At 42.3% G+C, this 72,089-nt stretch overlaps 1 protein-coding gene across 6 annotated transcripts; it reads left to right on the forward strand.

Moving 5' to 3' along the window:
• The first annotated feature begins 4,769 nt into the window (after positions 1-4,769).
• usp25 (ubiquitin specific peptidase 25) lies at positions 4,770-34,312 on the forward strand. 6 transcript variants are annotated; one of them, XM_076102696.1, is made up of 26 exons: positions 4,770-4,994; positions 8,632-8,709; positions 9,240-9,384; positions 9,775-9,898; positions 11,273-11,435; positions 12,784-12,870; positions 14,963-15,100; positions 17,005-17,081; positions 17,256-17,329; positions 18,257-18,408; positions 19,900-20,027; positions 20,128-20,223; positions 20,380-20,544; positions 21,813-22,051; positions 22,179-22,249; positions 22,346-22,574; positions 23,401-23,658; positions 24,227-24,366; positions 25,963-26,139; positions 27,512-27,607; positions 28,562-28,740; positions 29,850-29,928; positions 30,099-30,178; positions 30,488-30,611; positions 32,057-32,249; positions 33,455-34,312. In XM_076102696.1, exons 1-26 carry the CDS (start codon positions 4,953-4,955, stop codon positions 33,625-33,627), a joined length of 3,507 nt encoding a protein of 1,168 aa, XP_075958811.1. In that variant the 5' UTR covers positions 4,770-4,952; the 3' UTR covers positions 33,628-34,312. The 6 variants fall into 6 exon arrangements, with proteins under 6 accessions (XP_075958811.1, XP_075958812.1, XP_075958813.1 ...); XM_076102697.1 differs by having other exon boundaries at positions 17,008-17,081; XM_076102698.1 differs by lacking the exon at positions 27,512-27,607.
• Positions 34,313-72,089: the final 37,777 nt, after the last annotated feature.

The raw sequence follows: 72,089 nt of genomic DNA on the forward strand, positions 1-72,089 counted from the left end.
AAAACCAGCTCACTTCTGCATTCACACTTGTTTTAAGAAAATAAGTAATAATTAAGACTTCCAGGACTCACTAATAAACACACATTACTTTGTTTGTCTTTTACAGTGTTTGCACGATGCAAAATGTTAATCTACAAAGAAACTCGGGTAATGTGTAGAGTGGAAAGAAGTACAATATTTTTGTCTGAAACAGAAAGTAATGTACAAGTACCACTTGATATTGTACTTGAGTACTCATTCAGCATTGCAGCCAAAAATGATCAGCTGGGGTGTTGTGGATTCTGTGGTGATCTGCATCTGAATCTGCATATTACTCCACATTTCCATATTAAACCATATGTCAACCTGAGGTTCCACAAGTTTGTGCTGTAGTTATAGCACCTCCTGCAGGCTAAATGCTACTTCTTGACTTGAAGGAGGTAAAGATGAAGAGCAGGAGGTAGCAGGTGGGCAACATTTCATTGGATGTATACTGAAGGGCACGAGGGTTTGTCCAGGTCTTTATCTGGCTCAAACTAAATATATGGAACAAACAACACAAAATAAAAGATTCCAGGGAAGATGAAGCATTTCGAAGGTCAATGACTTCAGTGAAGTGTTTCACATGTGAAATTGAAGGAAATCAACCTGATTCCAACCCTTAAGCACTTATTCATAGTTTGGGGAGGGAAATCATGGAACAGCTCACTGAGACCAGTTAGTACAGCACCATGTCCTCTCTTCTCTAGGTGCTGTCATGTTGCTGACATATCATGATGAATAGAGTACTGACAAGGTCTCAGTATCACCTGACAGCAGTGGCGGGCTGTGCATTTTATACCTGGGCCTTCACTGCTGTCCTGCAGCTGAAATACCACCTTATAACCTCATGATGACGCCACAGCTATACGGTTATTATTCGTTTTGTAGAAATATGCTAACGAGTTTTACAGGCATTAAACGTATAAGGAATATGTGTGTGTGTGCTCATTTGCAATAGTGTTGCATGTGTCATAGAGCAAAGGTTTGAATCTCCGGATGACGCACTCACGCGCTCCCCGTACAAAGATGAAGCTCTGGCACACAGGTGGTTAGTTTAAATTCGTAACTAGATGTGTTGTGAAACTGATAACTCCGTGGGATATTGTGTAGCAACCTGCAGGAACAGCATCTTCTCTGTCCTGAGAACTGGGGGTCTCCCACATACACAGGGGCCCCAACCCTGGCGTGTGTGTGTGTGTGAAGATAATGAGTCCCTGTGCAGGACAAGGTCAACTCCTCATGAGAATGAATAAAGAAACAGGGAAATGATAGGACGGGGCTCACAAAACACCGAGAGGAGAGATGGATATGCCGAGCCCTGACTTTGTGTCTGTTGCTAGGGATATTTAATCAATTATTGTGTTGTGTGAAACCATAGATCTATGTTTTTTATGCTTTGATGCTTGACTTATTAAATTGTTAATACTTATAGATCGTCTACCGTCTTCTGTTCATCGAATGTAATTCCAATCAAACGATCTGCGCGGGGTCCTTCTGTAGTCTTTTGGAGTCAGATTATACGGCGGGCTTTTAGCCCGAGGGTAAATCCCCAACAGTTTCTAGGGCTGTAACTATATACGTATTCGTACGAGGCTTACAAACCGAACAATACGTTTGAATAATACTAGTGCATTTGGAAAATGCAGAAGCTTAAAATTGTAGGAAATATAATGTTTTCTGCGCTCATGTAGGAGACAACGGTCTGTGTGACCTCTGAACCGGAACAAAAAAGTGTTCTGGGAGGCTATGCTAACTAGCTTAACGGGAAAACAACAGCAGCAACACGCATTCTGCTACACACTCAAGGGCACGGGCAACATGTCAAACTAAAGATCTGATTGGTTGAACACTATGACAATCAACAATATCGTCCCCGTTCACTTAAACTGCAAAGGGATTCACTTGTGAGTCTGCAGGCCTCTGGTCTCTCTTCTTACCTAGAGACACAGAGGTGAAATCTGATTGGATAAAAGCTCTACTTAAAAAAAGCTGCACTGGAAGCAGAGCAACTGAGGAAGACAGTAGCTGTGCAATGAGAAAATAAGATAATATTTTTATAAATTACAATACATGTAGTGTATTTAAGAAAAAATATTAAATGATAAAATGTAATGAAAGATGGGAAAGCGAATACAGGTTTGTGCTTCAAGGAGAAAAACGGGTCTGTCTTCTGTGTTATGATGCGTGTCGGTGATGAAGGATACAATTCACGTCGGCATTTTGACACCAAACACGGAGCTAAATTTAGCCTCCAAGAAAAACATCAAATTGTCCAAGAATTAAAAGGCAGACTGCAATCACAGCAGAATATATTTACAAAAGCTACAGCCCAGTGCTGCTAAAGGTATGTGAGCAGGTGAGCTCACATATCCGACCACATACAGACTTTTACAAATGTCAGTTTATGAAGAAACACCATCGCAGACCGAGTTCAGGAACTAGCAGCAATCTAACAACACAGCTAGCTAAGAGACGAGCAGGTACTTGTATTTTTCATTAGCTGTTGATGAAAGCACAGACAACACGGATGCAGCGCATCTATCAGTGTTTATAAGAGGCTGAAGGCAGACTTGACCATCAGTGAGGAGCTCTTGGATGTAGCTGCCATGCACGAGACGACGGCAGGGAGGGACATTAGTGATGCAGAGAGGTGACAAAAATAGCTTTGAACAAAGTTAATGTAATAACTTGTGTTTGATATTTGTCTTTGTTATTTTCTTTAAAAGTTTGATGTACAATATTTTTACACTTGAATAAACAATAATCAAATGCAGAGAGAGTTATTTACCAATATGTTAGGAGTAGTTACAGTTATACAGTCTTACAGTTACAACCGGCCCTTTGAGGGAAACATGATGCTGATGTGGCCCAGAGTGAAAATGAGTTTGACACCCCTGCTGTAGACATTGGCTGTTTTCTTTCAATATTGATCAAAGGACGAGGGTATCAACAAACCTCATGTTGCACTTAAACTTAACAGAATTGAGTATTCTTGAATGTTCTATTTTTATTTATTTATTTCATTTCAAATTGGAATTCTTCAATATTTTTGTTTTCATGTAAGACTATAGCCCAAAGTTCTTTGCTTTAAGTGTTCTTGAAGTTCTTTAATTAATAAATGGTTAGCAAAGTTATATTTGTCTCCTCCCCTTGCTGATCCGAACCGTGACTCAAGAACCGTGATCCGAACCGAACCGTGAGGTTTGTGATCCGTTGCACCCCTAGTTACCGGCAGCTTGCTGCTGCAATATAACGTTAAGTTACCGGTAAGGCAAGGCAAGGCAAGTTTATTTGTATAGCACATTTCAACAACAAGGTAATTCAAAGTGCTTCACATAAAACCATTAAAAGCATCAAAACATAAGGCAAAAGTAAAGGAGATTTAAAAACAATTAAGAACATTCATTGAAACAATAAAAACAGTCATTAAAACACTAAATAAAAACAGTGTAAGAAATGAAATACAGTAGTAAAATGCAGAAATGCAGGTTATCCCTATACACAGAATTATTCACACAATATCTATGTGTTCCAAACTTTGACTTGCGATAATTGATACTCAGTTAGGAAATCGCCGGAATTCGACTTTCAGGGCGCAAACAATGTATGGAATACACCCGAGTCACTGATCTGAGCACCCCTGTTAGTCTACACAGTGAGATACACTAGTCAAGTATTTTCCACCTCAATTCTTAGTTTCTGTTAGATCCAGTCATTCACAAGTACAGTTTATTTCATACAGTTTTATCACATCGCGGGACTCTAACCCGGCCTCCCTGAGGTCATATTTAGCATGGGACTCCAACCCGGTCTCGGGACTCTAACCCGGACAATTGGACGCGGGACTCTAACCCCGTCTTGACGCGGGACTCCAACCCCGTCTCGGGACTCTAACCCGGCCTCTCTGAGGTCTTTCAATGATGCTTACACTTTTTATCGGTTTACCAGGACTTTTCAGACATCGTAACGTAACATCACTAAATTTCGTGTTTTCAATCAGCAGTATTTGGAAATTGATTAATATATTAATTGAATGTGGTTCAATTAAAGGCAGCAGCAAACAGAAAAGTCTTCAATGTTGATTTAAAGGAGCTGAGGGTCTCAGCAGACCTGCAGCTTTCTGGGACTTTGTTCCAGATATGTGGAGCAGAAAAACTGAACGCTGCTTCTCCATGTTTAGTTCTGACTCTGGGAACAACTAGTGGGAACGGTAGTGGTGTAACGGATCACGGATCGATCCGGGATCGGTTCGGATCACACCTCACGGTTCGGCACACTTGTGAACCGCGGATTAATTGATTTTTTTTTTTTTACAGAATGAGAAATGATTAACAGGAATAACAAACAAAATATCAAAAACGCCTTAAGGATTTGGTGGATAAGAACAAACGATACTACCTGCAGTGCCTACACAACTAAGCACATGCTACCTGGTAAGGTAAATATTGTGCAACACAGCTTTCTTTTCTGTAGAATTCATATAGCAAGTTCAGTGTCCTTACAGAATATTAGGATTGTATCGACATGAGGTCTTTGGGACTTAGACATACAATTGATTGCATATGTTTGACTCCCATTTGTTCACAACATAATGCAAACCAAGGAAGGATGTGGTCAGTAATAAAATCACAAATAAGAGGCCCACTTTTATTTAGTCTTATTTTTTCTCTACGATTTCCAAAAAAACGTATCTGTGACGTAACGGCAGTTCAGGCAGACGTGAGTAGTCGATCCCAGAACTCGGGCAAAGCAGAGCAATGTTTTCATGCCTGCTGAAGACCTGCGCTAGTCACTCTGCCATGGCGCCCGTGATGTCGCTGATGAAGGAGTGGACATCCTAGCATCGTGTTTTAATTCGCTTTAGTGAGAGGTATTCTGTGCGTTTTGCTACTCCAGGTTTGAATTTAATTGAATTTATCTCTGAACCCGCCATGACCGTGGAGCAGAATGTCCTCCAGCAGCATTCTCAGAAGGTAAGCTTACTGAAGCTAACTTGGTGGCTAGCTAACGTTAGCCTAATTGTATAGCCGCATAGTTGTAGGGCTTAAAGTACCCGTAGAGTCGGCTAGTCTGCTTCTTAGTTAGTTAGGTATACATTGAATTGTTTTGTTTTTTGGTTACGGGCTGTTGCCGAGGAGCTGTTTCTAAATCTTAAGTAAATATATTTGAACTAGGCCTGACGTTAGCCTAGCGTAAAGCGTTGTCCAATATTATGTTGCTAGCCAACGGTAGCTAACGGCACTACGTAACGCTAGCTAGTGTGAAAGTAAAGTTAAACCATAGCCTTGTTTCTGTACGTTGGGTAACGTTGACGATTGGCAGCAGTTCATACGTATTAATGCGGAAAAATGCTTCCCTTTGTAACGTTAGCATCCTGGGCTAACTGTGTCGTCTGTAGAAATACACAAGGCCGAGTGTCAGTGACAGATTTAACGTAACGTTAGTGTCAGTGTCGTCAACTTAGTAGTAAGTAACGTTACGTGGTTTATTTTCACGGGGCACTTTGCTGAGAACAACGTTAACGTTGAGTTTTGGAGAATTGGATACGCCGTGTTTGTGTATGCAAATGTTTCCGAGGTTACTCATCCCATATCTGATATCTTTGTTTACAAAGCATGGCCAGCGGCGGAGGGAGGGACACAGCCTCGATGCTGGGCGGGGATTGAGTAACGTTAGCCAGATAGCAAGCCAAATGTGTGATGGTTCACAACTGAGGAGGCAGATTATTAGGTTACATTTGGTCATGGTCTTAGTTTACGAAAGTCCATTTGGGGTCGATTCCTTTGGCTTCTAGAATTCACACCATACCATGACTGATTTTGCTTCAATGTAAATTAGATTAGATGTTTCCTCTGCTAGTCCACATGTGAAGAAATAATACTTTTGCATAAGAGTAAGGTTATGTAATCGCAGTCATGTTTTACCACACTGTATGCAATTAAGTACATCTGTTCACTAATGGTGTTTAAGTGTGTAAAACCAAATCTGACATAGCTCACTTATGTTAAAAAAACCAAACACTTGAATATCTGATGGGTTGATGACAGTCAGAAGTTTGGAGCATGGGCAAAAATAAACACTGAACCATCTGTTGATGATTCAAAGTGTTACACAAACCCTATTATGCAGTCTGACCTTTTGGGGCTGAAATTAATCCATGGGTAACAACAATGACATGACAGGATTTATACAGTTTTGAGTAATTTTAGTACAAGTATGAATACAATGCCGTAACTTATTAGCTTTTAAGATTTGTTTTGACAATGCACGTGCACATGCAAGTGTTTTGCAGTTGTGCTCTATTATTAGATTGCTTCATGAGAGCATGGTGTGGTGCAGGTTTTTATGTGGTGGCCTGTAGATAGTGAAATATTTAAAGACCTCTTCTGCTTCTGTCTGTGCAACTTGTTTTTTGTTTGGAACTCCTGCACATGCAAATCGGCCGTGAGAACCCGATACTAACCTGCTGTAAAGCTCCACAAGTTGTTCCCTGTACCAGGGTATGCAGAGAATTATGTTATTCAACTTCCCCTCACACTTCACTGACCCTGCCATCCTTCTAGTCTCTGACAGTGACCAAATCACACGGTCATCTTCATGTTTACTTGTCTCCAGTGGTTGAACCATGCTCAGAGATTTTATAAGCACACCAGTTACAATGATGTGAATGTTTTGTAAGGAATCTATTTAGGATCTCAGACACTGTAAACACAGGCAGCCATCATAGTTACACTGACCTGCTGTGATTGGAGCCTTTGTTAAAAGCTGTGTTTTCTTCAGTTTTTTTGATAGTTTCTCTCCATTTTATTTTAGACAATGTATCTCCTAATAAATAGTGCTGATTGTCAAGCATTGTCTCCGGGATACTTGTTATTGTCTACTGTGACATGTCAGATAAGTCAGAGTCGTGCTTGCTCTATGAGGTTGCTAGAGAACACTGTCATAGTGTCATGTACCAATCTATCACTTTGACCTGACATGCTACATGAGTATTAAGCTAAGTTGGGTATACTTGTCTAATATGCCATGAGCATGGTCACAGACAAATTGTCCTCCCAAATTCAATTTTTGCCTACCTAACATGTAATTCAGTTTACACTCGTATGATTACTAGTATGATGTAATTATGCACAGGGGTTGTTGACTTATGTTGGAAACTAAAAATAAAAAAAGTGATATGAACGATATAACTTGCCTGCACCAGCTGGCATTTAATGTGTCATTTCCAAATAGCCGTGCTGTTATTTTGTGTCTCTGGTGGCAAGAAGATACATCTGACATCACTGTAAACAAAATGTTGTGTATGTGGCAATTTGATATCAGGCCATGTTCACCCGTAGGCTGCATAGAGAGCACCTTTTTCCCCAAGCTCTCGGGAAGAGTGCCGGGCTTTGAAGCACATTTTACACAGTGGACAAACGGAATTACAGTTTCCGGTCCGTCACGTGATGCCATTGGGCCCAAAAATACTTTTTCGCATACACATTCACAGACTGAAAGAGATGCCTGTAACTCCCCGGATATTAAAAAAACAAAACAACTAAACCAACTCCCCAGGACTTTAATTAAATCATTAAGTCCTAAAAGTTGAAGAATGCACCAGTAGCTGAATGAGCCCGAGAAAGAGGCTGGACCGAGGCCTAGGAGGCGGGGTTAAAGTAAAAGCTAGTGAGCTGGCTCTATGGGCCCCATAATGCAGAAGATCGATGGAAGATCTGAGTCATTTTTTACTCGGAAATCAAACTTTTCTTGCTTCCTGCGCCACTGAGCAACTTTGCTACGACGCTGTATCCAGTTCTCTTTCTACATCCATGCCTTCTCTCAGATCCGAGGCCTGTTGCCTTGAGAATTCAGTAGTGTTGGTGAATTGCGTTAGCTGATGTTTAATTAAGGAGCTGTCCAGATTTGTTCACCTTTATTATTTCACATGCAAGAGCACAGCACAAAACACATGTTGGATGAAAGCTTGTTTTATGTTGCTTTACAACACGTCATTTTCCCATGTGGGAATGGGTTCCGTTGCCTTTTGTGTAGTAGCAACTCCATAAAAAGTGTGTAAGAACGTCTGTGACGTAGACGGTCTGCGGCGTTGCCATGGGTGCGTGTAGTGCAGTGTGAAAACCACCTCCAGTATCAGGTCCCAAACCAAAGAAGACCCCTTTAAAGTGACACTCTTATCTGCTGCTTGCTGCACCTGTGAGAGCTTCAGTCAGTGCTCCTCTCACTCAAGACTCAGCCTAAGACTTGTACCTTGAACACAGACACTAAGTGCTCTCCTGCATTATTTATAGTGCATTCATTCAGGCCTCACATTGCAGGTTAAGTGTGTGTGTGGTGAGGCCATGCGGTCCAGCTGGGTTTGACATCAGTTGGTCATCAGACTTCAGTGGGCTCATTAATAGGGATGAGAATCGACAGGTCCGATTAGAGGCTCAGATTAGATCATTTATCTGTGCTTCAAGTTCATATAAGTCATGTTAAATTAGAATTTATAATATTGTGATTTGACATTAGGATTATTCTGTGATTTGTAGATACTGATGCCCTCTCTCCCATCATGCTCTGCTCTGAACTGCCTCGTATCTTCCTCTCTTCTTCTCCCTTCAATAGCACCAGCAGACTCTACTTAACCAGTTGAGGGAGGTCACGGGCACCACAGACGTTCAGCTGCTTCAGCAGGCGCTGCAGGTACACCATGAAGCATTACACATGTATACATATACACACTGTTCTCTTGCTGTTTGTCCTTCTGTATGCAGAGACAGTTTCTCTGTTTGCAAGCTGTTTTCAACATAACTCATCCAAACACACACACACAGACGCTCCGCTCTCACAGAAGCATCATCACATGTTCCTTGTAGGGCCGTTTCATGTAAGAGACAGGTGGGAAGCTTTTCTACCTCAAACACACATTTAACCCGTTCATATGAAACTGCTGGTCCATGTTAATCTCTGGTCGACACCGAGAGTTTACAAATTGTTCCACACACGTTGCTACTAATCCACAATTACACAGTTTTACATTAGATAAACACACTTTGTCAATCTTACTGCCTTCTTTTTAGATGAGCAGTTGTAATCCTCAACTCTTGGAAGCATAAGCTGTCGTAAACAGCAGCTGAAGTCGGGTTCAATTTCAAGTGGAGTGTTCCTGCTATTTCTTGTCCTGTGTTTATTCCCAGCTGACATGAGCCTCATCAAACACATTGTTACTGCAGGTGAGCAATGGAGACCTGGCCGAGGCTGTTGCGTTTCTGACGGAGAAGAACGCCAAGGTTCCTGAGCAAGATGAAACGACCTACTACCAGACGTCTCAGGTGGCCAGCGACAGATACATCAGCGTCGGCAGCCAGGCAGACACAAGTGAGCGGCTTACCTAAGCTTTAAGGCCCGGAAGTTCAAGAGACCTCACAGGGATGATTAAAAGAAGACAGAAACATGTCATTTTCAACTAGCTCTGAGTCATCGGCGTGTGGGCAGTATGTGGAAACAAACGGCGCCTCGGCCTCCCCCGTGCCGCCACTGCCCAGAGCCCCCGGCTCGTTTGCCGGCAGACTTTTGCTGGCAGATTGGGTGGAGGCAACATGGAGGGAAGCCAACACAGCGATGACAAAGCTGGCTGAAAATGAGTATCCCTTTAAAGAAAATGTGAAAAAACCTTTTTAGAACAACAAGGTTTGAACACTTCCAGAAACCATGTAAAATCCTGTTCATGCAAACAAATTCCAGCTTTGTGTGTTTTATTTCATGCAGATGTGATTGACCTGACTGGGGACGATAAGGATGACCTGCAGAGGGCCATCGCCCTCAGCCTAGAGGAGTCCAACCGGGCGTTCAGGGAGACGGGCATCACTGAGGAGGAGCAGGCCATCAGCAGGTGGGCTCAGCAGCATGACTGACTAATGACAAAACATCTGACCAAACTGTTTCAAAACAGTTTTACCAATCCTTAAATGAAAATGAGTAACACAGGACCCCTATAGTAATCAGGGATGTCCTGAGCCCATTGTGGAGGAGCATCCAAGCATGTTTTAATGGATCGTTCCGGGTAAAATAAAGCTGATCAAGATCCGATCCTTTCTTTACTGTACTCTTCTGTGTTTTGTCCACCTCAGCCTGCCAATGTTAATGGCAGCCGCACTCCACATTCGAGTGAAAATGACAGTTTGAATGTGAAAAATGATTTGTTAGCACCTTTGATCGATTGTGTGTCATCTGTACTCTGCCAGATCTGTTCTGAAGATTGTTTATGAGGTAAAACCACCTGATTTATCACATAATAGTTACATGTAACAACAGATCATTTCTGTCAAAGAGAGCTCTGTTCAAACAACCGTTCTTACTGTCTTGAAAGAAATGCAGTTTTGAGATTGAGTCTTGACTATTTTGTACATTCCCAGACAAGGTTTGAGGTTTCATGTCAAATAATGGAATGAATACTTGGAATCACCACTTAAACCTCATTTTTTCCCTTTCATTCACCGTCCAAGGCATTGCAAATGGTCACCTAACCTGTAATTCATGTGATTAGCTTATTATGTCCCGATAAGGGAGAATAAAAGCCTCCTGAATATAACATTTTAAATCGCAACCCTTAATATAAAAGTACAATGTGACCCGACCGAAGCACAATGCCAAGGAGCCACACTGGCAGTGTAATTAAACCCCGTTGACACAGACCCCTCTAATGTCTAACTGTCGCTTTGGAGAAACGCTTTTGTATTTAAATAGAAGGACTCAATCAGGAGGGGAGCATTGTGAACAGCCGTGGTGGAGGTCAGAGGTCAAGGTCACTGTGACCTCACAGAGGAAGACCTGGAGGGAATTTGTTTCAAATTTGGCATAAACGTCCACCTGGACTCAAGGATGAACTGATTGCAATTTGGAGGTCAAAGGTCACTGTGACCTTATAAACATGTTTTTGGCCATAACTCAAGAATTCATATGCTAATTGTGGCGATTTCACACAAATGTTTCATAGGATAAAATGATACAGGAATTACATTTTGGACAGACATGGATGTAAACTGCAGCATGAATGGTTGGTGTATTTTCTATTTGAAGATGAAAATAGCACGTTTTTGGAGATGCAGTGCAGGATAAACTGCAACAGGTGAACCACCGCTGAGTTCAGCTGGGCCTATTAAAGGTAGTGGTAGAAAGGTCTGGCAATGCTGAAATCATTTGGTAGAAACATAAGGTCCATTGCCTTGGACTGAATTTGTTTATGTTTTGACTTTTCTTTTTTTAGAGTTTTGGAGGCCAGCATAGCAGAGAACAAGGCAAGTCTGAAGCGGACCCACACCGAAGTGTGGAGCGACTCACCCAACCCGCATGACAGGAAGAGGATAGACACCTGCCCCGTGGGGCTGAAAAATGTTGGCAATACCTGCTGGTTCAGTGCTGTCATACAGGTGCGCACGCACACACACACACACACACACACACACACAGATCTGGTTACATATAAATGCATTCTGAACACACATTTGCAGATTCCTGTACACATTCATAAATCAGTCCAAGAGATTCTTGAACACATTGTGCACATGCAGATTGAGATGCAGATTGAGATTCAGCTACACAACTCTCCTCGCACATTTACAAATAGTTCTGCTACAATTATGGCCCCATAGGTCTTGACTTTTGCATTTCTTAGTGTGGTGCCATGTAACCGTAATGATCAACGCTGTAATATGGATAAGACGGTGTTCTGAATGTTTAGATGCTGGGAAGTGCTGGGACAGTTTTAGCCCAGCTGTCACAAAGACTCAGTGTCTTGTTTGCTGGTGGAGTCAGTGGTAAAATGTGACCTGAGCTGAAATATGCTAGATGAACACTGGATACACCATCACATGGTGTCATGTAAACCCCACCCTTGAACCTGATCCCACTGCACTTGGTGCCAGAACAGAAGTAAACAACTTTTTCTTTTTCAAATAAGATATCCAAATCTTGAAGACTTTTGTGTCTACTTTCATGTACCAAACGACAAACTAAACCATCATGACTCTAGTTTAAAGCAGGGAGAGTAAGTGGCTCTTCTTATACCGCTGCCCCAATGTGTGTAGTTTGTTACATGATACAAAATCACACCAAACTTGATATTCTGGCTTTTTATGCTGAGTTTGATTATGTAGAACTTTCAATAATACGTTTCCTTACTTTCCTACATCACCTTCGGCTGTTTTTCAGTACTTGCTGCAACAAGCACTGTGTGCATAGTATTCCAAGTAATACAGAAAGGTTACAGGTTGACGTCATATTTGTGTATGGTCCAACTTTAATTTCTGTTTTATGAACCACAGCTGGCAGAAGCATGAGACAAATTGACTTTCATGGGTTGGAATTGCTGGATGGGAAGTCTTGATGTAATTGAAGAGAGCGTAAGCTTTTCATTAAGAACTGTGTTTTCATTAGGGAAATGTAGAGGATAGACACAAAGTGATTGATAAACAGTATATTGCACATATAGCATGCATGTAAAGTGTACCAAGTAGTGTGAATGATTATACAAAGTTGAAACCTTATGGCAGGTATTGCAGCTTCTCGGCTTTACAGAGTGGAATACCACACTGTGTAAAAGGTCTTAAGTTATTATATGCCTGTTGGTGAGCGAGACCTCTCTATATTAAGACAACGCTGGAGTTTTCACCACAGTTAATCATGGTTTCTCTCTGACATGAAGCACTGTGTGTGGGCCAAGGCTGTCTTTATTATTGGATGTTATTAACATGTCTCTATTCCTCTTCAACCTTAAAGTCTCTGTTCAACCTGCTGGAGTTCCAGAGACTTGTGCTTAACTACTCACCGCCAGCCCGAGTGCACGACCTGCCTCGCAACCTAAAGGTAAGACCAGGAGGAGAAACCAAGAGTTAGATCACAATACCATATTAAATACATTCTTTGGACAACGACAAGATGTTTGCTCATATCACAAAGTCTGGCGCAGTACGATTTTTATTTTATTCAATTGATGCATGAGATTGACACGAGACGATTCATATGCCCATTTAACACAATCCGTTACATTTTTATCAACTCACAAAAAGCAACTCAAATATGATTTGACAATTTTATTACTGGGCTCATCCAGACATTTGAATGAAAAACAATCAATGCTTTTTAATAAAAATTGTACTAGGTGCAGTTGCTGGTCAATGCGGGTGAGCGGCTTGTCACTAAAAGGAGAATAGCTGGTCCACCTTAAAGGTCAGTCCACCTTAAGTGAGCCTGAGCTGAACTTCAGGGTCAAACCCTATTCACTTTAATCAGCAGCTAGCAAGCGAGGCACAAGAACTTGGGTCTTGAGGAGTTGTAGCATTTATTCACTGATAAATAAACTGTACACACACTGCACTGCTACGTTCACACGCACTCTTTCTCTAAACCAGCCAGCACACACTCGCAATCGTTACACTGTTGGCACCGCTCGCTAACTCCACTAGCTAACACCGCTAACACTGTTTGACTGTTTAGAAAGGAAGTGTGCTTTGACGGGAATGATGAAACCGACGTCCCATGGGAATTTCCAAATAAACGCTGATCTTAAAGGTGATGATTTCACTTTGCATCAATGGTATAGAATCGTTGATCATTGAATCGATGGAGAGCGATGGATCCTTACAGCCCGAGCCAGACCTCTACCGTTCTACCAGCAATTACAAAGTGAGAGGGTGGTGCTTTTAAATGCTTTTTGGTTCAATCGCCAGTGTGTGCCACATCGCTTCTGTTTCTATCCTTTCTAGTCTCTCACAGCTACCAGTGCTTCAGCTCTGGGGGCTTGACCCTCTTGGAGCGGTGAGCCAGCATTCAGCAGCTGTGGGAACATGCCCCAAGGTCATTGCAGCTTAGCGCTTCGCCCCCGATGGTTCACGTAACTCACTGCTAGCAAGCTTCAAGAATTCCCTCCCTTTGAGAAATGTTTGATGAAACCTCCATGTTCCTCCTCCAGAACAGAAATGAGCATGCAGAGTGAGTGTGTGACCTGAAGTTGTGCAAATCAGAGATGCTCAAATGTGTCCAGCCACAGTCCGACTAGTTCTCAGTAGGGAGAATATGGACAAACCAAAAAGATGCTGAGCGCTCAGCATAGGCTGTCGCTAATCTGGTCTAAGCCTCTGCTGTTGAAGTGTGTTTGTGGCAGTCCTCTCTTCATATAGTCCCTTTGGTCCTAACCACTGACCTTTTACTTCAGCAGTGTGACACTGCTAGTGCTTCCAATCTAATCTTCACATCAGCATCCCTGACTCACTAGCACGGAAAAACAAGTGTGATGTTATAATGCACCAAGTCACGTTACCTCCGTATCTCACCATCATGATGCCACTATGGTGACATTGCTACAGAGAAACTGTCATTTAAAACAACTTTTGTTGTTAAAAGTGACACATTTTCAAACAGGATATATGAAGAAACAAAACAATGGCTTACAGTTAATACAGCAGCCAATGGTGTACACATCATCATGTGAATGAGATTTGTATTATGCTCATGTAGTGTTGGGTTTGGTTCTGATCGGTCGTATTCATGAAGCTCTCACCCAAATCACTTATCGAACCTTTTATCAAAGCAAAGACCAGTGTCGGTAACGTTAGCAGGTTTCTCAGTTATATCCGGCACTATTGCTGCTCATCTCATATACTGTAGCTGCTACAGAAGCTCACCCCTCAGTCATGTGTACATGATGAAAATACATTATTAAAATGCTATAAAACATTGAAAATAAAATTGCTGTATATTTTATCCATAAAGGATCACTGAAAACACTACGAACTATTTGGTAAGTCAGGACAATGTTTTAAATCAACATTAACACCTCTATATAATAAGGCTGGTGATATTCCTTTGCAGGGGGATATTTTCAGTTTCACTCTGAGATGAGGAACGCTGACTTGACTATTTGATTCACTAAATCGCTGATTGTTTTCACTTTGACCAGGAACACAGGAACCTGCCCTTCATGCAGGAGCTGAGGAACCTCTTCTCCCTCATGGTGGGGTCCAAGAGGAAATATGTGGATCCGTCACGAGCTGTGGAAATCCTCAAAGACGCCTTCAAGTCCAGCGAGTCGCAGCAGGTAAGCTTCTTTCTGCCAAAACCTGCTCCATACGATAGAACTCACCCAGCACAGGCAGTGTTTATTGACGAGAACGCCATTACAGCAAGCAGGCTAGAGGTTAGAGGTTATCTTCTTGTTACTACATAATATATCCTACGGAGGTTGGAACAGTTAGTAATCACTATCTGCAGCTGACATTTAAGACTATTAGTGCATAGTAATTACACACCAATCTCTAATCTCCTTATTTGAAGTCAATTTTTGGAGAAATTTGTCTTTCTGCAACAGGATAGCTCCTGAAGTCAAACAATGATTAGAAATGTTTTAGTCAGATGCTGAACTTGGACCTCATTGCTGCTGTTGATACAGTTGATCACCAAGTTGTTTTAAATGGACCGAGGAAACTCATTGGCTACTTCAATTATTCATTCTCATTGGTATCCATTATGTTTTTCGGGTTGTTTGGGCAATTACGTTTTTGGCAGAAAATGAATGCTTAAGATTAATAGACTAGTCGATAAGATAATCAATAGATTGATTGATATAAAATGAGTTGTTAGTGGCAGCTCTACTGTCCTTTTCATTCTCATGGACATAATATCTCAGGGACGCCTGGAGGGAGTTTCTTCAGATTTGGCACAAACGTCCACCTGCACTGAAGGATGAACTGATTAGAGTTCTGTGGTCAAAGGTCACTGTGACCTCACAAAACATGGATTTGGCCCAAACCCAAGAATCCATATGCTACTATGACAATGTTGCACAAATGTCCAATGATGCGAGGCAGTAATTCTAGTTTGGTCTTATAATCAGCATGGCAGTCATCTGAGAAGCACTGGTTCTCACTAACCAGTGTGAAGAGGTGCTATGTACATACGGTGTGATTGGTTTTTATGATCAGCACTACATGCTAATAGGTGAAGTTATGTTGTCTCTCCCATTGACATATGAATCTCTCCTTATGCTACCACCTTTAGCCAGATAAGGATTCCATTCAGTACGTGCAAGTTGCTAATGTTAGCTGCTTTCTAGAGCACAGAGCATGGCTTTGAATGTACTTTGTTAAACATGCTGCAGCTTTACAGACCGACCTTTATGAAAGCCTTCTTATTCTTAAATTACTTTTAAGTTCTGTTTTTATTTGTTGTTCCATATTGTATGTTATTGGGTTTTAATTACCAGTTTAACCGTTTTAGTGATTTTGTTTTTGTCAAGAAGTGAATAATACTTCCTGATGACCAATTTGACAGACGCATCACAATGTGAATAATAAGTGTAGAAACATCTGCGTTGTGCACACACATAAATCCCCTTCACACACTTCTTGTGCCTTTTCATTTCAACCACAGACTTCACTGCTCAGTTTCTTCTTCGTTCTACAGACTCAGCTCTACTGGACCTGAGACACTTAACCTCACTCATCTATAACTAATAATCCTAAAACTCACCCCTCTGAGCTCTGCAAAAAATAATATTGACTAGGAATTAGCTGTTGGTGCATAAATCCTATAATGTGACTTACACATGTCAAATTCACAATCCCACTCTGTTCTTCTTACATAAGCATTAAGTCTCTGCGGAGATCAACTGGGGTCAGCCCTCTGCTCTCTGTACTCATCAGTCATGTCACTACTCTGTATTAGTCAGAGAGGCATTGACCTGAATTACCGGCTGGCATTGATGTCTATGAGATGATGGCCTCGTGGCATGCAGGTCCCCTTTGAAGTCCAGCAATCTGCCAACTCATCCACTGAGACGAGTCACCTCATAAGTGTACATCAGCAGATGACAGACATACCAATGATTTCACTGATTGGTCTGTCTTGCTCCTAGGTCCTGTAGTTTGACTCTGTGACATGCACGTCCCAAAGGCAGTCCTGTAATTGCTCACTTTGTATGTGTGTCTGTGCTCTCCTCAACAGCAGGATGTGAGCGAGTTCACCCACAAGCTGCTGGACTGGCTGGAGGACGCCTTCCAGATGAAGGCTGAGGAAGACAGGTAGCCACAAGTCTTTCCATCCAGAGGTCCCCGTTAAAAGAGTGGACATGCAGTAGACTTGTGCTCCTTTGTGTTATTGGGCAGCAAGTTTTAAAGCAGAGAATCCCATGTACATGGTTTACGTTTAACTGAATCACAACTGCCTCCTGTAAACATCTTTTTTTGTGCTTTCAGAGAGGGTGAGAAGCCAAAGAACCCCATGGTGGAGCTCTTCTATGGTCGCTTCCTTGCCGTGGGCGTCCTGGAAGGTGAGATGAGCTGTTCAATTCTGACAGTAAAGAGAGAAAGCGAGGAGGGGGGACCACAGAGACACGAAGCGTTAGCGTGGTCCGTCCTTGCCCCTAGTAATGAAAGGTCACCTTGTCTTAATGAGATGTGGTCCATGTAAAAGAGGAGAGCGGCTGCATTGATCGTGGAAGACCTTGATGGCTGATTGACATTGTGCTTATTATGCGTGACAATACTGGCCCAGAGCCACAAAACTGGGCCCGTGGACTCTGCTGCTCATGAAATGACCTTAACGCCTCATCTGCGTGTCCGCTAGCAACTCCTCTCTCCCTTTGTTTTGCTTCTCATCAGTAGTTGATGCAAAGAGGTCTGTGCAGCTGTTTAATGATGAGTGAGTGACTGCTGAACAAGTGAAAATCAGCCTAGATGCAAACAAGTGTGAAAGTTATTGCATTTACTTTCACGCTCATTGCCTTTCCAACTCTTCTATCACACCTGGTCTCTCTCTCTCTCTCTGTATTTCTCTCTCTGTATTTATCTTTCTCTCTCTCTCTCTCTCTCTCTCTCTTTCTCTCTCTGTATTTCTCTCTCTCTCTCTCTCTCTCTGTATTTCTCTCTTTCTTTCTCTTTCTCTCTCTCTCTCTCTCTCTCTCTGTATTTCTTTCTTTCTTTCTCTTTCTCTCTCTCTCTGTATTTCTCTCTGTATTTCTCTCTCTCTCTGTATTTCTCTCTTTCTTTCTCTTTCTCTCTCTCTCTCTCTCTCTCTCTGTATTTCTTTCTTTCTCTCTCTCTATGTATTTCTCTCTCTCTCTCTCTCTCTCTCTCTCTCTCTCTCTCTCTCTGTATTTCTCTCTTTCTTTCTCTCTCTCTCTGTATTTCTCTCTCTCTCTCTCTCTCTCTCTGTATTTCTCTCTCTCTCTCCCCCCCTTCCTTCTGTAATTCCACAGGTAAAAAGTTTGAGAACACAGAGATGTTCGGGCAGTACCCTCTGCAGGTGAATGGCTTCAAGGATCTCCATGAATGTCTGGAGGCTGCGATGATTGAGGGTGAGATTGAATCCCTGCACTCGGCAGAGAACTCTGCCAGGTCTGGACAAGAGGTCAGTGCCAAAGCAGTACGATTACAGTTATTTCCACTGAGATGAAATGAAAGTTATTTTGAGCTGAGGTGCACTAGCAGTATTTTAACAGCTGACAATCGGGTTAAATCATTTCGGATTGATGAAGTGGATCCTCTCCAAAGAGTTATTTTCCAGGTCCTTATCTCGCACCTGTGCTATTCTGGGTGTGACCTCCGGTTAGCTGTGGCCTTGCCTACACTGTCCCACAGCAGCTGGGAGCAGCTAATTACCAGGCCAGTGCACCCAGCCCTCTGGAAAAGCACCAGCCAGAGGGAGGGAGCAGGAGAGACACTCATCCACATCATTTTGGGATACAGGGTTTCCCACAGAAAAATGCTCAAAAAACACAACTTATGCTTGTCTTCTTGTTCTTTTTCTGCATAAAAAAACAAATAAATGGACATTGCAGCCATGCACTTAGAATAGAAGGAAATGTTACCAAATATATTTGATCAGATATTGCTTGAGATTCTGTTGTGAAGAAATTGAGGATTCACTTTAAATTCGACAAAATAGTCATGTTATTTTCAACACTTTGGTGTTCTGGATTCCTCATCTAAAGTGTTATTGTCCTATTTCAGTCACTGTGGGTGTATGTGTTCATGCCAGCTATATTTTGTAGTAAGGTACATGTACCACAAGATGGCAGTAGCTACATTTGAAGCACCATGTGAGAACCTACAAGTCACTTCATTTTCCTCTACACCTTCCTGCTCCTGTTTTACAAAAAGCCTTTTTAGAAAGTGAAATGTTTCTATCCACTGTAACAGGGCTTTTATTTTTGAAAAAGATACAGGAAGTGCTGAGCTTGTATGAACAGCATAATGCTGTAACAGAATGTACTTAATTAGATATAGAGGCCTGTCTGTAATATAACCCGCTCCACATTAAGCTAATGCAGTTAAAGATTGGTCCTGGTCACTGTTTGAGAATTCACAGTGATATAGTGATGTCTTTCAGTGATGCTTATAACCAACGAATAGCCTAATGGCACTTATGCAATCATGTTCGTTTAGGCTGCATATTTGATCAGAATCCCCTTTGTTGGCCAAGTATGTATGCACGTATAAGGAATTTGACTGTGTTGTTTTTTTGCATCTCTCTAAATGTACTTGCACAGAGATAGAATAAACAGCTTGGGACAATGACAACAAAGCCAAACTGTGAAAGTGGAAAAATAGGTGTATATATTCATATTATTATATGAATATATCAAAAGTGGCAATGACCAACAAAGAAATAAAATGTCTATGTACAAGTCAAGTGTTCTGCAAGTAGTAAACAATACAAATAGTGCAAAGAAATAAACACTCAATGGGTACACATTGAGTGGATGATTATGTACATACTTCAAGATACTATATACTGTATGTACAGTGTACAGGATTTATATTGACAGTGATAGATATGTTCATATTTAAAAGATATATATTTTAGTGAGTGACTGATCAACATCCTTTATTCCTCCAGCACTGGTTCACAGAACTCCCTCCTGTGTTGACCTTCGAACTGTCAAGATTTGAGTTTAACCAAACCCTGGGCCGACCGGAGAAGATCCACAACAAGCTGGAGTTCTCCTCTATGCTCTACATGGACAGGTAATAATAACAGTAGCGCTGGCGTTGATTGTAGAATCTGAAGCATTTGTCTCTTCTGTGACTGAGACTGAAGCCTCTGCTGTGGTCTTTGTGTCGTTAGGTACATGGACAGGAACAGGGAAATAACCAGGATCAAGAGGGAGGAGATCAGGAGGCTGAAAGAGCATCTGATGCTGCTTCAACAACGACTGGAGAGGTACTACTAGTTTACCAATAACCCAGTATTTAGCCACGGTCAACAAAGCTCTCCAGACAGCTGTGGAGACGTCTGCCTCTATGTCCTCTATTCTTATTTCTCTCTCTCTCTCCCTCTGCGTTCCTAACGCTCCCTCTTTCTCTCCTTTTCTTTCAGGTATCTGAGTTACGGCTCCGGCCCCAAGAGGTTCCCTCTGGCAGATGTCCTCCAGTACGCCATGGAGTTTGCCTCCAGTAAGCCGGTGTGCACCTCCCCAGTGGAAGACATTGACTCGACAGCGCCCCCTGGTGGTACAACAGGACAACAGCTGTCCCCACCGAGGCAAGTTTCATAACAAGATAGCATGCCCTTCCTGTTTTTTTAAGATTCAGCAAACACTCTCAACTGCACAAACTTGTCATGAATTGTTTGTTGAATTGATGAATCCTGCCAGTTCATCAGTAGGCGCAGGTTTGTGTCGACAAGATCATTTTTTACAAAGGGTTTATCCTTTCAACTTCCTTTCAACTTCATCTATAATTTCAACCTGAAATTATAGATTTATTTGGGTCTTTTGTGAATTGTAAACTCATTTGAAGTTGATATGGTGAAACAGATGTGTATTTATGCATACAGTAGTTACAGAGCAACATTCATTTGGGTTCATGTTTCTGACCACCGGATGAACGTATATCTGTTTTTATTTCTACCCTCTCTGGCTCTTAAGCTGCTAAATGCTGCACTCTGTTCACCGACTGGCCTCTAACTGTGTCTGTCTGCTGCTGAGCAGGAAGTCGACATCGCTTTTTAAAAACTCTTTTGCGGAACAGAGCTGCCTTCTGTGGCTAAAAACAACACAGAGCTGTGAGAGTGAACCAAAACAATAAACTTACCGGCAACGTAGCCAAACAGTGAGCTGAAACTCGCTATGAAGCTCTGTAAAGCACATGAGCTGCAGATTCACATAATAATCCTCTGTAGATTTATCACTGCACGTGGATTGTATTCTTGTAAATTACTCGTACATGCCACTTAAGAACCACTCTTTTCATCAGAGTGTTGTTTTTTCCAGTGTTGTTAGCATGTTAGCGGTGTTGCTCTAGTGATGGTGGTATTGGTAGGTTGGTCAGTCAACCAATCTCTTTGGTTCAGACTGACTCATTGATTATAAGATGGTGGCCATGAAAGTTTGTACAGACATTAATGACCTCCTCTTGCTGATCCCCTGACTTTTCAGTCAAATTTAAATTTCTCCAATACTTTGGTTTATGACCACATACCAGTACAACTGATGACATTCCCATCAGCCTCAGCTGTGACTTGCTAATTAGCAAATCTTGACATGCTAACGCTGTACACAAAGAGCTCCACCTGTTCATAGGAGTTCACTGGGGTCAAGTGTTTGTGCCAGTTGGGCCAAGCGTTGACGTTTGATTTTTAGCTAACCTCACTGGCACTACTTAAGATTGTTTCTGCTTTCACCCACTAGCCTGAATAGGACTGTTGTAGCATTATGTTAAGCTGCAAAAAAAACCTGGTATTGTAAAATTGGACCAGATCCTTTTTATGTATGTTTTACTTGATATCCTGTGTGTCTCTCGCCCCTGCAGCACAGCTGAGCTGGACCCCTTGCCTCCCGTAGAGAGCTCAGGCTCTGCCTCAGGTCCCACCACAGCTAACACTGCAGCCCAGCAGCAGAGAGTACCCATCCATAAGCCCTTTACCCAGTCCCGGCTACCCCCCGACCTCCCCATGCACCCTGCCCCGCGCCACATCACTGATGAAGAGCTGAAGGTGCTCGAGGGCTGCCTGCAACGCTGGAGGAGTGAAGTGGAACACGACACCCGTGGTAGGTCTACGGTACCTGCCTCCTATTCACAACCCTTTGTGCTAGGGTCCTGAAGCATGAATGACCTGTACCTCTGTAATGATGCAATCTATTACTAATAGATTGTATATGATTTTCTTCCCACCAGATCTGCAGGGCAGTATAAACAGAATCCACAGAACCATTGAGCTCATGTACTCTGACAAATCCATGATGCAGGTGAGCAGCTCTTGTTTGAAATACATATTTGAAATACAAAAAGCCAAATCAAGTTCTCCGCTTGTTAATCAACATTCCAAATCTCCTTTGCTCCAGGTTCCATACCGGCTTCATGCAGTGCTCGTCCATGAAGGCCAGGCAAATGCAGGCCACTACTGGGCTTACATCTACGACCCACATCAGCTCTGCTGGATGAAGTACAACGACATCTCTGTCACCAAGTCGTCCTGGGAGGAGCTGGTCCGTGACTCGTTCGGAGGCTACCGCAACGCCAGTGCCTACTGTCTCATGTACATCAATGACAAGAAGCCCTTCCTCATAGAAGGTAAACCTGGACAAGGGATGCTTTTACTGACCGATAGCCGAACCTCGTTAACCGACAAAATTCCTGCTTACATACAGGGGGGCTGCGGTTGAAGTGCCTAACAGGGAGCTGCAATGATAATCGATGCACAAAGAGGTTGAATCCACCATTTATAGCCAGTCGCAGTGTATGCACCAAACGGGCACGATGCTGCGTGCATTGTCATGGGCACACAGCGGCAGTTAGTAAAGCTGCGAGGTTGTCAGCTGTGTTTCTGCCCGGTATATACTCAGTCAGGGTTTCTCTCAGTGAAAAAGTATACATTTTCTTTACTGTTTAGCTGTTAGCATTTATCGTTCCAAATTCATATTGTTGGTTAATGATAAAACGATGATTTATTAACATCCCTAGCATGGACCAAGGCTTAGCAAGTGGTAGGGTTTATATGTGTCTCTGATCAGTTATCTTTCTCAAAAACACGGCCAAAAGATAACATCTGCTCCTAGTTTGTCTCGTGAAGGACTGATTCAGCCATGGGAGACATGTTTACTGTGGAGCTGGCTCCACTGCGACTTTGTATTGCCATCTCTCCTGCAGACGGTTTGTAGTGGTTTGTCCAGCTCAGACCTGCTGCTGTTGAGAGTGAAAATGAGAAATCACGTTCTTGTCAAAAGCTTCAGTTTGAGTCTGAGCACCAATGTTTTTTTGTTTCCTGGTGTTCTAATTGAAATATATAGTTATTTCTGTTGGAAAATATATATATAAATAACATTGCAGCAAGTAACGGTCATGTTTTTGAGCAGACCACATCACGATCATCGTCTCTCTCTCGGTGTTGTCTCTGCAGAGGAGTTTGATAAAGAAACGGGACAGATACTCAGCGGCATGGACAAACTACCTCCAGACCTGAAGCAGTATGCGAGGAAGGACAACGAGCTGTTCGACAAGGAGGTCGAGGAGTGGGACGTCCTGCAAGTCCGCAAGGCCCAGCAGGAGAAGCTGGCCCTGGCCGCAGCAGCAGCCGCCTCAGCAGCATCCAGCATCTCCACCTCTTCCTCTTCCCCTCAGCCAATGAGTATTGAGTCCAGCCCTCCAGACAACACAGGTCAGGGTCATGACACATAGACTACAGAGTACAATGATTAAGTGAGGAGGATGAATACAGAAAAACTCTTGTTCCCTAAAGAGTTTTAAAATGTTATGGAAATGACCTTGAAATATCGGCTTGCAGCCTTACAACTCCCTGTGTGTGTTTATTCTTGTATACAATATACACAGTATATCACAGGGAAGGTCTTGGCTTAAATAGCCGGCTGTAAGAAAGTGCTCTTTGACGTTTATGATGCAGCCCACGGCACTTAAATGTATTTCTATTGAATGATGGTGGACACATGGTATGATGATTGGGTGCATTAGGCAGTGAAAGGTTTTTGTTCTTGGATTGTAATTCAAGCAAGCGTGTTGGAACCCAATTGATACTTTTAACGTGGACCTAAACTACATTTGACTCTAGGCACCTGTCCAAAATACGAGCTTCCCACATGTAATCCTGTAAACGCGATGGATCATTTCCAGATGAATGTAGACCTCGTGCACTTCCTGAGAAAAGAAAACTTCAGTGAAGAACTGTGCATTTTTTTGTTTCTCTCATGGTGCCATCTGCCCTCCCACAGTACCCCAGCAGGAGCCCGAGTACATGGAGCAGCCATCACCCACGAATGACTCCAAACACCTGCAGGAGGACACGGAGAGGGCCATCTCCAGGGCTGCTGCTGAGCATGAGGAGAGGAGCCCCGAGGCGCTGTTAAACGCTGTATGTAAAACACACAGAACACACTACGTCTGTCTTTCTGACATGTCAGTTTGTTAATACCGATCAACAAACTGAAGTGTATCCACCTGTGTTTTTATGTCATTTGGAGAAATTTGAAAAAGGTTTCTATTTCATTAATTAAATGTGATGTCACATTTGGCTCCTAAAATGTAACATCCAAGTGTCAATACAAGAGCGTTTTAAAGCTGCTGTAATCAATAGTTTTATTAGAGATGCAGCCGATTGAAACCGGCCACGACCTCATCTCGTATTTCATTTTTTTCCGGTCACATGTGCAGCATGATAGTCAACACTGACAGTAAAGTTACAGCCACACACACACACACATGTTGTCGGTGTGACAGACATGAAGACGTAATATTTTTCAATTTGTCACAACTGCAAGTCCAAAATAAGCCGTGGAGGAGCAACGTTAAACACACTTTGAACAACTAACCTAATCAGACACTTGTTGTATTGTGATTCATTCCCGTCATGCAGCTCAGAGTAATCGGCTGAAGTTGTTGGAGGTTGCACTGACTTGCATTGTGATGCGTTCGAGCTTGACTCTACTCGGTAAAACTGAAAATTAGGCAAATAAATGATAACATTATCATGATGTGTTCAAATGTATTCTTGTAAAAAGGAGTTTTTGGTGAGAAACTTGAATGAATCCAGTTGTTTGCAGCAGATGTTTTCACAGCAATATATAAAAGATAGAAGAAAGGGAATTATGAGCTGTTTAACTTCCTAACACCAGCTCTAAGACATCATTAATACGCATATATTTAAATAAGAATACAATCATTTATTTCCGAGTCATTTGAACTATGTGTTATGAAAATGACCTCTATAGACTCTCGGCTCCGTACGGCTTCATAGAGACTTTTAGCTTCTTGTTTTGGTTTTCTGACCTGCGTCACTGTTTTTGTTCACTGCTCTCATAGTGTTACCGAGGGCAGCTGTTTAATTTTCTGCAAAAAAGCTCTCAAAGCCCACCGTTTACTACCTGCTCAGCAGCCGGACAAAGTTAGCGACTAGCTGGTGAACATAGTGGAGCCTTTAGTGGAGCCATATTCTCCTCCTGGAGCTGGTGGAGGCCGGACCACAGCTAAAAACAGAGAGAATAGTGTGCGTACGTTCACCAGCTCGTCAGAAACACAACTCCAAATGAATGATGTGTAAACTGCTTGCTAACAAGTTGAGAGGTTACAGTATGTCAGTATTGTGTTGTGTTCAGCTCGTTTCGTTAATGCAGGTTAAAATCATTTTTCAAAAACAGAACAGTTTCTTTGCTGAGCCGCTGTGAGGGAAAGTAGCATAAAGATGAAACTTCTTACTAAAAATACAAAAAAACATTTTTATCTTCAGCCGAACTCTAGAAGGCATTTTGGCACAGAAGGAGAGCTGTGTAGTTTCAACAGTTGTGTCCAGTGAGTCTGATCGTGGATTTAAAGGGAATTGATCTGTCAAGCCCACTTCATTTGATGAGCTCCACTTCTCTAATAATCTGTTTTTCCTCCTTTACGTGCAATGTTCCCTGCCTCTCCATCAGTCCTCTGTCCTTCTTGTTTCATCTGTCCATTCTCTCTACAGTCTCCCCCCCCTCCCTCCTCCTCTCAGCCTGAAGTCCAGGTGTGCACCCCCTCCGCCCCCCCTCCTCCTGACCTGGTCACGGAGGGCGAGGCCCCTGGCCAGCGCACGGTCGAGGTGGCCATTCCCAACGTGGGGACCTTTCTCATTGAGTCAGAAGAGGGGGGGTACGATGATGAGGTAGCCCTCGCCCAGACACACCCTCCTCTCCCGTTTTTGTGCTGACTGTGCTTGTTTGACATATGGTGTGAGGGCATCGTTGCCCGCTCACACGGCTCTGCAGAAGGTTTTTCACACCTGAGACAATCTGACCCAGGATCGGCATGAGGAGGGAAATGCTGCGCAATGAGACAGACCTCTTTTGTTGGCCTTCCTGCGTTACTCTGGTGTGAAAAGTCTCTTCTCGAGCGAGTCTGCATCTTGGCACAGAGGCGGGTTGACCTTTTAGCAGAACACTACGGTCTGCTTCGTCACACAGGTCACTCTGAAGTGAGATCAGAGCACAGGCCCATGTTGGGATTTGAAAAAGCTGTTGTATGTTGAAACCTACCTTTCTCCAGTGTATAAAACCAAATGCTCACATGGAGGATGTTTGTTATAGTTTGCACATACTTCATGAAGTTATCATGATATGCTTTCTTTTTTTGGGGGGTCAGCATGATATCAGCAGTAGATTTAGGTCAGTGCGTTCTGAGTGAGTTGCTGCTGCTCAGTATTCCTGACTCCTGCACTGTTCACTATCTACCTCACCATGGCTGTCAACCAATATTCTAAATTTAAATATATACACACACACACACGCACACAACAACCGTAATGATGTCAGAGAACTCAACCACAGAGAGAGATGTACCGTGTCCTAACGGCAAGCACTATGTTACGTCGTGTAAAAAAAACACCTTTCATATGTCAATCCAGATCAGATGGGAGACATAATCACCGAAAAGATTAGGTGAGTTGTACTTGTTAGTACTTTGTTCTTTTTAACCAGAAATCACTTGATTGATATTGCGATATTTACTGGAAATGACACACAATGTAGCCAACAGCAAGTAGGAAGCTCTCGGGCGATCTCCCTCCAGCCAACTACCTCCTTATTAAGGTTTTTGGAGTGAAATGAGGAGGTATCGTTTAGATAACTCCTCATTTCAACTTCTCCAATCAGCCGTTCCTCGTCTACTGCAGCACTTTGGAGGCGCGCGACAGGAATGAATAGAAACAGGGCGTCTGATAAAAGGTCAGAGATACGTGGTGCTGCGTCGCTCGGGGCCAGTTAGGACACGGTGTCATGGACGTGGCAAGAATGCCCTGTGCCACACACAGCTGCCACACGGCGTCCTAATGAGGGTCCCGCATCGTGCCATTGAACCGAATGCTGTGTGTCTCACAACTGCGTGGCTCTAACCAATGCATGGACTTGCTGAGTGATGACCGGCATGCAGCACGCTCTATTGTAGTTGCCTCCGGGCACATAACACAGTGGGTGACCTTGCTCGGTTTCGTCACGAGGACCTGTTGTTTTGTTTGACATGGTTCCTGCTTCCCTGGGCAGGCGATGATGACCCCCAACATGCAGGGTGTAATTATGGCCATTGGCAAATCCAGCAGCGTGTATGAAAAGAACGGGCCTGAGACTGCCTTTTTTAAGGTACGCACTCCTACCTCTCCTCATCCCACCTCCATCCACCTACTCTGTAATGTGTCCTCTCATGTGTACTTTCTGCAGTGCAGTGTATAGGATTTAAAAAGTTACAGTAACGGAGAAACTCTGAGTAACTGAGGGAAAGTTATCTGTATTCAGACAGGTGCTCAGCTCGAAGCCGCTCAACTGTTTGGGCAGCACATTAGATTATTGAAAGTTGCCACATCCAGTCTGCACCCCCGATGTTGCCAAAATCATTTTGTTTTGAACTTTCTAGTAAAGTGTTCAGACCCTTTTTAAATGGGCTACCATTTAACTTGCCTCTCAAATAGAACGTGACGGTTCCACATGCCACTTCTCAGTAGGGACGTTGTAGAGTGAAACAAAACAGAGATCAATTCCTAATGGGGGAAAAGTCGGATGCAAATCAGCATCCCTAAATTGGCTCCATCTCAATAATATACTTGTTAAATTGCATATGCAACAGTTTTTTGCAACAGAGAGAGAAGTGCTGAAAGGAGAGCGAGTGACTGTGTTTGATATTCAAGCACAAGTCCCACAGAGACACATCAGCCTGCTGAACACCCACTGCACCTGTGACTTCTCCACAACGCAGAGGGAAGATGGCGTGCTTATGATTGCACACGGCGTTTGTTGTCAACACGTCATTATTGGCAGCGGCTTAGTCCAACATTTACAGAATCCATTAGACTGTTGCAGTCCCACCACTTTAATTTCATCTCTTGAATTATTTTGCAGAAATGTGAGCACACATTTGAAAGTGCATCATGACTCCAGAAATCAACTCAAAGTTATGAAAACAATCACGTTAGAAATTCCTTATAATTGCATGTTCTCGACCCAAGAGGACCAGAATCAGTAGTACTATCCATGTCCATACCATCTCAACCGCAGTGGGCTTTTAACCATGACTTGTCACCTCTTTGTCCCTCTGCTCAGGCCATAAAGCTGGAGTATGCTCGTCTGCTGAGGTTTGCTCAAGAGGACACACCTCCTGAGAACGACTACCGACTACAGCACGTCATCGTCTACTTCATCCAAAACCAGGCGCCCAAGAAGATTCTGGAGAGGACTCTGCTCACTCAGTTTGCTGACCGGAACCTGGCCTTCGATGAGAGGTAGGTTAGGCCACTGGTTCCCAACCCGGGGGTCACAGGGGTGGAAGACAACTTTTCAAACAAAATATAGCTGACCTTTATCTCAGCATTTCAGACATTTCTGTGAAGACAATTAAATGGAATTGTCATTTTTATAGTTTGGATTATTCTTATTATGTACACTTTAAAAGACTTCACAGGATGAAAGAGAAGGAAGACCTGAACACAAGTTTTATTCACAGCCTTCTCTCTCTGCTGAACCGCTTAGTTTAAAACAACCAAAGAGCTAATAAAACAATGGCCAAGCGTGAGGGAGAGGAAAACAATGAAGAAGGCCATTATGTATGTATGATTGTTAAAAAAAACAGAGGATTGTATTAAAAGTTCATAAAGGACTTGAACTGGAAATAATCTGCTCAAAATGCATCCAAATTGCTCTTATGACACAAACCTCCTGCAGTTATCACGTTATATCCAATCACAAACTATCCATAAAATATGTCAGGGGACGCGTCAGTTTAGAGAGTGTCGGTTAGACTGTACACTCTGCCACAACGTTGTGTGTTAATATAAATGTGCTATAAAATGAAGTGCACTTAATGGAATGACTTAAACTTAATGCACTTACTCATAGTGACCAGCAGAGGGAAGCAGAGACCTTTCCTCTGACAAACTGGTTCACTGTCTCCCTGGTCAGCGCTTCACTGCTGCAAGTCCGTTCAAGCACTGGTCTTAGGAGACGCATGACTTTTTAATGACTTTTTTTATATACTGCTGGAAAATATCAAGATTCCCTCCCTATGAACATTGTGCTGTTCATGTCATTAGGGTACGCAGTGCCCCTTACTATCTCTTAAAACTTTCCAGCGACGCTTGATGGCCTCGATCCATATTCATGAGTGAAGAATTGATTTCTCCCTTCTCTGCTATTTTGAGCGAGATAATTAGATATACGTGTGCATGTGGCCTCAATAGGAGCCTCCGGAGGAGTGTTTCACTTCTCCTCTCAGCACTAAAGAGTGATTTGTGAGGCCATGTTGAGGCCTAGGGCCAGGGTGGACTGTTTCATCTCTGGAGTAGCTCACAATGACTCATCGCTAACGCCGGCTCCTCTTCCTGTCTCCCCACAGATGTAAGAGCATTATGAATGTGGCACGTGCCAAACTGGACCTAATCAAACCCGAGGAGGTCAACATGGATGAATACGAGGTCAGCAGCGGTGTCTTTACTTGTCTAAAATAGTAGATTTGAGTCTTTTTATACAGCGTTTAATGCAGTGTTATACATTCTCTTTGCTGTGACATTAAAATGCCAGTATTTGCAGGTCGATGTGCATTTGAGTGAGGCTTTCGACGCTGACCTCTGTTTATCTTCATCAGATGTGGCATCAGGCTTACCGGAATTTCCGCGAGACAACAATCTTCATGATGACTGGCCTGGAGCTCTTTCAGAAGACAAAGTATGGCGACACCTTAGCTCTGCTCCTCCTAATATCCAGCAGTGGAAACATTGAACTATTTTATTAGAGCTTTAACTCGTGAGTTTAATGTTGCGCGTGACATTTGTCTTCAGTTAATTCCCCGTGTGTAGTGGCCAGTGAATGTTGAAATGTCACCTGCAGAGGGCGGCAACTCCCTCACTTTGCAGTTGTGCAGTGAGTTCATCGGGTTTATTTCCTCTGTGAGACAGTTCCCTTTCATAAGTCCTCGGTGCAGCTTTCATACTGTTTAATCTGAGTGTAACATCTGTTTATCTTCTCTTCCCCCAGTTACATGGAGGCTCTGATGTATCTGATTTACTCATACCAGTACAACAAGGAGCTTTTGTCTAAAGGGCAGTACAGAGGGCACGACGAGGAGCTGCTTGGTCATTACCGTCGAGAGTGTTTGCTGGTGAGGCACTGCGTGCATGTGTGGATTCTCTATTGAAATGAGTGGATAACAGAGGGTGTTACCTTTGTGTCCAGCAGCTCTGTCCCTGGGATCCCCGTCTCCTCCGTATCAGACGTCCCACTTTGTCCCCGCTAAAGTGACTCAGCAAAACTAACACGGACAGACATTGCTCCTTCAGTACCGAGCTGTGGCACGATAATCAAATTTGCTCTCGCTGAGACATTGCTTTGGCTTGCTCGCAGCCCACAAAAGATTCGACTGAGGTTTTTTTTTCATCCGATGCTGCCAGATGAAAATCCTTTCAGCGTTTTGCGATTTTGTGAGGCCCCTTTTCATTTCAGCCCCTCCAAAGCTCCAGGCTGTGCGCTGCGTGTTATTGGTTAGGGCTGAGGGTATTTTGGTCGGATCGGCCTCGCACTGGTCCTCGGCGGTGCACTCAGTAACCTTACACCAGCATTGTGCTCATAATGTAATCATTGGAGTGGGAATAGGAAGCAGGAGGGCCAGCGAGTGTAAACACATTAGCATGAGACACAAGCGTGTCCTTGGCTCACCTCAAACCTCAGCCCCGCACGGCCCGATCGGTCATCTCAGATCTCTGGCCAGAACCTCTGGCTCCGTCCGCTCAGCTGTTTACCTCCAGCTCTTGTTTTAATTGAAAACACTGCTAACATTGACACAGTTAATGTACTTGGGTGTTTTCTTCCAGCCCCGCAGTCCCCGGTTCCAAACTGGCTCGCATTAAAAAAATACAAAAAAGCTTGTTTCCTCAGAGAGGAGGTCAGGGAGTTTGTCTGTGACAGCAAGGGGGTTTGGACAAGAACCGCAAGAAAAGCTTGAATCCACATGAACCTCAGGACCCTCTTCAGTTCCAGTGGCAGGAGATTATTCTGTGATATTAACGGTGCTGTGAGGTTACTGTGGGTGGAAAACGTCTAGAAAGAATAAAGCAAGAATAGGGAAATAAATGACGCAGTAAAAATGTCAGTCAGCAAAGTTCTTTCATATCTTAATAATCTTCGTGTTCTTCAGAGTCCAGAGCAGAGGTTTTCACCCTGTAAAGGTGGAGCTGTAGTTGTGAAACATGGAAGTATATCAAAGGCTCCCTCTTTGGCCGTTGACTCCAGGGAAGGGAAGACGAGTTCGGCAGTAACGTTACGTTACCACAGTAAAACGGGAACTGCCCCTGAAGCCCCGCCCCCTTTGTTGCACTGAGCGCGTTGGGCATGTTTAGTCAACGTTTTTAGAACTGAATGTGTCTCGTCCTTTGGTCCCCAGCAACACACACACACACACACACACACACACACACACACACACACACAGTCATACATAAAGACAGACACTCCCTGCTTTCTAGTAATATGAATGAATGTATTAGACAACTGTCTTAGTAACTCCTATAATCTCCCGCATTAAAGATTCTTCATGGTCTCCCCCCGCAGAAATTAAACGAGCAAGCGGCTGCCATGTTTGAGTCAGGAGAAGAGCCGGAGGTGACCACGGGCCTGGGCATCATGAATGAGCTGGTGGTGCTCTGCATCCCACTGCTGCTGATCCACGAGACCGAGCGAGACCTGCTGGCAGTGGAGGACATGAGGAACCGCTGGTGCTCCTACCTGGGCCAGGAGATGGAACGTGAGTCCCTGAGAGAGAGACAGACGCGGCCTATTCGATATTTCTGGAGAGTTGAGGTCCTAGGTTACTAGAACATTCCCAAAGATCATCAGAACCAGGCCACAGCTCGGTTCACATGGTCGACAGGCTTTGAGGTCGGCCAGCGTTTCCACTTGTCCTGGGAAATCTAAATGTTGCTCCCCAGCAATAACCGCTCTGTCAGTGGAAGTCTAACGTATAAGAGATTTATTACAGATTACTAGACATGTTGGTCTCCTCAATGCAGCACCTGCATTGAGTAAGTGCTTTAGGACTCACTATAATGTAGTTCTGAGGACATTTTAAGCGTTAGTCTAATCAGACCAGTGTTTTACTACAGTGTCATCATCATCTGTTTATACATCAGCCTCCGCTTATGTACGACCAGAGAAGAAGTAACAGTTGTTGAAAAATGCTACTAAACAGTTCTATCTGCTAATCGTGTGATAAACTAGATCTGCAACAATTACAACAAACAAAGAAGATTAGTCAGTGAACTAATCAGCAAGTATTTTAATAATCGATTAATCATCATTTACTGACCACCAACGATGGGAAATGTACTTCAAAAATATGTAGTTTTTTTCATATGTGATTTTACTGAATATCTAGGATTTCAATGAGAATAATGATTAGTTGTTGCCATATTAACAAATGTTTCTTAGAAGTGGGATTTAAAGTGAAGTGTTGCCAGCTGTCAGTATGTCTCATCCGCATATATCTTCAGAAATGGCACAAATACATTTAAAGCCAGACTAGTGCTGAAACAATAAGTTGATAAATGGAAGGCCAAACGTTTGAATTTAAATCATGTAAACTGAAGTTGTTGCTGCCCCACGTACGACCAAAGATGGTCTGTCAGATTGCACAAAGAAATCTCTCCTGGAAAATAATGTCTGTGTAAAGAAATGCGAGTGAAGAGGATTCAGCTCTTATCAGCATGTTCCAGTCTCTCTCACAGTTCCTGGCCTGTGTTCAGGAAAAAGCTGAGTATTATCACCAGCTCCACAATCTGTTTCTGTTGTGGAACAGGCTTTCAAGCTACGCCTGATATCACACGGAAAATATTTACCCTGTGATTTCTGCGTTTAGGAATCTGACTTTCACCACTTTGTGTGTTGCGAGGCCGATCCAGTTAATCATTCCCTTTGCTCCTGTCTGTCCTCCTCCTCCTCCTGCTGCTGCAGCCAGCCTCCAGGAGAAGCTGACCGACTTCCTCCCCAAGTTGCTGGACTGCTCGACGGAGATCAAGAGCTTCCACGACCCTCCCAAGCTGCCCAGCTACTCCACGCTGGAGCTGAGCGAGCGGTTCGGCCGCGTCATGGCCGCCGTGGGCAGGGTGCCCACCGACGGGAGATGAGCTCCGGACGGACACCTCTCCACCATCACGGGCCCGACCCGGCCAGACATCCATGGAAGTCTCTTAACCCATGCCTTCCTTCTAAATCCAGGGGTCTCTTGCTTTTAGCTGTTACTCCTCTGTTACTCTTTTGCTGCTATAGATTTTACCGTTATAAATATCATTTCACTTTTTATTTTGAAGCAGAACAGACCAGAGGAAGGAGGATGGACTGTTGGGGAGGGAATCGAGAAATGAGAGAGAGATGGAAAAACACAGTGGCAATCCTGCAGTGGTTGAAAGCCAAGCACGCTGCTTCAGCTTTTTTTTTATTTGAAAGAAACCACGTTTGAGGGTTTTTCATAGATTATTATTATTATTGTTGTTACTGTTTGATTCAAGCTTCCCCGACCGCACTCCAAACCCTTCCTGAAGCCCCCTCCTCTGCTGCTCCGCCTCCACTTTGGTACAGTATTACCACGTTTTTTCTTCTTTCTAAGGAAGTGAGAAGGAAGAAGCCTTCAGAATTATCATGCGGCTCAGAGTATCTCAGAAGGGTCTCACGTCTCTGTGGACCGCCGGCGGAATGAGCTGTTTTCAGTGCTGTGGTAGACGGCCACGCACTTCCTGTGGCTTGTTAATACATCGAGAGAATAAAGTTTTATTTATGGCCCTTTTAGGCCAAATAAACAAATGTTTTGCCTGATGTTGACTTTTGTTTTGCTTACCCAACAACATGGACACTGACATTATTATTATTAATGACATATATGTATATATATACTGTATATTTGAGACATTAAGGTGATGGGAAGCCTAACTTGTGAGCATGGTAAGTATCACACTGACCTGATATCTGTTGTCAAAGACCTGTATGTGACCCTGTGCTCACTCAGCTATTATTATGCAGCTTATTAGAATCAGACTTTAATAACTTTCATTTCAATGATGCATTTTTGGACTAATTTCCTGGAGAAATACAAATTTCCGGGAACTCTGATCGCTACAAACAATCCGTGTGGTGAACCAGCATCGTCTCATAAATCAAAATCCTCTTTTGGAATAGTCTTGAATTTGACTCCACCCATAACTCAACGCCACTAAAGTCATCAATCTGGAGGAATGTATGTTCTCCAGTGTTTTGCACAGATTGGGTTCCCTGCACACGTCGCCCTGTTTAGTCATGAAAGTAGCTGATGTCTAGCTCGTCACACGCTGTACTGAGGATCTGAGCTCTGTTTCAAACCCCGTCTAGCTGTCCCAGGACCTGAAATACTTCACTTGACTTAAAAGTAATTAGACAAACTAACATATTTGTGAATATAATCATTATTTTTAATACTTGGAGGAAAATCCTTGACATCCTGAAATATAGCACCCATAGTCACCAAAAACAGTGAGCCTCCTTCAGCTGCTGCCTGTTTGTGGGTCTTTCTGCCTTCAGTGTTATCTTCAGTAAGGGAGAAGCCTGCTCACTTGGGTGTAAAGAGGCAAAATCACGACTTATGGCCCTGACTGTATTGTAAGTAAAAGCCTACAGAAATAATATCAGGAAAATTCTAAGAAGGGATTCATTGTAATGTATGAAATGAGATTGTGACGCATCAACTGTAAGCAGCATTTTATTAATAGAGGTGGACCTAGCTTGAACTATTTTATTTGGTAGTTTTTCCAGTGGTTCCCAACATCGGGGTCGGGCCCCTCCAAAGGGTCACTCCAGAGGGGTCGTGGGATGATTAGGAAAGAACAAAGAAATGATATGATTAATAAACTGAAAGGTATCTTGTAGCTAATAGAGTAAAACTGCAAGTCTCTCCTCTGAATTGTAGTGGAGTTTAGGTATAGAAGAGCATATAGTAGCTCAAAGTTGTACTTAAGTACAGCACTTGAGTAAATGTACTTATACGTTGCTTTTCAACACTTTGTCTTACTTTAACAGCTTTAATCCCAAAGTGTACCACTAAACAAAAACGAGTAAAAGATTCTCACTAACAAAAAGAGTTCAAATGTCTACACACACAATAAGAAATACATAGAAACGCAAAACCAAACGAATACTCGTCAGCAGCAAAGCAGCTCTGTATCTATTTGGTTACTTTAGCATAAAGAAAATAGACTGACCTGAGGAGGCTGAGGTGAGTGGAGGAGTTTTCAACCGTTTCTCATTTCTGCCATTTGGGGAGTTTCCATAATGCACTTTTGGGGTTGTCTCACCTCTCTTTACACCTCCAGGCCTCACAAGCCTTCCTTTGCTACTACGTCCATCCTTCCTGCTGAACGCACTGAAGCACATTGAACAAACAGAGGGAACTTTCCCCACTGAGACAGCAGCTGGTGGGAAGACTTGTTGAGTGTGACAACAGTCTTCTCTTTCCTGATCCTCCATCGTCTGAGCTCCTATAGACTCCCTGTGACACCTGATACGCTGACTCATCACCATCTGTCTTTGTCATAAGATCTGACAAGTAATTTGATTTGGAGATATATTGTATGTTGTCCTTGTTTTACCCGAGTTCAAAAAATAAAAATAGCAGGGCATGACTTATCTGAGTGTGTGCGTGTGGGCCTTCTGAGAGACCTTTCTAAGTAGACCTGGTTGGGATTGCAAATGTTTATGGGGCATTAATTATCATTATTGGCGGCGGCATCCCCTAATTTTTGCTCATTATTTCTATTGACTTGAAGTGGAGCATGAGGCCAAATACTGTGATGATTATGGAGTAGAGACGGAGGCAGTTTACTACGGGCCATGATGCTGATGGGCAGGCTTAATTAGCGGTTTGAAACCCAGAGGACCCGATGCACGACCTGCAGTTTGTTAGAGAAGGGGAGAACAGCTGAGACTAACACACGCACCTCGACCAGGTCACTATAATTATATACTGAACAAAATTTACATTAACGAGTGCATATATATCATACACATACACTTTGCTGATGCGCCTCTATGCTGTGTATTTCACAGCACAATACGTTATTTTGCACCTCACCCCACAAATATGGTTTAATTATCTGTAGTTAGAAATACATTTGTGTTCAAATTTAAGGTGGATTCATCCTTTATTGTATGCTTACATTCGGGGGCGGAATTTAATGCAGTAGAACATTTCTGGTATTTTTGGCATACTGCAACTATGTATTGGGATATACTGAATATTTCCCAGGCATACTAAATATAATGGTAATGATGGGTAATGGAAAATACAGACAGACTTGATAAACACAATGCATCATGGGTACTGATAACTGGTGCCGTCGGCGGACTTCAGTTATCGGCTATCGAAAACGACTCCTTTCAACACGGATAAATGGATAACTAATCACAGAAGACATTTATTGTTGGATTTATTAGTTTCATAAAGTCTCTACAAAGTGTGTGACGAAGCTTCTGGGCGGGACACGTCTCGAACCACCGCCCCCGTTGGAAGTCTACGGCGGTGACGGGATCGCGGCCATTTTACGGTGAGTGTCAAGTCCGGGGCGTTACATAGACGTTCTAAAAGATAGTAATTAGAGTACTTTGGTGTCATATACGACACCAACACGTATCTCTACCACCGCCTCTTCCTTATTGCTTCTTTTTTTAAATGAATTGGCTAATTGTTGTTTGCTAGCATGGCAGCCATTATCGCTGAGTTTCTGGTCTGTAGCTGCTTGTATCTGGTTAAACACTCGTGACCTGCAAATACACCTGACCATGTCCCTGGTTATAGCCACTGTACGTTTTTATGAAACTTAAATATTTATTGGAACTTAATAATCCCAATTGTGGCCAAACAAATGTTTGAAGTTTAGCAATCAGACATTTACGTGACTAGCAACAGTTCCCTTTGAAAACATGTTCACATTCACAGCTATTCGAGGTCAACAGCACCAGGGGCCTGTGGCCCCCAACCAAAAGGGCCTCTAACAGCTACAGATTTATTATGATGCTTAGATATGGAGAATATGGAATTGTGTTACCATTCTTAATAATTTTATACCCCAACATATCTTACAAAAGGCCCCACAGCACAACTCAACTGTATACTACTTACTGTCTACTCTACGTCAGAGGAAATCATTGAAGTACTACATTTACCTGGTAGAGGAATGTTACGCTGCAGATTGACATTTGACACATAATATAACAATTCACATATGATGCATTACTCTTCATTAAACTACCCAGCATCATATCAGAATTAAAAGCTCATCCTTAAACAGACGTTAAGTACATTTATGTACATTGTGCTGATAATTACTCTCTTTCACTCTTTACTTGAAGTAAACATTTGATTAATAGTTTTACTATTAGGAGTTAATATTCTTACTGTAGAAGCATTTTAAAGGGCTTTAACTTTGAAAATACACATCTGAATGTCCTGATACTGGTTTGAGTGACACTGAAGTGGTCTGCCGTCATTCTGAAGTGAAATGACTTTGAGGTAAAAGGCTTTTTGCTATTAATTCTGAACTCAATGTATTGGGAACATTGACGGATAGTTACTTTATTAGTCCCTCAAGGGGAATTTATGGTACAGGTAAAGCAATAAAAATAACAGAGTAAAGAATATTAAATATAAAAATGAAAATGCACAATATATACAATAAAAATAACAGTGAAAATATTTAATATAAAATGCACAATATATACAAGGAAATAGAATAATATTAAGATTTATTGCAACATTTTACATTACATTACAGTCATTTAGCAGACGCTTTTATCCAAAGCGACTTACAATTCAGAGTCTATCACATTTCTACACCGTAGGCACAACTACAGGAGCAATTTTGGGGTTAAGTGTCTTGCTCAAGGACACATCGACATGCGACTAGCAGAGCCGGAGCCAGGGATTGAACCGCCGACCCTCTGATTGAAAGACAGCCCTGCTATCCACTTAGCCAATAAAAAGGGCTTTCATTTAGAAAATCCACATCAGGATGCCCTGATATTATCTGAGTGATGCTCTGAGGTGGTCTGTGTGAAAATGAGTTCGTAGAAACATGACGTTTCTGAATCTGAGGAGGCGTACTGTCATTTTGTGACTCACAAACATGAACGTTTTTAGTAAGACATATCTTTGCTCTCACCACAGAAACGTGTTTCTAACTAGCTTACTGCCAGCATCTGTTCAAAGCCTCTCTGTTTTTAATGTGACACACTTGGCCACAAAGTCATGTAATGTTTCCTAAAAACACACTTTCCCACAAGCTTAATTGTATTAGAATTATTAATCAGTCAGCGACAAAATACATGCAATGTACTTGCAAGGCAAGGTTATTTGTATAGCACATTTCAACAACAAGGTAATTCAAAGTGCTTCACATAAAAAAAATAGAGATAAAAGTTTCATAGAGATTAAAGTAATCAGTCAAACACCAAGGTTGGTCTGGATGTGTGCAGCATGGTTGAAGCTGAGATGAATTCAACTCATAATTCAGATGACTGTATTTATTTAGTGTTTCATCGTATAGACGGGTGCAGGAGGACTGACGTTTACGTTGTCTGTTAGAACTATGGAAGACTATTCAGCTTTGATCTTTGTCATTTTATTCATGAACATTAGGCAATCCTCCCCTTTACAGTACAACTATTAATTCTATAAAAAGTGTGTTATTGTTGTATGATTTAGTGTTGCATGTTAAGACAGGTGCTTATTTGTCACTCACTTGTAGATGTGCATGTGGATAACATCTGGGAAGAAGAGGAACATGATGCAGCGAACATCTTCTCTGTGCTGGAGCTCTGAGGTAGGAGCTAATGTTGAAAGAGTTTAACATATTTTAAATTCAGTAACCTCTTTAGCTTCCTTATGAACTTCTTGAACATTCATGAAATAGTAGGATATAGTCTGTATGGACCTCCAGACATGATTCAGTATGATTTATACTTTATCAGTCTCTTATGTCGAGGACTCCAGAATAGCTGAAGCTGATTTTTGTGTCAGTAAGTACTGTGTACCATCAATAATTCATGACATAGTATGCCATTAAAAAAGTCAAGTATGGTATACCATAAAAATAAATGACATAGTATATTATGAAGAAATGTCATTCAAAAAATATTATTATAATACATCCTAAAAAATGTTAAGAAGAATCTCTAAAATCAGATCTCTTCTGTCTCCTTCCGATTAACGTAAAGTTCTACATGCTTTTATTTTCCCTCACCTGGACCACTGTAATGAACTTTATGTTGGTATCAGTCACAATCCCTTAACCGACTGCAACTGGTGCACAACGCTGCTGCTGTCTTCACCAATGTTGCTCCCTAAGGTGCTGATCTACCAGTCACAGCTAATCGTCACAATCACAGCCACACAAATAGCCAATGCCACAACAACACTCTGCAATCTGTCGCACAAAGTGAGCGAGGAGATGAGTTTGTCCCTGTCGTCTTTGTTTTGATTTGAACTTGAGTTGCAACGTGTTTAATTGTGCTACAGGTGGATATGTTCTGATCCAGATGGTCCTGAAGAATATGTCAGAACAGGGGTGAGTGGGTTATTTGAAAGCCAGGAATGTATCCTTCAGAACTGGAATTCCGACCCAATGAGCTACAGACTAGCCTAGCATAAGACCCTGATACATTCAAATAACTCAATGATCACAATACATAGTGCCTTTTGTTTATCCGGCAACCATTTCTGCGGGCGCATCTGGTCATTTGGGCCCCGCGGTGCTACTGCAGCGAAGCCTTTGAAGCCGATAGATGGCAGAAGAAACAGCGCATGGTTTCATCTTGGCAGCTAATAAGTGTTTACTCAGTTTTTTCTTCCCCAGCACAGTTAAATATCTCACCTTTCAGTTGAGTCAGCATTTTGTGGTTTGTCAAAGAATTTGTAATTTCAAAATGTGCAAAAAATAAGTGTATTGTGGGAGCTGAACCTTGTGCAGCTGCAGTGGGTGAATCAGGCCGAAGCCTCTCAGAGCACAGAGCGTTCCAAGTTCACGGTGAATAGAAAGCAGCGGAGGGCATTCTTCACACAGCCATTCTGAACACATATTTAACTTCTTTGTCCGCGTGGGTCTTTAATCCCCCTTGGACTGAATATCAATTAACAAGCACCTCTTTCTAGTCAGGTTTGAGAGTAGCTGATGGTGAAATTGCTGCCTGTTCACTTAGCGCTTCATGGTGCTTTAGTGAGAGTCCTGCCCTTGTTGGGTTGTGTTTTATGGTCAAATATAAGTTGTGCAGGGAGACAAACGCCATCTGGGCTCTGTGCCAGGGGCTGGTGTTTCACATCGGGGATGTGATGAGAAAACTTGGTGGGGGGGCTGAGGTGGGGGGTGCCCCTTCCATGGAGATGCAGCTGGGTCAAACAAGATTTCCATCAGCGGACATACAAAAGACGAGGTGTCCGTCTGACTGCCTCATTACTGGAAGCTCGGCAGCTGCCACCAAACTGCTGAGATGTGCTTCTTTGGGAACATCAGCGAGAGCAACACTAATCAACTTCTGGTGGTAATGAGTGATGTTGAGCATAAATCTTTTTCTCGTGGGATTGGCTGTGTTATTGCTGTTGGCTCGGTTGCCTGGGAAATAAGCATGTCACTGCGGTCTGCTTGCGCTTTTTCCTCAAATCTATTATTTTTGAGTTAACTCCCCCCGCAGACCTGGGCATGCTTTCTGTCACTTGCTTTTGTTTCTGTTTAAACACATTTGTCTTGCCTTGTTGCCTTTCATGAGTCCGTCAGCTCAGCGTTGTCAGTGAGGTCACCTCATACTTGACCATCCCTCTCACCACTCCCTGTTCTCCATTGGTTCTGTCTAATCACAGACTCTGGAGTGTACAGAGCCACCATCTCTTTCCACAAACACCGTGTGGCTCTGTGTTCATTCAATCAGCTGGAAGGAACCCAGCATGTGTTTGCTGAGATAAGACTTCAACAGGATGAAGTGCTGGCAGTGTTGCCAACTTGACTCTCTTGCTAGATTTAGTGACTTTTAAGACCCTCATAGCGACTTCATTTCTAAAATAGCGTCTAGCGACAAATTCAGCAACTTATTCAGATCATCAGGGAAAAAGCAATAAATATATTTCAATATGTTTAAATGTGATGCCTATCGAAGTAGAGTGACGCTATCAGGACAAATACAAACTGCAACTGTGCTCTTATGTTTACAAAATAATTTCATTTATTAATGATTTATTTTCTGAAAATCACCTTTAAATCAACTTCACATAGTGGCAGCTTTTGCATATTTCCTTTTTTTTTGGTGTGGTTTTATATCTGCAATAAAATGCATTGCTGCCTCTGGTTCATCCTCTGTAATAAGTTATTAAATAGTCCTGATGAGGTAACTCTTGGGTGCTATTGAATACTTCTTCTTTAAGAAGTCCTGAACACAGACTGAAGGAAATGAAGCGGGAGCAATAAGCACTCCCATGAAAGCACTCCAGACATTCAGCGTTCCCATTTAGGCAAAGTCACAATCAGCAAAAAGAGGGTCTTGGCTGCCAGTCAATGAAGAAGAGGACTGCTGCTTCTAATGCATGAAGAAACACTCAGTGAAACCCAAGGCCATAAATCATTACCTTAAGCCCTTCCAGCCCACAGTTTTCTTCTTTAATTTGCCCCCCCCCCCTCCCCCACCTCGTGGCACAGATCATGGAGGAACTCACTAAGAGCATTGTTCCTCCTGCCAGCTCACTTGGCATATCTACTTTTATTTAGAACCCCTTCGGCTGTTTGGCAGGAAGAGGGAGTAAGCGGTGTTGGAGGTATTTATGAGGTTGTCCTCAAAGAACCTTTCTTTATATCAACAGTTTGACATGTGACAGTAAACTTGATGTTGGCAGTAACTATGAAGAAGTTGTCTGCATGACTGATGTTGGTTGCGATAGCTGCCGAGCTAGCGTATTAATTATAGTAGCTTTCAAACAGACTGATTTCCATGAAAGACACAATGTTTGGGAACTACATAAATGACCTGTGTGAGATTAATGATTACAATCCCCCAAAAGGTTTTACTTGCATCTAAATCCAATTTTTAAGCTGGTAATATGTATCAGCAGCAATTACATGGTTAAAGTCTCAAATGGAGCAGGACTAAAAGTATGTGCTGTTGGACCAGTCTCACCACATTCCTGCAGTGTCCCTGGTTCGAATCCTTTTTATGTCAATTTCATTATGTTTTTGGGTCGTACGTCCATCCGTCCATCCGTCTCTCTCGTAAACGTGATATTTAGGGAATTTCTTCAGATTTGGCACAGGCATCCACCTGGACTCAAGGATGAACTGATTAGTTTTAGTGGTCAAAAGTCACTGTGACCTCACAAAACACGTTTTGGCCATAACTCAAAAATGAATTTACTAATTATGACAATCTCACACCAATGTGTTATAAATTAGGATAAAATGATGAAGTGATGACATTCTGGACAGACATGGATGTAAACTGCAATGAAGGCATACAACCGTGAAGCTGTAATTCTAGTTCAAATAGAATGTATTAAACATTTTGAAGCTGCATTGCAGAAAGCAGAACGTAAAACAAAAACAAGCATTTCATTTCATCAAGGTTAAAACATAATAACGTCATTGTACTCTTTAGTTCAATGAAAACAACATGAAATATTTAGCCAAAAGCATCAACTTTGGAATTCAATCTACTGTGGAAATTATACATTGTCAGTGATGACTTTGACAAAAATCTCAACTTCAAAACTGAAATTGGAGCTCGCTCTAACACTTGGCAGCTGTATGCCAAGAGTTCAGTTCAAACCTATCCGAAGTTGAGAACTTCACACTACCCTAGTGGCCAGCGTAGTCAGACCTGTCTGTATCAGTATGGAAATGCGGCCGTTAAAACCTAATCGTTAGCCTCCCCATACTGACGTCTGTCTACTTAGATACACTGGCAACCAGTGAGATGGAGCCACGAAAAATAACAGGATAAAGAAACATAGCAGTTAAGCCTCAGGATGGCAATCAGTGTGTGGCTTCAACCTTGAAAATGTAGCTTGACATACAGGGGGTCAGTGTATTTGATGAGAATGACTTTGTATATGTCAGAATAATAACTACCAGACACATAACAAACTCTCATAATCCAATGCGTTCCTTCAGTTAAAAGTAGTGGCAACTCTCTGCCCAGAGATGACCTTCAAACTGATCCAAACTGATGCAGCCTTTCCTCCTTTTCCTGCATACTTCTATGACAGGCCTGGCAGCAGCTAATGTATCTTAGGTTTCCTTTATTTATAGTGAATTGAACTATAATGAGTGTATATCAAAATACAATTATCCTTAATCTGCCTCGTTTGGTTCTAATTAACCACCTACCTAAGCAGGCTAACGCTATCCAGATAAATGTACCCACTGTTCTTTTATTTGGTTCAAATGAAACTACAATATTATTACATTTGTAGAACTGGGTCTGCACTGCATCAGAAGCCTTAAACCTTGTGACAGGTTAAGGTTACAGTCAGTTTAACACATTGTTATCGCTGCAGGGATGAAACCTACATTTTCTACAGAATAACATAAATTGCCAGCAGAATTGCTGCCTCTCCCTCATTTAGAGCTGACGTTCCACTAAGCCAACAGAGGAGACCATTGGGTGAGTCCACTCAAGCAGCCGTTAGCAATTGAACCTAATTTCCGTTCTTCATTTCTCTGGCGTTCCCTGCTTCATTTTGAGCCTGTCAGTGGATTTCTCCCCGCCAAAAGAAGTGCTTTTGTTGAAGACTAACAGATGAAATGCAGGGGCTTTCTCACTCCTGCTGATGAAAATGGTCATGTAATTATTCTGTTTAGTAATAATCTCAATTTCTCTTAAGGTTAGAGTAGCATTTAACTTCTTTATTCTAACTATAAAACAAGGATCTGTCTGTCTCTCTGTCTCTATTCCCTTTGCATATCTTGAGAACTGTCCATGTGATCTACCTCACACTTGTTGGGTGTATTGCTCCAGTGTTTTGCTTCAAAGTGGACTACTCTTCTTGGACACAGAAATCCATGTGATGATGATATTAATAACTAAAGGTCACGCTTAGTAAACAGTAATAACCCTATTCGACCAGTGACCATCCTCCATCGTTTTATAGAAAAGGAAATCAAACTCGACACTCAAGTGCAATTTGGACACGCTGCAAATTTCCAAACAGGCGTTGCAACAGTTCTTACCCTGCTTTGAGAAGATAGCTGCTTATCCAGGTCAGCAGGGCCCTGTTCCTCGTACGTGGCTAACTGAGTTAGCCGGATCATTTTCAGGATAAGATTACATAGATCAGGCTTTTCGGTTCCACGAAGCAAGTTTGGCAAAATCACCATAGCAACACATCCATAAGCTTGAACCTGCTCCAGCGCAGGCTAACTGAAGGTAGCTGGATAAGCTTGCCACACCCCCGGAAAAAATGGCAGCTCCTGTCATATACGGTAGTCTAATGCGCATATACTGGGGGTTATACGGGAGGTCCGGAAATGCATGTAAAGTGAGACACACGGTGATCCATTAAAACCAGCTGAGCAAACTAAGAAGCCTCTATTGCATTAATGTACAGCTCCCTTCCTCAGAGATCCACTGATGAAGGAGGATATTAGTTAGATTAGCGTTTTATAGGGAGAGAGTTCTTCCACATCGCAAATATCCGTTATCACATCATGACTTCCTATACGAGCGCCATCGATTCTGCCCACAAGGAATCATTTATTTACAGACCTTCTGGAGCCATACATTGAACACCACACGCTGCAGCCGAGCATCGACTGTCTCAGACTGGATGCAGTCTTGCGCTTTTTTGCGAGTGGTACATTTTGTACAGTGTCGGCGATGCGGAGAACATGCATGCCGTGCTGTTCGTAAAGTTTATTTGGCGCTTAATAAACTTATGGATGTGTTAAATACATTACCATGGCACATATTGTATTGACTCACCATTCTGAATAATGCGTTTGTGCTTAGTTCTTACTTGCGCCCATGTCCTCTTGATGGCTGCGTTGCATACATGAGGGTTGAAAGCACTCATGATTATATGAGTGTTATTAGTACACCAGCATATCATTATTGTAGAAAATAATTAAGGTGGACTCATGATAAGAATAGAGAGAATCACACTATTTATTTTCACTGCTTCAATTGATTGACTTTCTGATTATGAATGATACACACATACACACTGATCTGCCCATACACAGATTCACACACATATTCAAACTCCTAGTTCTATATGGTAATCTACACAGACATGTATATACACATATATAGTAGGCTACATGATACATAAGGGCATACAGTACATATATCCTCATATTAATTCGTATCAATTAGATACTCTTTGGGCTTGTTTCTACTTATTCTGAAAGAGTTGAGATAATTATTTTTGCTATAGATCTCATTGGATGATGCATTTCATTAAGTCTACTGCCAGCAGGCACATTTAAATACATAATCTGATTGATTGGGGTGATGATGCATTAAAATGAGCCTATACATTTTCCCAACACTAACGCATTTAACTTGTCTGTGATATTTTGCAGTGCTTCTTGTCTAGCCCTCGCAGCGGTGGCAGTGTTAGATTCTGCCGTGATTACTGTCTTGAATTCCTCATGATCATCTCCTGCTCGTCAGCGGAGAAAAAAAAAAAGAGGCTCTTTCTTTGACATTGTACTGTTAGAAAATCATGGTTTCGGTGATCGACGCTTCCCCCTTTTGAAGTAGGACGGGCACGCGCAATTGTCCTGATCCTGATAGTCTGGTTCGAATTAACCAGTGTTTGAGAGCAGATCAGCCTTGGAGAAACCGAGATAGCCTGATTTCAATCATCGGGTTAATTTAGGCTGGCTAATAGGACATTTGATCGACTTAGTTGAACCACGTACGAGGAACAGGGCCCAGATGGAGAGTTGTAGGCTTGATTTTTTTGCTGGTTTTGCTTTTCTCAGCTGTCCTTGGCTTTGTCCGTCTGAGTGCAGGGGTTGAGGAGGAGTTCTGCCTGTGTGGTAGTGCAGACCAGCCAGTCGCATCACAAATCTCAGGGCGCTGGGCTCTGCCTGTTAGTCGTCCTCCCACATCCTGAGGGTATGATTTTCTCTTCGGCTTTGCACCGAGAGAGTTCCAGGGAGGACTACCATTTGAAGATTCATTATCTGCTCTCTCCTCCTGTTTCTTGGTAGGCCTGGTGGTGCTAGTTAGCTGTGTCTTCGCTTGCGTCTGTCCAATGTTTTGAGTCCATGGTAAAGTGGTATCATTCCCACACAGTCCATTTTCCTCCACGTTTACTTCTAGTCGGTGGATTTTTGTTTCCAAGACTGCAATCTTCTGCAGGAGTTTGTAGTAGTCGTCCGTGGAGAAGGGAGGCATCTTGCTGCTACTTAGATTTAGCTTAGCTGCTAGTTAGCATTAGCTAACAACCCGAATAGCTCGACGACTTTCTGGATTTGTCTTCACTCAAACGTTGAAGAGTGATATATGTGATATATCTGGCAATTTGAAGAAGAAAAACAAGAACATTAGCAATAAAATGTAAGCAGAGGCAAGAGCAAGCAGCAAAGCAGGAAGACCCAAAACTTGCAGGCTTGAGATGCATCGATGCTGCATGTAATGTTAATGAAGAATAAGACTAGAAGGAGAACAACAACCGTAAGGGTGATGACAAATACAAAAATATTGGCTAGTTTATTTTATCATTATATCACTATGTGCAAATATAGAATTTTAAAGGATCCTGAATTTCTAATCTGTCAGGTTAGGTTTGGTTAAACTTGGCCTGTTGAGTTGATCCCAACAGCCACTGGACAAATAAGACTTTTTTTTAAATTAGGGACCATTGTACAATCGAAATCATAACCATATGAATGAGACCTGATTTGTCCTTGATGCTAGCAGTGTAGTGAAGAGAGCACCGGCGTGATTAATAAAATGAATGACGGATGAATTCCATTCAGCTGCTTCAGTTTCATGGATAGAAGGAAACCAGTTTCCTCGCTTCCCTGTGTAGTAGAGGGTGGAGGTGTGGTCAACGTATAACCTGACACATGCTGGATTTTGATATTTAGTTATGTAGTTTTAAATGATTTCAAACATGAATACATGAACTACATTCTTGATACGGATCCCTTATCAGCAAAGGGAGACATTTCAGTTGAAAAAAAGCTCTCTGGTGGACAAACTATGTAATGGTGACACTTCTAAATGAGCTCAAATCTGAATCTGGATTGTCATTCCTGTACTTCAAATCCCTTTTTTCTTATTGGCTGTCATATACACCGATAACGATATACTGTATCTGCATTAAGCATTTATCTAGCTAGCTTACGCAAGAAGCATCCTGTTGTGCGCCCTTAATTGCTTCCTCCTGCAAATTTTCTTTTCTTAATCCCACTCGAGCCCTTTTACGTTGCCAGATCCCGGAGCTTGAGCCTTGCATTCCATGCTTTAAACAGCTATGGTTGATAGGTTATGTCCCCTTCATGTATTTCCCCCACAAAAAGTCCTGTAGCATGCCGCTAACTCGTGCACATGCTGGTTAACCAGAAGATGTACTGTTGTGGTCACTGACCACAGCATTTGAGCTTTTCTTTTTTGCAAATCAGGTTGTGAAATGTTTACATGCTGAAAAATCCATAATGCTTACGCTTAGTTTATGCTCGCCATAGTGAAGGGCGAGCAAAAGTCTTATGCTGCAGAAGTTACTCAAGGTGGGCGCGCTAGGAAATGACGTAATCACGGCGCGTCTTCTGCAAAAGCTCCGCAATTAGTCGTGGCTCTTGGTCGTTCACCTCTGCGCGACCGAGGCTTTTCAGACGTGACCGTCACAAATAGTACTCTGAAAAAAGCAACATTAACATGTCAGAAGATTTTACAAGACTGTCATTTCATTTTGAAATGCTTTAGAAACAGGAGGTTCTAACAATTTTAATATTTTGCAGCCAAATCAAATGTTTACCAGATATTCAACCTTTGCTTCATTACAATACATTTAATACTTAACTTCTTTCCTTACAGGTCTCGTACAAAGGCATTAAAGTAGTCCATGAATATGACATGAGTTTACAGTTAATTACAATTCCTCCTTGGCATTTTGGAGGTCGGTTTATGGGGTTCTGCTGTTTACACTTGTGTTATTCTTCACAGTACCTTTTCTCTGGTGTTTGAGAATAATGCAATAAACAGCACGTTGAGCATAAGCACCTTTGTGCTTGCAGCTCGCGCGACCAACGCTTAAATGTGCCGCTAGTAGCTTTCATTAATAACAAGTTTTTTATATTACATTTCCAAAAAGAAAATTTACCAGGCCAACATATTTCCAAAGAAGATTCCATTTGTAGTGAACACTCCTAAAGCCCTTTGCTAGAAAAGACTGGAGAGCTTTGTCCTTGTTTAATATAGGAATGAGAACCTGACCATTCAGTCCGGGTTCCGTGGTTCATGGCCGTCACTTTGAGTTATAGGTGAAGAGAAGTGGCTGTCAGCCGCACAATGCTGCAAAAACACATGCTTTATGAATGAATGAAATAACCCAGAGGAAGCAGCTTATGTCGGGACAGGATGAGGCCCAGGATGGCACCCTGTGCATTCCACCCTTCACCGGTGTGTACAAAGAGGGTTTCTAATTGAATTCTTATTAGCGAGTCTGGGAGATGCACCAACAGACCTTTAAACAGAATGCAATAACTACTGTTAGATGTCAATGGCTTGATAATAATGGTGGCAGACACAGGAGACGAGGTTAGGTAGAATGCAAGGTTATTTACTGCGCACCAAGCAGTCAAAAACAGGAACTCACAAATCCAACCGTGAACGAGCAAAAATCAGAAAAAGGCAAAGTCACAAACCATGGAACGTAGAGAGACAACACGAGGGATAAACACTGGAGACACGATGAGCACACGGGGAGGCGCAAGGCCGGAACATGAAGCACACAGGGGAACGAACAAAGACGATCTGACAACCAGAACAGGGAAAGCAGGGGAGTATATATGTGTGGGGTGATGAGTAGATTGCCGGCAGGTGAGTTTAATGAGTGCAGTGAGGGGTTGGCAGAGGAAAAAGCCAGGGGCAGGTGATTGAGCACAGGTGAAGTGAATGAAAGCAATCAGGAGACACTCAGACACAGAAGCTGTGTCTCAATTCAGGGTCTGCATCCTTCGGAGGCTGCATTCGTAGACCGATTGCGTCACAGCGCTGCGACTAGTGCTGTCCCATTTCGCATTTCTGTTGAAGAGTCCTTCAATGCAGCCGACGAATGCAGCCTTCTCGTCGGAGATTTGGAGGACACATCTGATGTATGCTTCGCGGCCCAGCATATCCCAGGATGCATTGCGTGCCGGTGCGCTATTACCGGCAGCTCGGCTGCCTGCATCCGACCGTATTAAGCCTTGTAAAGTAACTTTTAATAACTTCACTTTCAAACCTCAGAGGTTGAATAATATCTTACTGAGTTTGTGATGATTTTACAGATGAATTATACTTCATATCATGTACATAAACGGACCAACGTGAGCTCAGGTAGACAGGTTGTGAACCTGAAATATCACTTTAAGTCCGGTAACGTTTCAAACGTTGAGATTAAGTACACGAATTCACTGCATTTGAGCATTTGAGTATATAGCTGAGGGGAGAACGATGGACAAACATTCAGCAACCGTAGATTTGAATTAAGACATTAGTCCATTTGTAATATCTCCATTTGACCATCCTGTACTTAAGGTTACAGTTACATGAGCTCTCATCCTGTACAAAGCCTTCACTAATAAGACAACCAGTAGACCTTCTCATGTGTTCATGTTGCTGTCACAGAGATGACAGTTGTGATGTCACCTTTTTATTTTATTTATTTAAATTGACATAAGACATCCATGTAAATGATTTCTATGTGAATATGTGTATATTCTGCTGTGTAAAATGTGTCAATCTTCTAAGTTTGCATCCCTGTGTGAACATTATTGATAAATGTTTCTTTTCTCTTTTCATCATTTTCTCAATGTGATTTGGACAATTTTGGAGAAAATGTGCCTGGGGGGGATACCATGGTCCTTAAACCAGGTACTGGTTGCTTTGGCACTGTGTGCAGGTGCCAAGTCCTGTTGGAAAATGAAATCTGCATCTCCATAAAGTTGGTCAGCAGCAGGAAGCATGAAGTGCTCTAAAACTTCCTGGTATACGGCTGCGTTGACCTTGGACCTCAGAAAACACAGTGGACCAACACCAGCAGATGACATGGCACCCCAAACCATCACTGACTGTGGAAACTTTACACTGGACCTCAAGCAACGTGGATTGTGTGTCTCTCCTCTCTTCCTCCAGACTCTGGGACCCTGATTTCCAAAGGAAATGCAAAATTTACTTTCATCAGAGAACATAACTTTGGACCACTCAGCAGCAGTCCAGTCCTTTTTGTCTTTAGCCCAGGCGAGACGCTTCTGACGCTGTCTGTTGTTCAAGAGTGGCTTGACACAAGGAATGCGACAGCTGAAACCCATGTCTTGCATACGTCTGTGCATAGTGGTTCTTGAAGCACTGACTCCAGCTGCAGTCCACTCTTTCTGAATCTCCCCCACATTTTTGAATTGGTTTTGTTTCACAATCCTCTCCAGGGTGCGGTTATCCCGATTGCTTGTACACTTTTTTCTACCACATCTTTTCCTTCCCTTCGCCTCTCTATTAATGTGCTTGGACACAGAGCTCTGTGAACAGCCAGTCTCTTTTGCAATGACCTTTTGTGTCTTGCCCTCCTTGTGCAAGGTGTCAATGGTCGTCTTTTGGACAACTGTCAAGTCAGCAGTCTTCCCCATGATTGTGTAGCCTACAGAACTAGACTGAGAGACCATTTAAAGGCCTTTGCAGGTGTTTTGAGTTAATTAGCTGATTAGAGTGTGGCACCAGGTGTCTTCAATATTGAACCTTTTCACAATATTCTAATTTTCTGAGATACTGAATTTGGGATTTTCCTTAGTTGTCAGTTATAATCATCAAAATTAAAAGAAATAAACATTTGAAATATATCAATCTGTGTGTAATGAATGAATATAATAGACAAGTTTCACTTTTTGAATGGAATTAGTGAAATAAATCAACTTTTTGATGATATTCTAATTATATGACCAGCACCTGTATATACTGAATAGGTTTTAGTTTAATGTATTTATATGTATATATATTTATAATCCTGCTGAGCAGGGATTATATATATATATATATATATATTTATAGTGTGTATATTATATATATATATTATATATATAATCCTGTTGAGCAGGGATTTTAGGGACGGGAGCAGCAAGAGTGGGGCGGGGCGGGAACAGCTGTTGACGCAAACAGGAAGTCCTCTGTAGCGTAGGCCGTCTCATTTCGTAGACCTAGGTCTGGCCTATGCGGTCCTCAAAGGACGCGGCCCACGTAGACCGCGAAGGCTGGGTCCTCCGAAGGATGCAGCCCCTGAATTGAGACACAGCTAGAGACACATGAACACAGGGGGGGAAGCCTAAACCGTGACAGTTTTAACGTAATAGTTCATGTACATAGTACGTTTTGCCGTACACAGTACTAAAAGTTTTGACCACTGGACGAAAACAGTGATATTTCAGTAAAAAATGATTATTAACTAACAATAACCCACCTGTGACTAATATCAGAGATCTCTCTTTTTAATTAAAATAAATAAATTGTATTAACTATTGCCCTGGGAGGGGTTGAAAACATAACTTTTTTTTTCTATACTTTTTCTTTCAAGTTCGAATGAACAAATGTATCAAATCACAAAAGATGAGGCATACACTCAATTCAAATAATTGTTTCATATTTTTTTTGCTACTAAAAAAACACATTTAAAAAGTTGTTTTCTATTTTCCATCACCAAAACAAAATCTTGTTATGCAAGGTCAATCAAAATATGTAAATCTATAAAACCTGGGTGTTATGTACCTATTTGAGTGTCCATTTGGGCAAAGCATTGCCTTTTATGTGGGATCTATAACCTCATTATACCCCTCTTCATGATAGCAGCACAGCTGGGTCCTGGATGCCTAATGTGTGTTCTTCCTGTCAGGGCTGCCATGGTAGCAGACATATGCTAAGTGATCTGGTCTTTTGGTTTGCCTGTGACTGTCCGATTATTGAGCTGTAGAAGTGAATGTGAGTGGGTGTTTTTGTTTTGTTTGTCACAGAATGCATGACATGACATGACATTAATGTTAAAATGCCTATATACTGTTATATTTTAAACTTAAAGTACATATGATGAAAAATTCTTCGGAGCTTGTGCACATACATTTGGGTATGTGCAATTCCCACCAACCTACAAACTGTGAAATGAGCCAACAGTCAGTTCTTTGTGGGCTGTCTAGACCAGAAAACATGTGATTTAACGAGCCAATCAGATGTGGTTTCCCTTCTTATGTCACATGAATGCTCATTAATTCAATTCAATTTATTTTGTATAACCCAAAATCATAAATTTCCCTCAGAGGGCTTTACAATCTGTACACATACGACCTATAAACCTGAGCCAGCCCTAACTATAAACCTGAGTCGGCCCTAACTATAAACCCGAGTCGGCCCTAACTAAACCGAAGCCAGCTCTAACTATAAGCGTTATCAAAAAGGAAAGTCTTAAGCCTTAAGTCTTAAATGTAGTGTGTCTAACCCCCGGACTGAAACGGGAAGCTGGTTCCACAGAAGAGGAGCTTGATAACTGAAGGCTCTGGCTCTAGGAACCACAAGTAACCCTACATTTCATTATGGTATACCATCTGAGTATCTCCATCCACAGCTCGAGAACTACCTTCGCACAGGTGCACCGTATTTTTCTCGTCAGTCAATCAGAGCAGACTGCGCTTTTTCAGGAGGGTGTCTTAAAGAGACAGCTGCTAAAACAGAGCGTTTCAACAGAAGGTGAATACAAGTATATTCAGACAATGAGAAAAATAATGTATTTTTTAATATATTAAAGCATGTCACATGCTCTAGTATACCCAACAATATGAGCAAGCATGATATGTCTCCTTAAAGGGGAAAAAAATATTGGTAAAGGAAAACTGTCCATAAGTTAGGATGCCATGTTCTAAAAATGTTATTGAACATTTCTGATGGGGAGTTTGTGTGTGTGTGTGTGAGAGAGAGAGAGAGAGAGAGAGAGAGAGAGAGAGAGCCGTATTAGCTGGGACACTTGAATGAATTCAAAGAATAGGTTTTTACAATACTGGGCCCTGACTGGCAGACAGTACCAGCTCCTCTGATTCAAATGATGCAGACCTGCCCCGATTGGAGGGATTCAAAAACTTGTTTCAGCAGAGTGTCCAAACAAAACCACGTCCAGTTGTGGACGTTGTGAACTGCTGGAATATATATATATATATTTATAGCATCTTACATGCAGCGTCAGTAATAAGTGTAAGGGTCAGTAATGTAATATCCTTTCCACATATTAAACACATTAATACTATTCCTCTGTCCCTGTGCAATATTTCCTTTAATACTCTCAATATCATGCACAATATTACTTTCCTATTTTAGTTTATATTAGGCGCTGGTCTTATGCACTTTATTTATTTATTTAAATTTATTTATCTTTACTCTTTCTCTATTCTTATGTTGGTATAATTTGCTTTTTTGATTTTAGTTTACTTATTTTACTGTTATAGCCGTTCTGTTATGCACTGGTGTCAGTATTACTTCTTATACAATTTATATTTATTACTTTTTATATATATAAATATATATATATTTTTTCTCTATTGTTTTTTCCTATTCTTCTGTTGTAATCTCTGATCAATCTCTGGCACAAGACTTCCCTTCGGGTTAGATAAAGTTCTATCTCATCTCATCTCCAATCAGCGTGACATTGATTGTGACTCTCTTCAGTGGTGTCTATGTCCCGCAGTATTATCTCCGTCAAGTGGCTGTGTGGCTACAGTTATGTGATCTCGTGAGGCCAGGCTGGCCCCCGCAAATTTAAGTATACACAGACGTACGGTAACTTCCCTGCGCCTCTATCACACACACACACACACAGAGTCTGACCCAGGGGTCAAGGTGCAGTGACTCTGAGGGATGTCTAACTGGGCCTCTTGAAACTCTTGCCTTGCATTCCAGCGCCTGGAGGAGGGGGTTGTTGCCAGAGAGAGAATGTGTGTGTGTGTGTGTGTGTGTGTGTGTGTGTGTGTGTGTGTGTGTGTGTGTGTGTGTGTGAGAGTGTGTGTGTGAGAGAGAGAGAGAGAGGGGGGGAGAGAGAGAGAGTACTGGGGGTAGGTATTATGCACTATTTCCTCGGCTTGTTCCCTCCCTGTCCTACGACACAGCAAAGGGGGACGCTGAAAACTTGAACCTGCTATTCTCCAGCTGCCTCGGCCTCCTCACTAGCTCACTTGTTTTCCTGCCTCTCTGTCTCTCTCTCTGTCTCTCTCTCTGTCTCTCTCTCTGTCTCTCTCTGCGCTGTGTGTAAGAGGATCACTTTGTTTCCGTTGCCTTTTTTTCAGCGGGGCTGCAGACACACATGGAGGAGAGGATTGGATTTGAGGAGATACTGACGGGGGTGCACAGCTGCAACAGTGCCCTCCATCGCCACACCAGGACTAATGCCCCCCCCCCCCTTCCCTCTCACTCTCTTTCTCTCTTTCCGTCTCCCTGTGTGTTTGACTGTCCCTCCGTCGCACTCTTTCTGCCTCTCGGAGGGGTGGGGGGTGCCATATGGGAGCTCGGAAAAATGGAAGTGGATCCGAGATAGTCAATTCTCAGGCTCATTCTTAGGCTCGGATGTCGGGATCTACTTGGTAAGTAAGCGCTTCTCTCTTTCTCTCTCTTAGCACTTTTTTTGGGGGGGAAGTTGTGTTCTGTAGGCGAAGCAGGAATCTCCACATGCCCCAGATCCTCACTGTGTCCGATCCCCCATTGCTTTTGATTCATGTGTTGCCAGCAGTTACCCGTTTTGACTTTTAGACTCAGACGCTGTTTGGTTTTTGATTGTTTTTCTTCCACTTCCCTTAAATGTGTCAGAATGAATTTGTGAGCTCATAAGAGGGGGCTTTGTGCGTTTCTGAATTTGCACCACAAGTGTTGAGGGTCAAGGTAGAGTGGAGGCCGACTGGGGGGGGGAAGGGAATCTGGAGGGGTCAAAGAGAATGACACTCAGTCCAGGCAGCACAGTGGCTCCAAACTATTTATTTTATTTGTGTGACATTGTCACTGTGGAACATGTGCTCGCCTCAAAAGCTGGACGCTGTTCTGCATGTTTCAGCTGGCTTTGTTGCGGAGGCCATTTACTTGCTCAGCGGTTTCACTTTTCACCAAGACGTGAGTTTTGAACTCACGTCTTGGTTGAGTGAAGTTCTCAGATACTGAGCACCGGAGTTTTGACAAAACCACACTTTTAAAGTCTCATTTTTATATATTTTAAAGTCATGTCTTACAGAAATGAGCCCATAGAAGCTTACTATGACATTCGAAGATGAGAAATGCATTGCAGACGTTGCTGACAGTGCATCTAATGCTTCACTGCAGCCTCACAGAATGATGTGATAAATGTAAGAGGAACCTCTTGGACTTGCTTATAGGTGTTAAAGCTACACGTTTGTTTCTATTTTAATATATTTTGTAGATTTTATAGTAATTTTGGTGATTAGGAAATGTTCCAAGACATTTGATTTATTATTATAATAAATAATAAAGAATCAATAAAGTTACAAAATGTATTCCACAATGTTTTTGGCTAGGTTTGTACTCCCAGATTATTGCCTGAGATAAAACTGTTTAAAAACCACAAATCCCCCAACAAACTTGTCCTTTACCAAATCTCACAAAAATCTATAACAAATCTATCATTTTGTTGAATTCAAATACTCTGCTATTTTCTGTGGCGTTAATTCAGAGAAGCTATGACCAGTCTTCTCTCGTCATAGAATAACTTAAAGAACTAGCGTGCGTCTGTGACACGAGTCGAGTTGAGTTAAGTGAGTCAGGAATTGAACTTGAGGGCTGTGATTTACGTGTCCCACCTGGATGCTTCATCTGCAGTTTGGGGCTTTGACCTCGCTCCCTCGTCTCTTTCAGCAAATCAAAGCCGTCTCTGTGCCCGACTCACTCTGTGTCCGACTCACTCTGTTACCGACTCACTCTGTGTCCGACTCACTCTGTTACCGACTCACTCTGTGACCGACTCACTCTGTGCCTCCCTCGCTCCCTCCGTTCATTAGACATCTTAGTAATGTGGGAATGAAGTGTCTCGACCGCCATTAACGGACTCCTCTCTCCTGTCAAAGGTGGTATTTAAAGCAAAACAAATGTGGAGTTTAGTTGCGCCTGTATGATTGTATTGTTAGTGTGCTCTCTAGTGCAGCAGAATGTCTTCTTAACTAACTAAGCATGCTGGGAAGACTTTCAGGATTTCACTCACTACTAATACACACAAAGTGCCCGATGCAGAATCTAGTTCTCTATTTGGGGCATGTGGGTCAAGAGCTAATGAAGCAGCGCTGCACACCCTCTTAATGATGTTACTGTGAAAAAGTTTCAGTCCTGGTCTCGATGGCTCCTGTTTCAGCTGTCTAACGAGACAAAATATAGAAGCATGAATTGTCTGCTCAGCACACAGCTAGAAGATACATTTATGGATTGATTTCTTATTAATGAAGAGCTTTTTACAGAAATTCTAATATTTTCTCAGTGTTTTACTGCCAGTGATTTTGTTGGTTTTCAGAGCACCAGCATCTGCTGTTGTGTATATTGTTTATATATTTCAGTTGGCGTGATATTCATTCATTACATTTCTATAAATCATAAAGCACAATTGTTAAATGATTAAGGGGAGACCCCTCCAGGTGAAGTTTTCTGAAAAAAATTGTTTAAATATGCAAATGAGGCATTGTCTTATGTGCAATATTTGCATACATTTCCAGAACAGAAATGTGAACATTGGATAAACCAGGTTCAAACTTCTTCATTTTGTAGAATATTAGAGTCAAATGTCTTTAAAGAGGGAATTTTGGGTATCTCTTTGTATCACTACAGAAAATACTGTCAACAGCCATAAGAAACAAAAACACTATATTTGCCATCATGTTTTTAGTAATAAAATCTATAAATCACGCTCTGAATGACATATGAAGAAACCCTGTAACACTGTAGAACCCTTCAGAGTACAGAGAGGAATGAAAGTGTGAAGGTTGGTGTATGTAAGACCTGCTGAAGTGGAGAACAAACTCATTTAGAGAAAACATCCTTTAAAGAGATGTTTAGTTCAATTACAGACGTTTAGAAGACACTACAGGTGGTGTATGTCTCCAGATGATCCTAGTTGTTGGTTGTCTTTTATGCCAGATGAAGACATGTCGCAGGATAACCTGCCTGACCTCCACAGCCAATTTTAGCCTCTCCCTCATGCCTCCTCTGGTTATAAATTAGCCCGGTTGCTGTTTGCAAGCAGTGAAAGGAAAAGCTCACTTAGTAGCAGTGATTTATTAGCTGTTAGCCTCCTGCTGCCATGTGAAGGACAGAGGTGCCATTCAGGATGAAAACAGAAACCCTGACAGCAGGCAGGATCTGACTTCTTCAGGAAATAGGAGGTGATTTCCTCTTCTGCCACTCAGCCAAGAGAAGAAATGCATGTTAATAGTGCCACTGCTACTCCACATGAGTTGTTTGATAGCCATAAGACCTGTGCACACCTACCAGGAAACAAGAAATAGGAAAGTAAAGGTAGAACTGAAGCACCTTTGATGTTTACATCACCTTAACACAAACCCTGCACTGGTGCTTGCAATTGGAAATCCATTTACTGTTGCCCCAAAAAGCAGGTTTTATTTTTCCATGGCTGCTCGACAAACACACTGCTTTGCATGCTTTGCTTTCACTCTGTGACTTTTGTGGCACAGGAAAAGCAAATCAGCCCGCTGAAAGAAACCACGTTATAGGGTGATTCATCCCATAGTACGCACAAGAAACACCTTTAGCGTCTAGGTTCCAATGCAGTCTACTCAGTGAGCAAATAAGAGAAAGAAAGATTCATTCTTTGCACTAACAGCATAAAACTCTGATTAGTACACACATTGGAAAGACCAGCCAACAGTCCTGAAAACCAACGAACGCCAGCTAAACGGGTAACAAAGTAGCCAGGAGCACATACTTTAGGACGTTTTGGAGGCCCTTCCCTCTCTTCACCATGGCAACATTAATTCAGCACCCTCCGTCAATGGAAAGCAACACATAGACAAGGAAGTACCCTCCTAATCAGTAAACACAATATAAAGCAGGGTTGTACAAAATAGTTTGAAGCTTTTGTAACATGGACATTCAAATTTTAAATCAACATTTCAACGCCATGCAGATTTTTTTGGCATGTCTATTCATTGTGATCAGGCTATTGTTATTTGTATTACACTATTAGTAGAGTTAGGTTCCAGTGGTGGCTGTGTACAATTGTTTCCCACTCGTGTGTCCAAACATTTCCAATAACTCCAGAGGATAGATGAAATCATTTTCAAAATTCACAAGATGTTTTTATCTAACGAAATATTCTGCTTCAATCGATATTTGTTTCATATTTCTAATTCGTTTGCCATCCCATGCTATTGTGTTGCGGATTGTTTCAGACGTGTGTGATGAGAACATTTCCAATAACTCCAGAGCATTGTAAAGCCCAAAAGTACACCAGTCACCGGCCGTCAACTCTATTTGTGTGCATCAGCTTAAATGCATGTCAAGCACATTATTAAATATAAAAAGAATCCAAAGACCGGGACAACATTATAAAAAAAGGTAAGCCCGGTGCGTAAAGGATCATGGCGGACCGCGCCACTGATAGGGTGCACACACATCGAGGGTCAATTGAGAGATGGAAGAGAAATCCAATGTGAAAATGTGAGGTATAAAATGTGAGGTATTCTTAACGATACACCACAGTTCCTCACTGACAGACCAATGGTGGACAGTTACCGTCTTGGGCCTGGACGAAGGGACATGCCTCTAGTTGAGTTTTGCTGACTAATGTGGGCGCACAGTGGGTGACTGTGAATCCGTGCTGTTCCAGGAAGGCATATGATGTGAGTAGTTATGAGAATAACTGCTCCAACAACGCAGCTGTTGCAGCCCAAGGAGTTCATGACCCTGGAGCCTGAATGACTTTGTCTGGTCCCAGCACCCTGGTCTCTCTTCAGTGCTTGGACTTACTGGCACAACTACTACTTCCTTAGAAAGAGCTCTTCAGGATCCAGCAGAGTATTACCAACGTGACCATCCGTATGTTTACGCTCAAGAAGGAGGTCCAGCCCAAATTTGGATGGCAACGAACAAGCTCAGTCTGTCGGCCGGTCCAGTAGTTTATTCCGATGACGGACCACTTTTGACCTTCCTTGCAAAGTCTGTTTCTACTCGGCTTGATTTGAGTAGTTTTGGGCAAGGGACTAAGCTACCCTGAATTACGCAGAGCTATTTCATCAGCAACGACCGTGTTACTGACTGCTGTTCCCCAGAAAAGGCTCAGTTTTTTTACTGTTGATGACGTGTGTTCAAAACGACCCAGTGGACGGCAGCAGCAGACGCCAGACCAATAGAAAACAAGGGGAGGGGTTAACCTGTACTTTTGTTTCGTTACAGTATGCATTTGTTACAGTTAGTGTCGTGACATGATTTTCTATTACAGACTGGGTTTCTTCTGCTCAAAGCTCGAATCATCTGTGGTTCAGATCGCTGACAGCAGCCACAGATCAATTGATCAAAGATCACATCATCATGTTTCTGGGGAGGGTTCTCCTCTGTGGTTGATTGAGTGTATGAGTTGTCTGGTTTTCCCTAAAATACCGTGAAACTGTGGAAGAGATAGTTTTGCCCGTTTGGGACTCTCTGGTCCTCCAGCATGCACCAAACTCTGGGGGGCTCTCCCACTCATTTTTTCGTGTGCTATGCTGGTAAGAGACGTCTCCGAGTCTCCTCCATTGACTCTGAGCAGTGCTGTGGCTCTTTGGGTACCGATAGGATTCTCAGTCCATCTCACAGACACGCAGCATCTGAGTAAATCACACAGTTAATGCGGCGTCAGCATTTTTAATTCAGATGTCGAGTGATATTTTAAAGACAGTGAGATCATTTTTCACTCCTCAGCATGTGGCCAGTGATTATCTAAAGAAATATCGATACCTCAACATGGATCTGAAAGCTGAGCATTAAGAGACCCAAGGGCCATGATATGTCTGCCATGGATTCATGGAAACAACTTCAACTTTGTGAAAGACAGTCCTGGCATCGTGGGTCATTACACGACTTACTTTGATTAATAGTATCAGGGACAGATGGACGCAAGATGTCATTCAACACTGAGATAATGACAGATGATATGCATCATAAGTCAGATTCTTTATTGAATTATTAATGACTTTGAGTCCCAGGCCCCGTCAGTGGAAAGCAACGCAGATGTTTTCTGCAATAAATGAATACCCATGGCTATATTTTCAGTTAAACCTATTATTGCCATACGAGTAAGAAAAGCAGAACAACATGTTGGTGTTTGAACCGAGAGCCATGCAAACGAGCTATCTCAAAGACAACCAGGTCGTAGCTTGCATGCACGCACACAAAAAAAAAACACAGCATTGAATTCTAGCACAAATGGCCCCCAATGGGTTGCCTTTAAAGGGGGTGAGGTCATGTCTGTGATGGAGACTGTGTCCCTTTACCGCTGATCCATTTCTTATCCAGCTGTCCTCACTGACACAAAGCACAGAGGAAGAAAGGGAAGGACAAAAGAAAGAAAGCCAACGTTTACTTTATTTTTTTCTCACCCACAACTTTTTCCTCTAACATTAAAATATCCTTTTGATGAGTTAAACGATGCTAAGATGAAACTTGCTACTGCTATTTAAACACATTATTTTCAAAATAAGTGCTGATCTTTGTGCTTCGGTGCATCTGATTTACATGTTATTGCACATCTTATTTTGGTTTCCATCAATTTGTATTCTGGACCGTGGCCTGTGTCTCGGGTCAAGAGATCATTAGCAATTTGTCTGCTCGTCTTTGAGCTGAATGAAGCTCTTCCTGCTTGTTTGCCAGTGAAGGGGGTGCGGAGACTTCTTTGTGGAATCAGTTGTGTGTATGTGTGTGTGTGTGTGTGTGTGTGTGTGTGTGTGTGTGTGTGTGTGTGTGTGTGTGTGTGTGTGTGTGTGTGTGTGCGCGTGTGTGTGCGCGCAGAGCCCAGTGATTCTAGCCACATGACTCTCTACACCATTTTAAACAGCTCGGCTGCTTTAACCGCCTCAGCCTCTCGGTGGTCACACAAACATGGGGGGGATGGGGGGGGGCATACAGAGCTCAGGGGCACACTGGGAAATGGCTTCCATGCATTAAGCATTTCCTCTTTTGAGGGCAGTCCGGTGTGGTGCAGCGGGGTTTGTCGCGTCGAGGGAGGGGTGGAGGTGCTGGATAATGCAGACACAATGGGCTAAGGCAAACACTGGGAGTGAGACAAAGGACACTCCACTCAGGTCACAGGGGGGAGCCGACTCTTCCCATTATCTGGGGAAGTGATCTTAACTGAGGGACCTTTTTTTTAAACCCATCAGCAAATTAGTGGCTGCGCTGAGTCGCTATGTGCACTGGGTCACGATCAAAGCCTGGAGAGAGGTCACAACGCGACGCCGAGCATGCTATCATGACCATGTTATCACTGTCACAGTCTGGGGTATGTACACATGGGGAGCAGCAACAACACCACGAGCACCAAGTGTCATAGAATGTCAACTAATGGATGAATTGGCGGCTCGTTTCAGCTCCACTAACCACTGAGGCGCTCACATGTAGGTCAGCTTTTAGCATCTTTTATTAGCTAAATGGCCTGTCAAGTTGTTCTAATTTAGTGCTTCAAAACAAGGCGTCAATTACATGCTAATTACACGCTCTTAAAGCTAGCGCTTAACTGCTAGCCATTATGAGCATTGCTTTTGTTGTCTCTCAGTAAACATGTGATTTACCGAGAGGGTTGTGTAGCCACTGGGAAACAACAGAATCAATTCAATTAACCGCTTTGTATCAAATTAAGAAAAATCCAATCAGAAAAAAAATGTAGACATGCAGAAGTGTATTTGAGGATATTCAAAACACTCTATATATTAACATGTGCTTGTCCAACTGTGGGTGCTGTTTGGGCTTGGTTAGTTTTTTGTATGAAACACTTTGCGTGTTTGTGTGACTGAAGGGCCATTATGGGACAGGCTTTTAAGAGAGATCTGGGAAGTGGAAACCTAATCCTGCCTGACTGCTTCTCTTGTGTACATGAACCTCACAGCTGCTAGAGAGAGAGAGAGAGAGAGAGAGAGAGAGAGAGAGAGAGAGAGAGAGAGAGAGAGAGAGAGAGAGAGAGAGAGAGAGAGAGAGAGAGAGAGAGAGTACGCTCAGTAATTAGTTGTCTGGTTTTGTATTGACCAGTCTGGTGCTGGGGCCTTGGGGACTGTTAAATTTGCTATTGAAAGTGAAAGGATTATGCACCCAAAAGAAATTAAATGGGAGCAATGAATAGATTGTGGGCCACATGGTGGACTAGTTTTTTCCCTTCTTCCACCGGCCTTCACTCTTCCTCAGTGAGACATGGTTGTATTTTCCCTGTCAGAAATGTCTGTTCTTCACGTTATAGGTAAATTGAAAAAATACACCACAGGGTCGTGACAGTTTTACGTCGTGATAATGACACTTCATTTTTAGACCCATTAAAATAAAACACTCGTTCGCCCTTTGACTGTCAAAGTCTTCATCGGGGTCCATTTTATTAAACGAAGGCTAAATCCGTAAAATCTTTTCCGCATGTTAGCCGCCAAACGGCATGATGACGAGGGTGTCATGAAATCTGATTGAATGCAGACGTGCTGATTGTTGGGAATTGATGCCTCCCGCCTGGACCGCCTGGAGGGAAGAGAGCTTTGTGTCTTGCGTTGGCTCCTGCTGAGGTTGGTCGTACACATTACAGGTCAGGAGGGAACATCCTCCACATGGCTGCTGGGGCGCACGGCCCAGGAAGACCGCATTCCCTCCAACATCCGGCACGCTGGAACTGCTGTCGACCTCCAGTCTGAGAATCAGCTTCAGACCAAACCTTTGTAATGACTTCCAGTGTGGGTTAAGCAGGCCCGCGCTTTGCGGGGTTATAAAAGTGTGGCAATAAGACAGGAAAACGCTAAATATTTTGCATCACAACTATTCATACAGGCAGCGATGAGACACTTTAAATAGATCATGCAGGCAGATGACCAACTACCAGGATCCTATTGACCCACTGCAGTGTCTGGCAGTATATGCATAGCATAAACTAGATATTTTATTCAGTTTCCTTTTAGTAAAATGCTCTTATAGAGTTTGAGTTCCCTCTGGTAAATGGTTACAGTGTATGTGTGAAGGACTTTTATTGTGAAAGGTAAGAACAGAAGCAGTGGATCTGGTCTGTGCTGCCTTTTGTCAAGGTTGAAAGGAGTAATACAGTTTGCCATCTTAGTTCGGACTACTTGTTGTTGTATTACAGAGTGTGTTTTAGAACTGTTTGGTTCTGGAGCGGAAGCTCAGAAAAAGATTCATGTTCTGTATTATAAAAGATTCATGTTCATGTATTCTGAACAAAACCAACGGTTTCATTAAAAGCACTTTCGCTGTGTAAAGGCCTTCAGAAGAAGGATAACGGTAAACACTCTACCTTATCGGACATAGCACTTCTTGCCACAAACACGTACCGATGGCAGCAGAGCCGACATGCTGGTGCTGACCTGCTCCTAGGAGCATTCAGGGGTTTGGTGTCTTGCTCCAGGACACTTGGAGCGAGACGATGTGAACCCTGCCATCCACCTGCACTGAAGTGAAGATCTCTTGCTCAGTGAGTCAACATTAGCCACCATCTGCATGGAGCACTTGAACCAGCTGAACCGTGAGCCTGGAGGGAATCTGGTGGATGATAGAGGGGTGATGTCATGTTCTTTCTCACTGTTTGTATAGCTGGCAGAGGGTCAGCCGAGACCAGAACAGCCCAGTAGGACATTGTCCAAAAACATGTGATAAGTTTTGTCCTTGCTGCCACAAAAAGTCCACTCTTTGGTTTTGCCTCTTTGATTCTGTTTTGACATGGTGATTTCAAATCTTGCAGCAAACATTCCATGTTTTTAATCTGTTTGAGTGAGCGGTGCTCTTTGTAGATTAGACAAGTACTGTATCTACAAAGAGTGCTCACTGTAAATACAAGCTGGTCCAGATCTCCCTTTGTGATGATCACAACCTAAATACAGGAGGGCCCGTGCACAGGGGGCGGGCGCTGGGCTGACGGTAACCAGACCGGACCGATCCCTGCACGTGGACAATAAGTCACACAAAAAGCACAGAAACATCACACAGTGGAATATCACAGTGCAACATAGCATCATGGTCAAGAGTGTACACCGAGAGCAGGTCTCACAGTGACTGGTCTAGCTGGCCCCAGTGATCAGCAGTGACAGGTACTTCTGAGCAGTATCACCAGTAATGTGGATAGAATGACTAAGTGGGTAAAGGCTAGAACACTTTACTGTAATGCAGCCTTTAAAACCAGGAAAAGACACTTTCTATATCCAAAATCTAAGACGATATCTTGTCTTATATAATATTGATTTATTGCCCAGCCCTATAATAAGTATGGAACAAAACTGTTTTATTTACATTGCCATGACTTTTTAAACTTGTGAATCATCCAAAATTAATTGATAAATCTAGATATTCTTTGAAACATTCTAGCTTTTGCTCAGTTAATAACTTAAAGCCTAAAATACAATAAAACATGAAGTCAGATTTGATGTCCTATTGCAAAAAAGATCAACATGAATTAAATAGTTTTTTTATGAGGATTGCCTCTTAATTAAACATAATGACATGTATGCAACATGTTTATTTATTTATTTTTAATCAAAACCTTGCTGCTTACAATTATCAGTAATATTTACCAAAGTGATTTGATGATCAACAATAGAAACACAAAATTATCATGTTTATTGCAAAATAATCTCTAATATATCTGCTAAATGATTTTCTATGACTTGGTTTCTCCATGTTTATCTCAGGGAGGAATATCTGTGATAGCTTCAATAGGAGGCTCAAACCTATTGTGATCGTGTGAGAGGTCATCTGTGGTGCACAGGATTTACTTATTTCAGGCCTCAACACAGTGAAAACGCAGTAAATCAGAAAAAAGGATCTTTGCACCTGTGTGCTAAGGATGCTCCGGTGCGCCCCCCAGCCCTCCTGGTAATAGATGGCCTCATCGCTCCGGCTTTGAGCCCACCTTTAAACGGCCAGACAGGCCTGGGGTTTGTCTCCGGCCAAACGAACAATGGGAGCGTGTGACATTAGGAGGCCCTTGCTGTGGTGACGCGGCGTTGATGGTGCGGCGCTTCAGCTTGAGCCCGACAGGAAGCTGGAGAGAGAGAGAGGACACCGTCTTTACTCTCTTCAGTCCGCTGCTGTTTGTCCAACGTGGCGCTCATTGCCGTCACTGTGCTTCCTGCTGTTTGTCTTTCAAACCCCTTTGTCCCGGTAAAGCCTTTATGCGGTGACGGGAACGTGTGTGTGCGCTCGTCCATTCATTATAAAGCATCTCAAAATATGCGTTTGTGTTTTGATTCATAAGGGCCGACGGCGGCAGCAGCGGTGACCTCGGCTGTGGAGAGGAGATAGAGAGAAAGTGTGTGTGTGTGTTAAAGCTGTTTTTTTATTATTCTATCTAAACGTGCTCACGGTGCCAATATTTCTGTCATTTGCCATGGGGGAGGATACAGAGTCCTCCCTGCTCCTCACCCTGTGGGACAAGGATCCTGCTTGTTTTTTTTTCTTTAGCATATTCTACATTCATATGGAAATGGTTGGGGGGGGGCAGGCAGAGGAGGCACAGAATCTCACATCAACTTGATCTAGTCATGAATAGCTGCCAGTGTTTGGACTGACCCCGAGCTGGCTTTAAAGCCCCCCCCCCCCCTCCCCCCCACCAGACCACAGAGCCGAGCTCATTTTCACACACATGCGCTTCCACCGGAGATGAAAAACATGCTCATAACTGCACTCACACGGCTAGAAACACTGAGCGCTGTCTCTGTCACTTTCTCACAGACGGCCGTGTTAAATCCCACTGTTGCAAAACACTCTCCTTTTTTCTCTCTCTCCATCTCTCTCTCTCTCTCAAATCCTCTCTTTATTTTATGAACCCTCCGTTCCCTCTTCTCCCCGTACACACATAACAATCGCTTTAGCAGGAAGAAGGAAGTTTCACTGTTGGTTTTAATTCATGTTCATGTTTTTTTAATGCATTTTATTGTTGAACTGGCCAGAAAATTATGTAATGCCCAAATAAGGTAGTACTTCAAATGTATTTTGTGGTATCTTTTTTTTCATTACCTTTAACAATTAAATTGAACTATTATGTGTTTATGTTCATTTGGGATACAAAGAGAATGTCATGAAAGGATTTCTATATCTTATTAGAACAGCTGCAATCAATACAGATATAAACTTTAGTGTGAACGCAGACAAAAATGTTGAATGTTATTTTTTTTGTGGTTGGTGAATATAAAATTGTGCCTCAGAGAAATCCCCTGCAGGCCTCGGTTAGGTTGAGATGGTGTGTCTGTGACTTAGTATTGTGTTTGAGGAGTCCCGTTGCTGATGCAGTTTGAGTGTGTTTCCTTCTCGGGCGTCCCGACACAATGGGCCTCCCAGACCGGACCGCTGCGGCTGGATCTAGCAGCAGGGATCCATCAAACCACATTTGTCTCAGTGGATATAGTGCTTTATTGTCCCTTCAGGATTAGAGCCCACCACCCATATTCAGCCCTGGTCTGACTCTCTGTGTGTGTTTCATACATCTGGACTGTCACCAAAACGTCTGCCGGGAGAATTTTAATTCATTTACTTACAAATCAGCCTTTTCCTTTTTTCTTTTCCAACCTTTTTTTTTCTTAAAATTTTTAATTTGGCTTATTTCAGTGATCCAAACATTTTATAAAATTCTAAATAGAAAATCTGATGAAATAAATATAAAGTGCAAACTAGCTTTTCTTATACAATTTAATTAAATACCAAACTGCTTTTTAAAAATTAGAAAGATTATTTACAGTAAGCTGATTTTTGTTAATTTCACAAAGATTGCAGGACTGCCTTGACACGATTACAGTTTCCTTCTTTCTGCATTTTAGCAGTGTTTCATTTTTTTATTTAGGCTTGAATAAATTAAATAATATTACATTTCATATATAATGTATGAATTATGAATTTAACAGCAACCTCATTCAAATGTCTTTATTATTTCATTTGAAAGTTAATACTTGCTCTCTTTGGCTGTTTCGTTACATTTTGAGGGTCGGCCGTTATGTTCAGTCGCAGCATAAAATGTGTGGAGCCGAAGCGTGACATGTTGTCCCTCAACTCACGGACACAAGTGTCCTCAGTCTATAAAAAGAGCAACGCGTTGCAGGAGGGCCTCACACTGTGTGTGTGTGTGTGTGTGTGTGTGTGTGTGTGTGTGTGTGTGTGTGTGTGTGTGTGTGTGTGTGTGTGTGTGTGTGTGTGCGTGCTGTTTTGTCTCTCCATTAGCACCCATTCAGGAGACAATGAGTCAGAGAAGCAGCCGATGGGCTTGTTAACACACACGCATTAGTGAGCCAGTGTGTGTCTTTGTGAGGGAGGGGACGCTCCTCTCGTGTTATGACGGGAGGCTTTTCACCGACGATGCACTCCACTCCAACAACCACAAGTGTGTGGCCTCTGAATAGGGAGGATTTGTTGCCCTGCACCTAATTAAACAGCGCTTTGAGGAGCGGTTACGGTGAGGGGCCCCTTTGTTCCAGCTCACCTTCCAAAGCACCTTGGAAGGCTTAATGTTTGACTCCGGGGACAGGGGAGGTGCGTCGCTACGACAAATACAGGAGCTGAATGATGGGATGCTCTTCACACTGTTTGTGATCCGCCCAACGCTGTGTGTTATCTCGTTAGTCGGTGCAAGTTTTCATAAAGAGAGGGTTCCGATTTCCTCGAGGGGAGGCACTAAAGCCAACAACCTTTTCATGCACTGGTCCATTTAGAGATGTTGTTCTGTTTTGCTTCCATAACACGTCTTCTTTCAGACTCGTGGACAGACAGCACCGAGAATACACATTCAGGTGTTTATTTTACTACTTTGTCTATTTACGTCTGTAGATTACCATTAGATAATGCCTCATTATATATATTTGAGAACAGTTGTACAGCTAAACATCCTTGTCTTAATCAACTGGGGAAGTTACATGGTGATAGTTATTATTTATTGTTATTTCCATGTCCCTGACAAAGAGACAACAGATCTTCAGTGAGTTGAGTGTCACAGAGCTCAGTGTCGGTGTGGTACTGAATCGTCTCATCCAGAGGTTCCTCCTTCAACCAACAGCGGCAATCTGTCAAGATTTGGTTTTCCTCGCACATTTTTTCATAATTTTGTCTCCCAAGGATTTCCACGCCTCTGAATCGGTGTAGTCCGTCACCCTGACAACCCCGAAATAATTTAATTACTTGGGATTTTCAGGGCGATTCAGGTCTAAATGTGTGAGAGGCCTTTAACATTTTTAACATCCTGACACTAATAGTATCCGCGAGGTAAAGAGGACTGCATGTGCTTCATTGTTTTAATCATAAGGGGATTCTGAATATTTCCAGAAGAAAATCCAGCAGAAATCAACATTGTGTCTTCTCCTCATGCACAGATGAAAAAAAAGAATGGTCGCTGTGCAGAGGTCGCTGTCAGTCACACGGTTTGCTCTCTGCCCAATCTGCATTCAGGAAACTGGGACAGGACCGGTTCAGAGACGGGGGGAGGTTGTGGGGTGCTGGAACTCGTCGTGGTATTTGGTCGGCCTCGCTGCCGTGTAATGACGCGTGTGTGACGGTCTTCAGCGGCAGAAAACGTGGTGAGCTGCACTACGGCATCAGGCTGCCTCTGTTTCCAGGCAGCGTGATGATGATGGGACGCTGGTCAGCTTGTGTGTCCCAGGGAACAGCTGTGTGTGTGTGTGTGTGTGTGTGTGTGTGTGTGTGTGTGTGTGTGTGTGTGTGTGTGTGTGTGTGTATGTGTGTGTATGTGTGTGTGTGAGAGAGATGTAGAAATCAAACCATTATCTAGTCATGCCTCTGTTATAACCTAAATGTATTGATTTGATTTGAGAGAAAAAAAAGGATTAATTCAGCCATGGTGAAGAAATAACTACAATCTGAGATTGGTTCCAAACAGCAAAATGCTTCCCGGTAGTATTTTATTCCCTGTCATACACAAAGCTCTACATTATATCATTGTATTTAGTATTTAGTGTCTGTGAGTAAACATGAGAGAAGTGTAGTATGAGACACGTCTGTCTCTGTCTCTGTCTCTGTGTTAGTGTGTCGCTTCAGTCGAGACACCTCCTCACCCCTCACCCCCCATCTCCCCCATTGTTCCTGCTCAAACCAGCCAGCTCTATTTTCTCGTGTCAGTTTAGTCGTTTTTCTGCACCAAAGGTTGACGATTAATGCTCGGCATTTTTTGGAGGGTGGGGGGGATTTTATTTGTGCTCGACCTTTATTTTTAGATATTCTCCTTTAAGTAGAAGAGATTTCAATAATATAAACATTTTTAATTACAGGACATTAGAATAAAAAAATCACACTTTTTCTTCATGTTTTACTCCTGTAAATATACTATTTGTATTAATATTATTATCATTATCATTATTATTATCATTATCATTATTATTATCATTATTATATTTCTGTTCAAAATAGGAATGTCAAATTGCAAGAATTGTAATTGTATTAATTACATTAGTCTTATTACACTGTTTATATATATTAAATCTATATACATGTATTACTCCATATGTTTGTATTAGAACCATTATAATTATATGACATAATGGTTCTAATACAAACATATAAAGTAGAGAATTTACAAAATATTATTTTCATTTGTTTGTGAAGAATTATTTCTCCGATTATAATCTTAGTTGATGTTTATCACGTATATCTCAAAGTTTAATAACGCCGTTAGTTCTTTTCTCATGAAGCCACATTGTGTGAACCAGCAACAGACCTCCTCCTGCAGACCTCCTCCAGCAGCAGACCTCCTCCAGCAGCAGACCTCCTGCAGGAGGAGGTCTGCTGGAGGAGGCCGGCCGGCCCGGTGCTCAGTGTGGGAGCAGCCTGGATTGTTGTGTGGACACAATGCCTTCTTACTTCACTGGTTCCTTTGCTCTCCTTCCTCTGCCTTTGAATTTGCTCATTTTCTGCCCCGTTTCGTCCCCCCTTCGGCCCCCTTCGGCCCCCTTGGATTGGCCCCTGCATAGCAACGCGTCAGATGGTGCATGGAAGCTACGACTGCTCCTCTTTCTAATTTAGTAGTGTTTTCAATATTTTATATATATATATATATATATAATATATATATACATTTATATATACATTTATTTTTAACCCTCATCATGCAACAAATAGATTCATTAGAATGCATTAGATCTCTTTTCAAATGAAATGAAATTGTTCTCATGCTGACGTATAAATCACTGATGACTGGTGTTATAAGCATTTGTAAATGAGATTCTGTACATTTCTTTAATAACCGAATGGAATGTTTGAATCTAGTCCTAAAAAACCAACGGATGACTTCTGCTGTTTTAAAGATAAAGATAAAGTGCAGGATGCCGAGTCATAAAAACACATGTCTGTGAAACAACTACATGAGTTTCACACAAACAGTCACCTATCCGCGGCCTCGTCCTCCATTGAACAATATTGATATGTTGACATTGATCGTCTCACCTTTTTGCTGAAGCTGTCATGGAGGCTCTCGCCTGCCTCCGCGCTTCATCGCCTCGTCCAATGCACGCAGACTCACCTTTAAACCTTTAAGCCTTCACTGCTAGAGGTCAACATGTGAACACACACTCTGTGTTCGTATGAGCACACCACAAATAAGGCTTGTATTCAAAGAATAATCGCCTCGACTTGACAACTTAAGAGTATTTTGACTTTCCTTATATGGGTCAGATGCAATCATTTATTATTCTCTCTCTTTAAATGATGAAACATTGCTAAAATGATTTACCACAAGCAGCTTTTAGAAATCAAGTTTTTTTTCTTCTTCTTTTGTCTCCAAATAACATTAAATGATTTAATACAAATAGTTCACATTTAATTTCCAAGTGTAACAAATGCATTCAAGATGAAATACATATTTTTTTTACTTTCTCATCCGATCCATTACTACTGGAAAATGATTATTGTTTTTCTTTCTTACATTGTTAAAACATTTTAGTTTGATTCTTTCCACACATGTATAAATTAAATAAATATGAAATATAAAGTCTAAAATGTAACTGGAAATCAAACACATCAGTCAAATCCAACACACGCCCTTTCTGCATCATTCAAAATATCAGACCACATCACAATTACACAGGAATTATGAAAGAGAGAGAGAAAACCGTTAACATAAAAATGACATTCTTACAATTAGTGCGTAAAGAAATGTCAGCTGTGGGCCCTCCACACCGACCTGAGAGGAGAGAGGCAGAAT

This window comes from Anarhichas minor, unplaced genomic scaffold, assembly GCF_050575085.1.
Source record: "Anarhichas minor isolate MPS153535 unplaced genomic scaffold, ASM5057508v1 ptg000027l, whole genome shotgun sequence".
In the NCBI taxonomy this organism is placed as follows: domain Eukaryota; kingdom Metazoa; phylum Chordata; class Actinopteri; order Perciformes; family Anarhichadidae; genus Anarhichas; species Anarhichas minor.

Excerpts from the sequence above, each read along its gene's own strand:
- usp25 (XM_076102696.1), top strand. The coding sequence starts at position 4,953 with ATGACCGTGGAGCAGAATGTCCTCCAGCAGCATTCTCAGAAG. Across the intron at positions 30,179-30,487 it reads GAGCTCTTTCAGAAGACAAA|TTACATGGAGGCTCTGATGT; the intron begins GTATGGCGACAC and ends CTCTTCCCCCAG. Across the intron at positions 32,250-33,454 it reads CCTGGGCCAGGAGATGGAAC|CCAGCCTCCAGGAGAAGCTG; the intron begins GTGAGTCCCTGA and ends CTGCTGCTGCAG.